This window comes from Euphorbia lathyris, chromosome 8, assembly GCF_963576675.1.
Source record: "Euphorbia lathyris chromosome 8, ddEupLath1.1, whole genome shotgun sequence".
Classification (NCBI taxonomy): Eukaryota; Viridiplantae; Streptophyta; class Magnoliopsida; order Malpighiales; family Euphorbiaceae; genus Euphorbia; species Euphorbia lathyris.
Genome location: NC_088917.1, coordinates 4,738,432 through 4,810,520, shown reverse-complemented (window position 1 = coordinate 4,810,520; position 72,089 = coordinate 4,738,432). Strand labels below are relative to the sequence as shown.

The 72,089-nt window shown below is 38.8% G+C and overlaps 2 protein-coding genes across 3 annotated transcripts; one reads left to right on the top strand and one right to left on the bottom strand.

The window, feature by feature from the left end:
- The first annotated feature begins 47,590 nt into the window (after positions 1-47,590).
- On the top strand, positions 47,591-50,326 carry LOC136203187 (uncharacterized). Its single transcript, XM_065994277.1, has 2 exons — positions 47,591-47,898; positions 48,149-50,326. Exon 2 carries the CDS (start codon positions 48,572-48,574, stop codon positions 49,823-49,825), a length of 1,254 nt encoding a protein of 417 aa, XP_065850349.1. The 5' UTR covers positions 47,591-47,898; positions 48,149-48,571; the 3' UTR covers positions 49,826-50,326.
- Positions 50,327-61,992: 11,666 nt separating this feature from the next.
- LOC136202434 (E3 ubiquitin-protein ligase MBR2-like) lies at positions 61,993-67,863 on the bottom strand. 2 transcript variants are annotated; one of them, XM_065993045.1, is made up of 6 exons: positions 67,731-67,863; positions 65,051-66,272; positions 64,848-64,898; positions 64,242-64,340; positions 63,930-64,094; positions 61,993-62,455 (listed from the first exon to the last, which is right to left on the bottom strand). In XM_065993045.1, exons 2-6 carry the CDS (start codon positions 66,245-66,247, stop codon positions 62,261-62,263), a joined length of 1,707 nt encoding a protein of 568 aa, XP_065849117.1. In that variant the 5' UTR covers positions 66,248-66,272; positions 67,731-67,863; the 3' UTR covers positions 61,993-62,260. The 2 variants fall into 2 exon arrangements, with proteins under 2 accessions (XP_065849117.1, XP_065849118.1); XM_065993046.1 differs by lacking the exon at positions 64,848-64,898.
- Positions 67,864-72,089: the final 4,226 nt, after the last annotated feature.

Below are 72,089 nucleotides of genomic sequence, written 5' to 3'. Positions count from 1 at the left end.
CTTCAACTGATCAACCTGCAATATCCCATTCATTATTACTAACATTATCAAAATAATAACAACAGCTGTAGACACCGAGTCGGAGGACCTGTGACGAAAACCTGAAACAAGACAGTCGAAGCGATTGGTTCCGGAAGTTTTTGAAAAAAATATAAAGAATAATAAGCAAAGAAAATTAACGGCAGGGCACGGGTGCTTAGCGGCATCCTGCACGCGGACGACAATGGTCGAACGCCCGCTCGGCGGCACGGGACGTGCGCTCGGCGTCCGTCGGACGCATCGCGAGTGGCACGCCCCTGACGTCCGAATAATGCCCGGGTCTGGTGGCACGGTGCGCGCTCTCGTGGGCCATTGAGCATGCGCGCCCGGTGGCGCGAAGCGCGCGTTCGGCGGCCGTGACGTGTGAACGTCCGACGGAGCGATACGCGCGCTCGGCGGCCGCGGGGTGCGCGTGCCCGACGGCGCGAGGCACGCCCCGAAGGTCGTCGGGCGAGCGCCCAACCACGTCGGGCGAACGCCCAACGAACGTGGGGCGAACGCCCAACGATGGTTGGGCGCGGGCGCCCCAACGTTGCGTTGGGCGCTCGCCCAACGCCGTTGGGCGATCGCCCAACAATTGTTGGGCGATTGCCCAACGAATGTTGGGCGGCCGGCCAACATTGTTGGGCGCTCGCCCAACGCCGTTGGGCGATCGCCCAACGAATGTTGGGCGGCCGCCCAACAACTTTGGGCGACGCCCAATTTTATTTGGGCGTCGCCCAAAGTTCCGGGACCCGTTTCCCTATATAAGGGCACGGATCTCAAAGAAAAAAGGGGGGGAAAAGGGAGGAGGCTTTTAGAGGGAAAAAAACTTTCTCACTCTAAACATTTTTAGAGAGTGGATTTTTTTGAGAAAAATATTTTTTTCTCAAAAATTCCGAATTTCCTAAGTTCAATTTTTACTAAATTTTTATTAAAATCGGGAGCTCGCGGTTCGTGGAATCAATCGGCTTCGACTGTCAGATACCGAATCAAAGGTATTATCCGAGGACTAGACTCTTTATTTTATTTAATTTATTTCTCTCCTTCTATTTATTTTTTTTATGCTATAGTTTTTATTCTTTTAGTCATTTATTTATTTTGTCACGTTTTATTTAGTTAGCGTATTTATTTAATTTTCGTTTCGTGTTAAATAAAATTCGGTTTTGTTTTAAAATAAAAACCTCGTTTTGGATATCCCAATACGAACCGTGATCCGATAAAAAGGTAGTTCGGGTATCGAAAATGTTATAATTATAAGCTTTTTATTTAAAAGACGTTTCCAAATAACGTTTTAAAATAAAAACATCGTTTTAGGAACTTCCGTTTTCGACTATGATCCATCTTTGGTAGTTCGGAAGCCCAAAACGATTGAATTAGATTTAATTTAATGCTTTTGAACAAATCTGAAAAATATGGGAGTGCTGTTGTAATTCACCAATTCTGTCACTAAAGGCTGTTTACCGACTGATTTTCCGTCGGTAAATCTGCCAAAATGTAAAAAATGCTATTTTAGTCCATTTTTCTTAACTTTTAGACTTTTAATCCTTAGTATATATATATATATATAATTATGTAATATATTCTTTTCAAATTGTTTTAAAACTTTAACATATATAATTATTTTAGGAGATTGGTATTCCATTTTTATTCTAATTTTTGTATATGTACATATTACTTTCTTTTTATTATTATTCATTTAAATTACATTAAATTCTATTTTAAATGTTATTTACTTGGGCATTTTGGGAGATAATTAGTAGATATTGGGGGATGAACATATAGTCTTTTTGACATTAGGATTATATTAGTTATGTATATATATATAGTTTTGGGGTATATTTAGGTTATCTTAATTATTGTTAAATAAAATTATTTTGAGTGATAAAGGCTATTTTCCTATTTATGAATTTCATTCACTATTTTCTTATGTTTAAAGTATAAATATATTATTTTCATTATTCTTTCTTATATATGTATTAGATAGTATATTTTCTTTTACTCTTATTTTATGTCTTTTGGGCTAAAATATGTAAATATATATCTATATTATTTTCTTTATTTCTTTTGGTCATTTATAAGTCCATGTTTCAAATGGGCTTCACTTGGAAAAATTAAATTTTGGGCCTAAATGTGTTTATTGATGTAATTATAATAGTTAGAGAGTCCATTAAATAAGTGGGGAAAATAAGTCACAAAAAGAGAGTTTTCAATTAAATTATTTAAGCTAATGAGCTTTCTTAAATCTCTAATGTAGATAAATAGAGTCATTTTGGTTGATATTTCAAATCGTTTTCTAAACACCACGTTTTAAAACCTTAGTCCGTTCCAACGACGGATTAAGCGAACATTGTAATCAAAATCGTTTTTTTTTTTTAATAATGGAGATTTTGAATCGCTTTCTTAATGAATTTGTACAAAATAAAATTGACTTGTATGTTTAACCACGTTTTCTTATTAAAAGGCTTTCACTTTAACGTTTTCAATTACTCGAGTCGTTCCAACGGCGATTCGGGTAAGCTTCATCAAACGGGGTTTTAAAACGCACCCTAATCGTTCCAACGGCGATTAAGGTGCGAACCATGTAAATAAATCCGTTTTGGGGAAATAAGTTAATGTAGAATAAGCACACGACATAATGTTTAACACGGTTGTAAATAAACCACTTCTTTCTTCCCCCTCTCTGTGTATGTATAAACATAAATGGGTGATTCTTTACTGGTGTGGCTTTTCAATATCATATGCTCAAACGGTTTCTAAAAAGAGAAAGAAAAGGGTTTCAAATGAATTTTAAACTTAAAGAAGTATACGATTAGTCCGTTATCGCCTACCATGCTGAGTAGGAGACCGGTGGTTCATAACCGGGCGATGTCGGGGTGCCTAGTAGCCTTTCTCCGGAAAGGAGCTAGCCTTCTCGGCTCGTACCTAAGTTTCCCGAACCCACACCGGTCTCCCGCAAGGGATCGGTGTTCATTTTCCCATTCGTGGGTGGCGACTCTTCCATATCTCCGAGCTCCGGTCCTGCCGAGCAGCTTGATTCCGCGATTGGTTGCTTTCGGCGCCAATCACCGCTTACGTCGCCATGAGGTTGTCCACTCCCCGGTCCGCCCGGGAGATTAGGCCGCGGCACCTCGTCTAACAAGTGGCGACTCTGCTGGGGAAGCGAGAAATTTGATTCCGGAAGGCATGCACTAAGCCCTTAACGGGGACGGATCGTTTTACTCCTTTTCGTATGCATTCACGAGCATTATTGCAAACCCTTTGGGTAATTTTCGCGAAACCTCTAGCGAGAGTCCATTCGTCGCTCGAAAGAGGATAGCGTAAGTTCCCCCTTACAGTAAGGCGCCAGAGGGTCCCCATCCATTCGTTAGGGGCAAATCTGTGCGGTCCTGTGAGGTCCCGCGGTCAGCCGTGTCAGCATATAGTAGCCTTAGAAGTTTCCATAGGATTACCCGTTACTATTTTTGATGTGATAAATGAATCAGTTCGTGTTTTCAAACCGCCATAATACGTGTCTAATCCTAAATTATGTAAAGAAAATGAGACGATGCGTTAATATATACTCATGAATCGACATACTAATTACCCTAAAACATCGAAACGATTTGAACTAAAGACGACTTAGTCATCTCATATGAATGAACATATGCGACCCGCCTTGTCCCTTTCGGTGTCCCGACGAAGGCACGTGTTCAGGAAATACGTTATGACGTAAGCACGTATTAGTATGAATCGGTTCGGTGTTAAGGATAGTTACATTTCGATACAAGAGACTATATTAACGGTAGCCGTTATTCACATTCTTTAAATAAATTGGGATAAAACGAGATCACGACGAAATGAAAACGAAGAACATTTCTGTTTCGAACGACCTTGTTGTAACGTGAAAAGTTTCGCACAAGTAGCCCGTCCCTTCCGAATAAAAGACGAGCTTTTACGTTATGCCTTGCGTCATTCTTAAGAGAAATGGACGTGTCCGCAAAAGGTGACTAAGAAAAGAAAAATGAACTAAAAGACCAAAATCATTCCGAATCTGCGATATATGTCAATCCCGAGAGTAGTTAAAGAAAACAAACCAATACCGTTGAATACGTGCCTCGAACGAGTGTATACCTCGTTTAAAATCTCGAAGCCGAATCAAGCCAAACCATATAATTGCGCCATATGGACGAAACTGCGGGTTTTGACTAACGACTCGATCATTTCGACCGTTACCAAAACTGCAAGAAATATGGCCTGATGTACGTGTTTGCTTAAATCGTGCCTAAAGGAAGGAAAGCGGTGATATCCTCGCTTCGAATAAACACGTGATTCAACGAAACGTTGATTTTCTATAACCACACTGAGATGATATATCCCTTGGATTGGGAGGAACAAAGAGTTGTAATTAGCCGAAAGATTATCGTGCGCTCAAAATAAGACTCGCCGTCTTTTCACGTAGCAAAATGAGCAAATGAATCCTCGACGCTAAGAACAAACGCGTTACGCGATGAGTCCGTTCCCTAAAATAAAATCCAAATATGATTCCATCACTAAATAAACACGTGGTTACGTCTCTAGATAGATCCAAAAGATCCCGTTGTAATCCAAAAATCGAGACATGAACCCACGCGAATAAAAGGGAACGAGTCATTGACAATAACGAACGATTAGACTAGAAGAATAACTCGTACCACGTCTAAAAACTGAGATGCGCTCAAAGGGAGTCAAAACCCGAACTAATGCGTCTCACGAAAGGACGAAAGACGAGTTATTTTGAAAGGACAATCCGACTTGGTCGATTTCTTAGTCACTGAACGTTGATATGTCAAAACGAACTGTATTGTCTGATGGTTGATTTACTTTCCCGCAATAATCAACGGCATCACGCGTCCCCTGGACCGCAATGTGAGCCCCAAACCAAAATCCTAGGAAAGAGACCTGGACCAACGAGTGTGTGGAGGAATAAGGGTGGAAGAGAGATGTTGTGATACGTGTAAATAGAACTAACGTTTGTTCTTCTTATCTTATAATCATAAATAAATAAACGCACACACCACGAATCATGCATATGAAATCATGCATACATACTAATGGATACCATTCGCGCAGACGTCATCATTAAGCGGTTGTGGTTTCGCGAGAGTAATCGACTTGTCAGACAGTTTGATCAGTTGCGAGTAGATAGTTCCGAATCAGTAGTTGTGGCTCCTAAATCATCTTCATCCGAGTATACTCAGTCTTCCGTCAGTATGTCTGCAACCGACGAGAAGGTGGCTGAATTGGAGAATTCTGTGAACAATATCAACGACCAGCTGGCCGCAATCTTGGCCCAGCTAGCTGAGTTAGCACTGAAAGACAACAAGAGTGGTAGTAAGCGTGCTGAGAATGAGGTGAACGATGGCCCTCGCTTTGGGAATGAGGAGGATTATCAGGATTATGTCCGAAAACAGTTAGAGAAGGAGAAAGCTAAGGAAGAGGAGTGGAGGCAACACATCACACAGGAAGTGCAGGACTTGCGCGGAGGAAGCTCTGGAAGTCAAGATTTCTATAACTTGAAGAATTGTTTGACAGCAACAGCTTTGCCTCTGAAATTCCGGCTCCCTGACATGAAAAAGTTCGATGGAACTGGAGATCCCACCGCTCACATGAATCAGTACGTTGCGGTAATGAAGCACATGATCCTGACCGAGGATCAAGTCTTGGGGCTGTTTAACACTTACCTGGAGGGGGCTGCCCTCACATGGTTCCATGCGCTGCCAATGGTGACAAAGAAGGATTGGAAGGAGTTAGCGAAGTCATTCATTGCTCAGTATAGTTTTAACACCATGTTGGAAGTCACTTTAAAAGAGTTAGAGAGCACTAAGCAGCAGACTGGGGAATCCCTTTCAGACTTCGTGAAGAGATGGAGGGCTAAGGCCGCGGTCATGAAACAAAAGCCGCTCGAGCAGGATCAGATCCGAATGGTGATTGGCAATACGTTGCCGTATATTAAGAATGAGTTGAGATATATGCCGTTCACAGATTTCAATCAGATGTATAGTTGTGCCTTGACTGTCGAAGGCGATGGGGAGCCGAAGAAAGCTTATACCAAGTGGACGAAGTCTGGATCTAGTGCCGGAGGGCCTAGTGCGAGTACGGAATCTGCGACAGTGAAAGTGGTTGATCTTAATGCTATCGAAAAGAGGCGGTTCGCCAAGTTCGATCAGACCTATGCGAAAGTTTTTGAACGTCTGCAGAAGAAAGGGTTGTTGAAAGCCCTTACCCCGTATAACAAAGCTCAACCTACTCCGCAGATTCAGGCTAGAGGGTATTGTGAATTCCACAGCAGTTATGGACATATGATTGAGAATTGCGAGAGGCTGAAACACGAAATCCAAGATTTGATTGAGGAGAAGAAGATAGCTGATCCTTTGTCCGCAAACCCTTCCGTTAGGCGCAATCCATTGCCTAATCATAGGGTGAGCGTGATCGGAGTCGGTTTGACAGAAACTGTAGTGATGGAATCTTTTGAGGAAGATGTAGAGGAGTTGTTGGACTCCGTCGAAAGAAGCAATGTAGGAAATGGTTTGTATGTGTCCTTCTTGGGTGAGGAACAAGAGGATGAACCAATGGAGGAAGCATCATATGGTGGAGCACCATATGACGAGGATAGTGCCGAAGAGACCGGTGAAGGGGCGTCTCGGACTATCGTGCCAAATTTGGGTTTGTTCAGTGGAGGAAGGGATCCCGAAGTGCACTTGCGTGAGTATATGCACGATATGTTTATTGAATCCTTCGGGGTAGATGAAATTGCTCAGTGGTTCCACCATTCGCTGGTAGGTGAGCCTTTGCAATGGTTCCATTCATTGCCCGACTCTTACAAGCACGATTGGGATCAGTTGTCGGATTTGTTTCTTGAAAAGTATCAGAGAGCTGAGGATAGAACTGCAGAGCACTTTGCAATGCAGATTAGACCCATCAAACGTCCATTGCCAAGGGTGAGCAAGTATAACGGCAATAAGGACCCTATGGAGCACCTTCACTTCTACTTGTCGGCTATGACAGCCCTGAGTTTCAAAGAGGAAGAGATCACTAGCTTGTTTTGTAATTCATTGATGGGTGAACCGCTGATGTGGTATATGTCGCTGCCAATGTATGTTAAGACCGATTGGGCAGCTATGACAAAGAGATTTATCAAGGAGTATACGGCATGGATGCTAGCAGAGCAAACTCCTGATTCCCCGTCTTACCAAACACCTGATACGGTGTTAGCAATGCCTAGGTATGGTGGATACCGGGATCCTGTAGAGCATGCGAGGATATTCCGCGATCATATGTATAATGCTGGATTCCCACAGTGTGAGTTGCATGAACATTTTCCGAAAACCTTGATGGGAGAAGCCTTATTGTGGCATCAGGGTCTGTCGGAGGAAGAGATGTGTCATTGGGTACCACTCAGAAATGCCTTTGTGGCGAGATACGAAATGTACATTCCGTGGACGGGATCCCTGGATGATTTGGACAGGATTAGGCAATTCCCCGAGGAACATTTTGTGGATTATGCTAGGAGGTGGAGGCACCGTTATGAGCAGTGTAATGAGACAATGAGCGATAAGGTGCAGCTTATGTGCATACAACGAGGCGCTATTCCGTTGGCCGCAAGAAGAATGAGTAGAGTGTCCCTCCGTGACTATGATGAGTTGATAGGTTGGGCTTTGTATGGATCAGCGGATCCCTTTTTCCTGAATCCGAGTGTTCCTCACGTCATGGATTTGATGGTCGTAGACATTTGGGCGAGTTCCTCGGATGAGGAGGATGCTAATCGAAGGGTTCCTATTAACATCTGGGACGAATCAGATGATGAGCCGGAAATTACGGTAATGACGAGATCAGGTCGTGTGGCCGAAGGAAAGGCACCAATGGTAGGGAGTGAGATTGGAGAAGGGTCGGCTCCTAAGCCCGATGACCAAGTTCTTGAACAGTTAAAGAAGACGCAAGCTAAGTCTACGGTCTGGGAAGTTTTATGCCATTCTAAGTACCATCGTGAGAACCTGATGAAGGAGTTGCAGAATTTGGTTATTTCCACCGACACTGAGCCGACAGCGCTAGTAGGGGCAATAATGGCCCAGAAAAAGACTAAGATCACGTTTACCGACGAGGATCTCCCAGAAGAGGGGAAGGCTCACAACAAGCCATTGTATATCCGAGCGGAAATTAACGGGAAGAAGGCTAGCTGTGTGATGGTCGATGATGGATCAACCATTAATGTTTTTCCGTTGAAACTCTTGTCGAGGTTGAGAGTAGAGAGAGGAGACTTGACAGCTTCTAAAATAGTGATCAGAGCATACGATGACAGCCGTAGGCATATTGAAGGAGTTTTCAAAGCCAAATTGAAAGTAGGGCCACATGAGGAAGAGACTGAGTTCACAGTGTTGGACATCCCGGTAACTTTTGCTGTGTTGTTGGGACGCCCTTGGTTCCACAAGCTGGGAGGTGTACCCTCCACGCTCCATCAGATGATTAAGTTCCCCTTCGGGGAGGAGATAGTAACAATTAGAGCTGAAAAACTGAGCTCGGTGGCAGCATTGGGAATTGAGCCTTAACTTTTCTCCGGATTCCAAGTCTCTGGGATTTACGAGTCGAGCATGACCACCGATGTGGTGAAGATGATGAAGGGAGGTTTCATCCCGGGAATGGGATTAGGAGCACACCATCAAGGGTTGTCAGAGTTTCCGGATTTTAAAAGTCAGAAAACCCGGAGGGGTTTGGGATATGAGCAGGGGAGTCCATCCAACATGAGTGCAGAAGGAAAAATAGGCTTGAGGAAGCATTTTGTAAGCGAGGGGCATGGAAAGCCATATTCGGGAACCTCCGAGTCGTGGACTAGCACGGAAGGAAAGATTCTGCCAGGGTTTGAAATCTTCAATGATGTCGCCGACTGGGGCAAAGGAAAGGCAAGCTGCTTTGTCGAGGAGATCATGATGCTAGATTCAAATGCCGAGGAGCAGGTCATTACCATTGAAGCGGCTACAGGAGCTGAAATTGAGCCTAGTACCTCGAGAGTATATGAGAAGTCCGAAGATATTGAGGATGAAAATTGTATTACTGCTTTGTTTGAGTCTGATGATGTAATCACCCACGCTATCAATGAAATGAATTCCGATTTTGCTTACTTGCTTGATGTTGATCATGATCATTCCATGCATTCTCATTCATATAACATGCCTACATTTGAAATCAATACAATAGAAATGTCAACTTTCAATCTTGGTACAGATGAAAATCCTAAACTTATACAAATTGCTCAAGAATTAACTATTGAAGAGAGAAAAGAATTTGAGAGAATAATTAAAAAATACGAAATTGTATTCGCGTGGACATACGAAGACATGCCTGGAATCGATCAATCAATCGTAACTCACCGTATTCCAACATATCCCGAGGTAAGGCCCGTAAAGCAGAAGCTCCGACATATGAGACTCGAATGGGCAGATAAGATCAGAGAGGAAGTGAAGAAGCAGTTAGAAGCAGGATTCATCGAAGTGATCGACTACCCCCCTTGGGTTGCAAATGTAGTGCCCATTGCGAAAAAGGATGGCAAAGTGAGGATGTGCGTGGATTACAGAGATCTTAACAAGGCATGCCCCAAGGATGAGTTCGCCTTGCCTCATATCGATGTATTGATCGACAGTGCAGCATCAAGCGTCTTACACACAAATGTGGATGGTTTCATGGGCTACATGCAAGTTCAGATGGCCGAAAAGCACAAAGCGAAAACCTCGTTCACAACTGAGTAGGGAACATACTGTTACAGAGTGATGCCGTTTGGTTTGAAAAACGCCGGGGCAACCTATCAGAGAATGGCCACGGCACTGTTCCATGACATGATACACAAGGAGGTAGAAGTCTACGTGGATGACATGATGGTCAAATCAGAGACAAGAGAAGGGCATTTTGCCGCACTCGAGAAGTTTTTGGCCCGAATTGCAGAATTCAAGCTAAGGTTAAACCCGAAGAAGTGCTTTTTCGGCGTTTCGTCGGGGAAAATCTTAGGCTATGTAATCGGAAATAAGGGAATCGAGGTGGATCCCGATAAAGTGAAGGCTATAAAGGAAATGCCGGCGCCGAGAAATGAGAAGGAAGTGAGAGGGTTTCTGGGGCAGGTTCAGTATATCAGCCGGTTTATAGCAAGACTCACCGCAATCTGCGAGCCAATCTTTAAGTTGCTAAGGAAAGACCAACCCGCTGTTTGGAATGATAAGTGTCAGCAAGCGTTGGAGAGTGTCCGAAGTTACTTGTCTAATCCGCCAGTGTTGAGACCGCCTAAACTGGGAAAGCCACTTCTCCTCTATGTAGCAATTGAGGAGCGATCTATCGGAGCAATGTTGGCTCAAGAGGGAGACACCGGTGTGGAGCACGCGGTGTATTATTTGAGTAAGAAGTTCCTGGAGTATGAGCTCAAATACAACATGATCGAAAAGACATGTGTGGCAGTGGTGTGGTTGACGAAGAAACTGCGGCACTATTTCCAATCGTATAAAGTGATCATTATTTCTCGGATGGACCCCGTGAAGTATCTATACCGAACTCCATCCTTGACGGGGAAGTTAGCCCGATGGTTGTTGCTTTCGTCCGAGTTTGACATTGAATATGTGACGAAGAAGGTTATCAAAGGAAGGGCCGTGGCAGAGTTTCTAGCTAACCAACCCCTGAATGCAGAAGAGGAAGAAGTAAGCTATGATTTCCCCGATGAACATTTGAACGCAATCGAAGTCATACCATGGAAAATGTTCTTCGACGGAGCGGTTAATTCGAGTGGAGCCGGAGTAGGAGTGCTACTTATCTCACCGGAAGGAGAAAGAATCCCGATGGCGAAGAAGTTATCCTTCCCCCTTACCAACAATATGGCCGAATACGAAGCATGCATTTATGGTTTGGAGTCATTAGCAGCACTGGGAGCGTCATATGTCGAAATTTGGGGTGACTCCAAGTTGATCATCGAACAGGCACAAGGGAACTGGGAAGTGAGAGAAGAAAGGCTACGTCCGTATCTAGATCAGCTAGAAGGGTTGGCACGAAGATTCAAGGAATGTCGTTTCTATCATATTCCTCGAGCACAGAACCAGGCGGCGGATGCCTTGGCCACTTTGGTGTCAGTTTGGGACAACCCCCGGAACCTTGCTTCGAAACCATTGGTATTGAGAAGATCTCACAAACCGTGCTACGAAGACGTAATGCTGTTAGGGGCAGATGAAAAACCGTGGTATTTCGATATCGTGAACTTCATGAAAGATGGAACATATCCGGCAGAGTCGGAACCTAGGGATCAAGCTGTGATTAGAAGGCTAGCCCGTCAGTTCGTCATCCACAACGACTTGCTTTACAAAAGGCACATTGACGGATTACAACTAAGATGCTTGGATGCGGGTGAAGCCTGCGAAGCGATGGAATCAGTACATTCGGGAATTTGTGGAGCCCATATGGGAGGAGCAGTACTCGCTAAGAAAATTATTAGGCAAGGCTTCTATTGGCTCACCATGGAAAGGGATTGTAACGAGTATGCGAAGAAATGTCACGATTGTCAAATCCACGGCGATTGCAGTCATCTTCCGGCCATGGAATTACACGTGCTAGCACCTATTTGGCCATTCACTGCTTGGGGCATTGACATCATTGGCGAAGTAAGGCCTAATGCTTCAAATGGACATAAGTTTATTGCAGTCGCCGTCGATTATTTCACCAAGTGGGTAGAAGCAGAGTCGTTTAGCAAACTGGGATCCAAGCAGATGAGAAAGTTCATTAAAAAACACTTGATCACCCGGTTCGGAGTACCTCATCACATGATCACGGATAACGGGGTCCAGTTTCAGGGGGAAGTGAGGAATCTTTTCCGAGAATATGGCATTGAACATCACAAGTCTTCTCCGTACCGTCCACAGGCTAATGGGGCAGTAGAAGCAGCTAATAAGAACCTTAAAAGGATCCTCGTAAAGACAGTGGAATCACATCGGAATTGGCACGAGCACCTCCCACTCGCGTTGTGGGCTTATCGCACGACAGTCAGAACCTCGACTGGGGCAACACCATTCTCCTTGGTATACGGAACAGAAGCAGTCCTGCCGATTGAGATCGAAAAGCGATCGTTGAGAATCGCAGTGGAAGCAGAAATTCCCGAGGCGGAATGGGTAAAGAGGCGATGCGAGCAGTTGGCTTTAGTTGATGAGAAAAGGATGGAAGCCCTTTACCATGTACAGTTGTATCAAAGAAGGATGGCTCGGGCTTTCAATAAAAAAGTCAAGACCAGCCCTATCAAAGAAGGAGATTTGGTGCTAAAACAGATCCGTGTGACGCACACCGACCCGAGGGGGAAGTTCAGGCCTAACTGGGAAGGACCATTCGTCGTGAAGAAGATACTAAGCAAAGGAGCGGTGAAGTTAACCACAATGGACGGCATGGAATTCTCCGAACCTACCAATCTGGATAGGCTTAAGAAATACTTTTCGTAAAAAAAAAAAAGAAGAAAAAAAAAGAAAAATTCTCGATAGGTCGAAAACCCGCAAAGGGCGACCTATGCAACAATAAGGGAAATCCCAATGGGTGAAAACCCGAAATGGAGCTCATTTAAAAATTCCGGGATAGTAAAAGGAGAGGAGGAAAATCGCCGGGATCCGAAAACCGAAAGGCGGGTCCTGGTAACAATAGTTATAACTTGAGCAATTACAAAAACAATGTATAAGAGACTAAGTATTTCTGTTGTTTGTAAATAAATAAAGGCATGAATATATTTGACGAGAATGATTGGAATCATCATAATCTACTGAATGCATGGTAATATGAATCGCGAGTTATACATTTCCTGTCCCACTTTTCACAAAAAGCCTACCTACTATCCACCCCACGCCCTATACATCAGCTATACATCGGGGAAACTCTAATAAAAGCTACAAAGCAACAATGAAAGCTACAAAGCAATACATAACGAGCCTAATACGGAGATAAGTCCCAATAGTTCTCAAAATCTCTCAGGTGAGATGCCCGCTCCGCAGATCTTGTCTCCTCGGCAGCACGCGCTCTCTCATCAGAAGCTCGCGCTCTCTCATCAGAAACCCGTGCTCTCTCATCAGCAGCTAGTGCTCTCTCCTCTGCAGCAAGGCGTCTGATCGACTCATCACGCGCCCTCCCCTCGACGGCAAGGCGACCCTCAGTCTCCCGTCGCATCACCCGCGACCAGTGGTCGTTCCTCTCTTGATACACACGACCAACTCGGGCATCAGCTTCCCGCACTAGCTCACTCTGTCTCCGCTCATGGGCATGAAGATCACTCTACAAGAAAAAAAAACAAACAAAAAACAGATAAGAGGCAGCATAGGCAAAAACATAAATCATACATACATGCATACATTTCACTACACTAAAGTACAATAATGATACATACCAGGTGGTCGGTGCAGCGCAAGCTGAGGCAATCTCGTAGGAAGTCGGATAGATCCACGTAGTCTGTACAGGTCTCCCTAGTGGTCAGTGAAGCGTCCGAGGGATCAAACGGGACCCTCGAGGAGAAGATAGGAGGGGCCGCCTCGAATCCCGCATAAGGTGTCCCAGACTAGTCATAGCGGATCGTGGCATAATCCCTCCCGTAGCCTGGTATAGGCACGCCTATGGACGATCTCTCCGGTCGAGCTGCGCTGGAGGACTCGCCGACGAAGTAGGGCTGCTCGCGCGCTGGTGTCTGAGTCTGAGTGCCATCAAAAAAATTAGATAAGTGGGCACTCCTCCAAGATCCCTCCTGCAAAAAAAAAAAAAAAACACACAATAAAACCTCCGAGCATATCGTGAATAAAATGAAGGGGGAACGGAATCACTTACCGGAACCTCCTTCTGACCGAAGACTGCCGCGACAGCCTCTCTTGAAAACACGTCCGTCACCGGATCTACCTCCATCGCTGTCGCCGGGGCATCCCTCGCGCTCAGTAAAGTAAACAAGTAAGGCTCGCGGCCCCCGGCGTGAATCCACACCGCTCTACCAACATACCTACGGGTCAGGTCCCGACGAATGACTGATAAGGGCAGAATCCGTACCGCGAACATAGAGATGGGGATCTCACCCGGCGTCCAATGAGCGTCTCTAACCCCGGTAATGCCTCGATCCCCTAGATACCACGCCCGCACGCAGGGGCCGGTGAGCACACACTGCTGCTCCTGGATCATCGACACGTATGCATACTCAGGGCCGAAGTCGAGGTCATCCCACCTGAACTGAATCTAAAGCAAAATACACAAAGAGAAAGTCAGAAAGGCTCAAACCAAAATCTGGCATGATGGGGCAAAATCTACCTGACTCAGGGTCAGCGAGTCGATCCGATCCAGAAGCCACGATACGGTCCGACTCCTCTCAGCGCTCAAGTCGAAGTCCCTCCATCGAGTAAATGGCGGCCTCGGCACTCTCGGTCGAGGTCGAGACCGGCTAGGAAGGATGTGTCTCTCGTATGCCCACACCTGCGGTAAAAACAAAGACTAGGAGTGTGAAAAATGCGAAAAAGATAAGACGGATAAGTCAAGAAGGCGTCACGTACCAGCAGGGCAAAGGTATAACCGCCGAAGTCCTTGCGCTTCCGGCAAGTCAGATCCAAGAACTTGTAAAGAAAGGCTAAGCCTGCCCCTGCCCAATCATAAGAAGCCGCTGCATCCAGATCGCTAAGTGCCTGAATAAGACCTGCGTGTACCTTCCCGCCCTTCGTGCGGAAAATCATCTCACTCAGAGCATATACTAAGAAACTACGAACCGCCAGGTCGGTAGCGTCAGTCTCGCAGAAATCACGTCTACTCAAGAGGCTCGCGGTAGAGACAAACTTCGCCGGAGTAGACTTGGCACATAGACGAACTCCCGGTCCAATCAAGGTAGCAAGCCTAGCAGGGTCGACCAGTGGTCGCATCATACCAAAGTGCAAAGGGACGGGAGTGTTGCTCCCTCGCAATCCTATCAACAGCGAAAAATCTCGAGGCGAGATGGTCATCTCCCCAAAGGAAAGGTGGAAGGTGTGGGTCGAGTCAACCCACCGCTCGCATAAGGCCCGTAGGCCAAAAGGATCGCATACCCCATTGGTGCGGGGCAGCGCTGCAATAAAGGGCTCGAAGCCCAACTCCTGCACACGGGCTCTCGCCGCGGCACCTAGCCTATCATACCATGAGTGAATCTCGGCGGTGGTCCCCGAAATCTCGATGAGCTAAAGAGGAACAAGATAAAAAAAAAGAAAATTTAAATACGGCTCCTAAAGCATGCATTTGATAAGAACGCGTCAAGAACGGGTATTCTTTCATTATCTAACCTAGAGACATCCGGTCAGTTAGGACCAACTTTCTGTAAAAATCTCTCCTGTAGGGTCATTCACGTAAGGTTTAGTCAATTCTTTAATCCACCCTCGTCTGCGGTGACGAGGAGCATAGATTAGGTTCTACTATTCACATGCATTAGCTAAGTTTTTACTATTCATGTTTCTACTATTCACGTGCGTTAACTAAGTTTTTACTATTCACTTTGTCACTATTCACGTGCACTATTCACGTTTACTATTCACGTGCATTAGCTAAGTTTTTACTATTCACGTGCACTATTCACGTGCACTATTCACGTGCGTTAGCTGAGTTTTTACTATTCACGTGCATTAGCTAAGTTTTTACTATTCACGTTGTCACAATTCACGTTTTTACTATTCACGTGCACTATTCACGTTTTGACTATTCACATCGTTTTTACTGGCAACATGCATAAATTCGTAGTGTACTATTCACATGCATATAGCGCGCATTCTTACAAAAACAAACAGGTGTTACGTGTAAATAAAGGAATTCACGTTTTCTAGTTAAAGTCCTCTAAAGCAGCCTAAGAGTTAGCATGCAAATCATGTTCGTATAGGAGTGCTAAATCCTAGAGTTCAAATCAAATAAAAGTGAGGAACCACTTACCTCGTTGCAGCGTGTCCTGCTCAAGTGTGTTGTAAGGTCGTGGAAGGTATCCACTCTATCCAGGTTTACATAAACCTCGTCCATGCCTCGGGTGCCATCCCATTCGTCTAAATCCATCCCGAGAATAATCCAAATTGAAGTCTAGTGAGAGAAAGAGGAGAGAGAAGGTGTGGGGTTGAAATGAAACCCCACCACCTTATATAGGAAAAAGGAATGACATTCCCGTAAATAGTGAAAAAAGTACGATTTGACATAAAGGTAAAAAGTAAATAATTAATTACCAGGTGCACAGACCTCCGATTTGCAGTCCGTTTCAGCCTGCATTTCTCCCAGACAGTGACTAACATTGTCAAGACATCAATTCCAGACAACAGCTAATTTTTACAGAACAGTGACACCAGTCGAAATACAAACGACAGTCAACAGAAAAACAATCAGTAGTCTATTTCATTTCGGACTCAGACGTGTGCCCATCGAATCGTCGAGATGATAGCTCTAGTGAGAAAATACAGACAACCGTGTCGTAAGAAAATCCAGAAACAGAACCCGCTTTTTTGCCATTTGACTCACGGTCGCAGACCGGAGTTGCTTTTGAGCCATTTGACTCTCGGTCGCAGACCGGAGTTGCTTTTGAGCCATTTGACTCACGGTCGCAGACCGGAGTTGCTTTTGAGCCATCTGACTCACGGTCGCAGACCGGAGTTGCTTTTGAGCCATCTGACTCACGGTCGCAGACCGAAGTTGCTTTTGAGCCATCTGACTCACGGTCGCAGACCGGAGTTGCTTTTGAGCCATCTGACTCATGGTCGCAGATCGGAGTTGCTTTTGAGCCATATTTACCTAAGATCGTAGACTAGGGTAGCGGTTTAGCCATTATCCCCACAGTCGTAAATCAGGGTAGCTGTTTAGCCATTATCCCCGTAATCTTGAAATAGGGTAGCTTTTTAGCCATTATCCCCGTGATCTTGAAATAGGGTAGCTGTTTAGCCATTATCCCCGCGATCTTGAAATAGGGTAACGGTTTAGCCATTATCCCCACAGTCGTAAATCAGGGTAGCTGTTTAGCCATTATCCCCGTAATCTTGAAATAGGGTAGCTGTTTAGCCATTATCCCCACGGTCATAAACTAGGGTAGCTATTTAGCCATTATCCCCGTGATCGCGAACTAGGGTGCAGCCCGAAGCAGAGTCTGATGCAGTCAGAGAGCAACGCCAGAGCGCGCAGCGTAAAGGTCAGGTATGTTTCCTCCTACTCGTTACGTGTCTTTTACTTTTATATGTTTTACATTGCATGTGTTACGTTAGCAAAAACGTTTTCGAACCACACACATCACTGTCAAAATAGAAAAGTAGGGGCAACTGTAGACACCGAGTCGGAGGACCTGTGACGAAAACCTGAAACAAGACAGTCGAAGCGATTGGTACCGGAAGTTTTTGAAAAAAATATAAAGAATAATAAGCAAAGAAAATTAACGGCAGGGCACGGGTGCTTAGCGGCATCCTGCACGCGGACGATAATGGTCGAACGCCCGCTCGGCGGCACGGGACGTGCGCTCGGCGTCCGTCGGACGCATCGCGAGTGGCACGCCCCTGACGTCCGAATAATGCCCGGGTCTGGTGGCACGGTGCGCGCTCTCGTGGGCCATTAAGCGTGCGCGCCCGGTGGCGCGAAGCGCGCGTTCGGCGGCCGCGACGTATGAACGTCCGACGGCGCGATACGCGCGCTCGGCGGCCGCGGGGTGCGCGTGCCCGACGGCGCGAGGCGCGTCCCGAAGGTCGTCGGGCGAGCGCCCAACCACGTCGGGCGAACGCCCAACGAACGTGGGGCGAACGCCCAACGATGGTTGGGCGCGGGCGCCCCAACGTTGCGTTGGGCGCTCGCCCAACGCCGTTGGGCGATCGCCCAACAATTGTTGGGCGATTGCCCAACGAATGTTGGGCGGCCGCCCAACATTGTTGGGCGCTCGCCCAACGCCGTTGGGCGATCGCACAACATTGTTGGGCAGCCGCCCAACTACTGTTGGGCGGCCGCCCAACAATGTTGGGCAGTAGCCCAACTTAGTGTTGGGCGGCCGCCCAACATGCCTTGGGCGGCCGCCCAACAACTTTGGGCGACGCCCAATTTTATTTGGGCGTCGCCCAAAGTTCCGGGACCCGTTTCCCTATATAAGGGCACGGATCCCAAAGAAAAAAGGGGGGGAAAAGGGAGGAGGCTTTTAGGGGGAAAAAAACTTTCTCACTCTAAACATTTTTAGAGAGAGAGAGAGTGGATTTTTTTGAGAAAAATATTTTTTTCTCAAAAATTCCGAATTTCCTAAGTTCAATTTTTACTAAATTTTTATTAAAATCGGGAGCTCGCGGTTCGTGGAATCAATCGGCTTCGACTGTCAGATACCGAATCAAAGATATTATCCGAGGACTAGACTCTTTATTTTATTTAATTTATTTCTCTCCTTCTATTTATTTTTTTTATGCTATAGTTTTTATTCTTTTAGTCATTTATTTATTTTGTCACGTTTTATTTAGTTAGCGTATTTATTTAATTTTCGTTTCGTGTTAAATAAAATTCGGTTTTGTTTTAAAATAAAAACCTCGTTTTGGATATCCCAATACGAACCGTGATCCGATAAAAAGGTAGTTCGGGTATCGAAAATGTTATAATTATAAGCTTTTTATTTAAAAGACGTTTCCAAATAACGTTTTAAAATAAAAACATCGTTTTAGGAACTTCCGTTTTCGACTATGATCCATCTTTGGTAGTTCGGAAGCCCAAAACGATTGAATTAGATTTAATTTAATGCTTTTGAACAAATCTGGAAAATATGGGAGTGCTGTTGTAATTCACCAATTCTGTCACTAAAGGCTGTTTACCGACGGATTTTCCGTCCGTAAATCTGCCAAAATGTAAAAAATGCTATTTTAGTCCATTTTTCTTAACTTTTAGACTTTTAATCCTTAGTATATATATATATATAATTATGTAATATATTCTTTTCAAATTGTTTTAAAACTTTAACATATATAATTATTTTAGGAGATTGGTATTCCATTTTTATTCTAATTTTTGTATATGTACATATTACTTTCTTTTTATTATTATTCATTTAAATTACATTAAATTCTATTTTAAATGTTATTTATTTGGGCATTTTGGGAGATAATTAGTAGATATTGGGGGATGAACATATAGTCTTTTTGACATTAGGATTATATTAGTTATGTATATATATATAGTTTTGGGGTATATTTAGGTTATCTTAATTATTGTTAAATAAAATTATTTTGAGTGATAAAGGCTATTTTCCTATTTATGAATTTCATTCACTATTTTCTTATGTTTAAAGTATAAATATATTATTTTCATTATTCTTTCTTATATATGTATTAGATAGTATATTTTCTTTTACTCTTATTTTATGTCTTTTGGGCTAAAATATGTAAATATATATCTATATTATTTTCTTTATTTCTTTTGGTCATTTATAAGTCCATGTTTCAAATGGGCTTCACTTGGAAAAATTAAATTTTGGGCCTAAATGTGTTTATTGATGTAATTATAATAGTTAGAGAGTCCATTAAATAAGTGGGGAAAATAAGTCACAAAAAGAGAGTTTTCAATTAAATTATTTAAGCTAATGAGCTTTCTTAAATCTCTAATGTAGATAAATAGAGTCATTTTGGTTGATATTTCAAATCGTTTTCTAAACACCACGTTTTAAAACCTTAGTCCGTTCCAACGACGGATTAAGCGAACATTGTAATCAAAATCGTTTTTTTTTTTTAAATAATGGAGATTTTGAATCGCTTTCTTAATGAATTTGTACAAAATAAAATTGACTTGTATGTTTAACCACGTTTTCTTATTAAAAGGCTTTCACTTTAACGTTTTCAATTACTCGAGTCGTTCCAACGGCGATTCGGGTAAGCTTCATCAAACGGGGTTTTAAAACGCACCCTAATCGTTCCAACGGCGATTAAGGTGCGAACCATGTAAATAAATCCGTTTTGGGGAAATAAGTTAATGTAGAATAAGCACACGACATAATGTTTAACACGGTTGTAAATAAACCACTTCTTTCTTCCCCCTCTCTGTGTATGTATAAACATAAATGGGTGATTCTTTACTGGTGTGGCTTTTCAATATCATATGCTCAAACGGTTTCTAAAAAGAGAAAGAAAAGGGTTTCAAATGAATTTTAAACTTAAAGAAGTATACGATTAGTCCGTTATCGCCTACCATGCTGAGTAGGAGGTCGGTGGTTCATAACCGGGCGATGTCGGGGTGCCTAGTAGCCTTTCTTCGGAAAGGAGCTAGCCTTCTCGGCTCGTACCTAAGTTTCCCGAACCCACACCGGTCTCCCGTAAGGGATCGGTGTTCATTTTCCCATTCGTGGGTGGCGACTCTTCCATATCTCCGAGCTCCGGTCCTGTCGAGCAGCTTGATTCCGCGATTGGTTGCTTTCGGCGCCAATCACCGCTTACGTCGCCATGAGGTTGTCCACCCCCCGGTCCGCCCGGGAGATTAGGCCGCGGCACCTCGTCTAACAACAGCCTATAATAAAAAAGATTTAAAAAAACTCACATTGTTCTTTCGAACTCCAATATCCCATTTAGCCTCATCTTGTCCAAAATAGGATTCCATATGTTTCAAAAGGAAAACACCACAATCATCATTGTTGGTTGAGTCTTTCCACTTCAACTTCAAATGTCTTGAAGCATAAGCACTGATATCATTCAAGCAATTAGGGCTTTCTCTTTTCATATAAAGATAATATGCTTTCACCTGAAAAACATAGAACAACATCTTATCAATATTAAAACATATAATCAACTACTCAGAACATACACTTAGATTTTCTGAACGTGACAGTAAATATATAGAACACAATAACAAAACTAAAAAACAGTTGAGTAATCTTACCAAAACCTTTGCAAAACCCTTATATTTACTATGAACTGTTACACCTTTATCAAGAGCCTTGTTATCAATAACGTCTATCTTTCCAGTAAAATGGTTGATAACGAAAAGATAGAAATGTGCAGCATAAACAACCGGAAAGAACACCTACAAAAATAAACCATTAGCAATAATAATAATTACAAACAACAATTAAAATAAAACACAATTTACTTTTAATATAATTACCAAGTGATAATTCTGTAAACTATCTACTTTAGCCTCACGAAGTTCATAACTAATCCTCTCAAAAAAAGCATTGTGTCTGTCGCTGTACTTAATACTTCCAAGAACTCCCTTATCAGTACACAGTATCACCTATACAAAAATACAACATTCATATTAATATAATCCAATTTCTTTTCCACAAAAAAATATCAAAATGTAAAAACACATACAAATGGTACAGTAGAGAAGAAGAATCTATGCACAGAAGTTGGACCCTTGCTCTTCTCTTCAGAATTCAATATTCGAGACCACGCATCAACCACATTACTAACCAAATGATTGCTTCCTGACAAGCTCATAATCTCCTCTCTATTGATTGTGGACAAACAATCACTATACAACAACTCACTTCAAAAAAAACAAACAGAATAAAATAAAAACAATCAGTATATCTTAAAGAAAATTCAAATTAACACAAACAACATTCAATTAAGATCTTACTGTGGGTCTTCATTACAAAAAGCATATCCAACCAACATTCTCCGCGAACTAAGCATATTATTTAGTAAATGCAGAGACTCAAGCAAAAATGGAGACTGTAAATATTCAGGCAACTTTGAAATCCTTTTTGAACGATTTCCAACACCAACTTCTTGCACTTCCTCAACTACATCTTTGCGTACTCTCCTATTAACAATAGAAAGAAAATAACAAAAGAGGACAAAATTAACCAGGTTCAAAAACAGAAACCACATAATCTTAAATTCTATTCTCATGTTCTAAAATATAAACCATATGTTCCAAACACACATACACATGATCTAAATTAGAAAAATTCTTAAATCACTTACATTGCATTACTATCAGAAACATCATCAGCAAAACTTTCATCAAGCCCAGCAACTCCTACTCTCAACACTTCTTCAACAAACTCTTCCCGAACTTCATCCAAATCAAATTGACTATATTTCATACCACACCTACTTTTCCACTATAAAATATAAAAAAATTAAAACCATAAAACAAACTATAATTTCAAAATAATGCAACAAAACCTTTATTATAAATGCACTATACCTTTTCAGCAAACTTCAAATCCTTGTCCATCACAATATCTCTCATGAACCGCATTACAAAAAAACCACATATTTTGTGATCTTTTTGCTCTGGCACACCCTACAACACAACAATCACAAAATTAAAATAATGTAAATCAACCTAACATTTACGTTCTAAAAAATTTCACACATGTACAAAACAAATATACAAGTTAAGAATTACCAAAAGTGCAGTCCATTTGACTTTAACTTTATCATTCTCAGAGTATAATTTAACAGCGCTGTTAAAATAAAAATCATTAAAATCAGTTACATCATCTTAATCTCCAAACATAGTTATATATCAAATAAACTATAAAACAAAATACAAACAAAAAAACATACTCATTCACAACATCAATCCATACATCTCCCTTTGGCAAACGCCTTCTCAAGGGATCCAACCAATAAGCTCTAAAATTCTTCAAATCGATAATTGACAACGTCCAATGTCCACTGAAAATAATACTATTATTATTTCAAAATAAAGAAAATTACTTAAAAAAATATTAAATAAAATAACTAAAACAATCATACCCTATATTATATGGACACAAAAAGATAGACTTATCCATCGTGGACATCTTCAATCGATTCATCAACTCATCTGAGCGCTGGCTTACTGTTTTAGAACTTCCAATGGAATAAGTGTAATAAGGATCAACAAAATAAAACAAATTCTCCATTCCTCTTTTCTTCAACAAATTAAACAAGTAGCTACATAAAAACAAAAAAGAACATAGTAAGAATCAACTACAACTAATATAAATAAAACTATAACATTTCAAAAACAAAATACCTCATATAGAAAATTATAACGTTGCAAGTTATCTCTTCCATATGAACCATAGAATATATATCCTGCCTCAACAATAATGCTTTAGCAGAATGTCCAAACAACTCTTCACCAACAACATAGCTAACAAAATTCCCTTTCACCAACTCCGCATTTGCCCATTTGCACAACATTTGTAACTTATCTGGAATATTTCTAGGCAAAGCTTGCAAATCTACATCCACCGCATCTTCTATCACCACATTATCAACTTCATCATCAACAACAAACCTGTTGACAAAACAAACAAACTTAAAAAATCAAATAGGAATAACATAATAAGAAGCATAAAACGTATGTTCTGAACAATAAAGCATATGTTCTAAACAATAAAACATATGTTCTAAAATATAACAAACATTAAAAAACATAAACAAAATATAAAATAATTATTTTCACATACATTACTTCAGGATCAGAATTATTCTTCATATCTGCACCATCCGATTTCTCAACAAATTTTTTTGCTTGTGTAGATCCACCTTCAGTTCCAACAAAATCAGGTAACTCTTGACTCAACAAATTAAAATTCGGACAATAATATTTTTCTTCAGATTTCTTCATTGGAGTTTTACTCTCTCTCTGATCTTTCTTCTCTCTTTTAATTCTTTCAACCAACGCATCTATCTCATCAAAAAATTCAGAATTAAAATAAGGATGACTATCTTGACTAGACAAATCACAATCAACATCTCCAGTCATTCCTGAATCTTTTTTACTTTCCGCTTTGTTCTCATTAACTACTTCTTCTTTCCCTCCTTCACTTTGAGAAACCGGATCTTCATTGCCTCGAGTATATTTACTCCACAAGCTGTTGATCAGATTAGACATCTCAACACTTGTACCATCTTCACCAAAAATAACATTAGCTTCTTTCAACATACAGTACATTTCATTAACTTTAGAACCCAATTCTTTAGCTAATGATTGGAACTTAGCAAGAAATTCCTGCATATACAAATCCATAATAAAAAACAGGGCATGTTATAAATAATATTAAGCATGCTCTAAATTTTAATAAGCATGTTCTAAAATTTAAAAACAAAGATTAAAGATGTAATAACGTACAAAAATTTGAGCAGGTCCACTCGAAGAAGCTTCTCCACATTCCTTCCTATTGGCTCCTTCAACATCTTGATTATCTTCTCTTGGCACATTTCCTTCATCCATATCCATATTTTCTCTTACCAAATTTTCTCCCACCACTATTCTGTCTAACACAATCCCACTTCCAAATCCCCTCATCTTTTCCAAAACCATCCTCTTTTGTATTCGTTCTTTATTCTAAACAGATATCAGTGGAAAATCTCTTGGATTAACAACATTAGCTCGTTGAAACCTATCAAAATAACTTATCTACAAAAAATAACAAAAATGAACAAGTTATACACAAATTAAAAAATAAACAACAAACAAATATTATCAAACACATAATCAAAAAAAGAAAATTACACTTACCAACAAGAAAGGAAGGGGACCTGTAAAAAAAGTAGGACTCCTTTTCCATTCACTGACAGAATCCAACAAATGCTTATATGCAAAAGAACACCAATCCAAATTTGCCATTTCCTTAACATTCCTACAACTATAAAGAAACTTATAGTTCATAGCCTGGTTCTTGGTAGAATGAATACAACAATTCATAGCACAGAATACAAAATGCAACAAAAACTCATCACACAATGGTTTCGTCTTCAGATCATTCAGCTTAGCAATCATAGTACTATTAATTGGACTTCCAATCTCAAGTCCAAAATATGACCTCCATTGAGCAAAAAAATCTGAAGACTCATCTTCCCCAACATCTTGTGGCTCCTCAATCTCTACACCTCCACAAGGCAAGCCATAAACAGCCTTAAAATCATCCTTAACAAACTTCAATTCTTCACTATTATCCAGCATAAGGCTACACCTATCAACATTAAAACTATTCACAAGTTTTTCACAAAAAGTAGCATTATGAACATCTAAACTTAGATGCAAAAACCCACCAAATCCAATCCGCTTAATTGCATCCTTATGAGTCTCCGGAATATCATGAAGAATACCCATAAACTGTTTAGGAGGTATTCTTTGACCAAGAGCAACCTTATTCCATTTAAAAACATTTTCATCATCACCTACACTAACAACCTTCTTCCTCTTCTTTAAAAAACTAGAAGCAACAGACAAGTTTCTGGCAAACTTCACTTTCTTTACCTTCTTAGCATCAACATCTTCCTTTGAAGCATCAACATCTTCCTTTAACGCATCAACCGAAGCTTCAGAAACTTGAGAAGAATCAAAACCTTTACTAGATAGACTCCTTGTTTTTCGCCTAAATGTACCTTTCCTAGATTGACTACTAGTTTGCCGAATCAACTCACCTTTCATAGATTGACTCCTGGTTTGCCGCCTCAACAAACTATTAGACGGAACGACGTAACTAGACAACAAATCATTGTCAACAGGAATGGCTGGCATTGAAGGTCTTTTCGAAATTGAAGGTCTTTTAGAAGTCCTTTTAAATCTTCTAGAAGAATGTGTTTTTTTAGTTCTAACTTCAACAGGAACAACCGTTTCACGTTTCTTCTTATTTTTCTTATCTTCATCAGAACAATATTTTTCCATAATATCATCCAGCAAATTCTGATCAACAACATTCTTTGGAAAAATCTCTTCTCCATTGCCGCCCATTTTCTAAAAAAACAGAACATATACTCAACATTTTAGAACAAACAAATGCAAATATAAAACAAATATACAACGAAACATAAAACAAATGGAATAACTCATCAACCAAACATAAAGTAATTTAACAAAGCAATAACTCAACAACAGAACATATGATCAATATTTTAGAACAAAAAATGCAAAAACATAAAACAAAAATAGAACAAACTCAAAAACGTTCTAAAACTAACTACATTTGAATACAAAAAACATACAAAATCATACCGCAACAAACTTTGAAAGTTCAAACAAGCGAAAACACCAAACAACCCAATATTGTTTTAACAGAACAATTGTTCAATATTCTAGAACAAAACACATGCAAATATAGAACAAACATAGAACAATTTTGAAACTCATTAAATTGGAAAATAAAACCACAACAAAATATCAAAGTTAACACAAATGAAAAACTTAAAAGACAAAAAGCTACAAAAATTAGGTCTCAAAACTTAAAAATAGAGAACAAGCATAAAACAAAACAATATCTCATTAACAGAACATGCGTTCATAATTTTAGAACAACAAATACAAAATATAAAACAATAACAGAACAACATAAAAACATTCTCAAACTGAATACATTTGAATACAAAAATCAAAGAAAAACATACAGAAACTTCTTTATAAACATCAAACAAACGAAAACCTAGAAAATAAAAAAACTGTACAAAATCGAACTCAAAATCAACAAAGAATATAAAACAACAAAATAAACGAAACACATAAAGCAACAAAACCTCATTCAGAAGAACAAATTCACAGAAAAAAAACCAAAAAACGAAAAAATGCAAACAAAAACAATGAACAGAAAAAACGAAAAAGATAAGCAACTAACCAGATTTAAGAGGAACAAATACACGGTAGAATCGATGAAATACAGAGCATAAATCTTCTATAAAAACCAAAGTTGATCGACGCTAGATTATAAGAGAAATGACAGAAGATAGAAATGAGGAAGAAGAAGAGCAATAAGTCGAGGAACGAAGAGAGTCAACTCTTCAACTTCAGAGACGCACACAATTAATTACCAAAACACAGCGTTTTGGTTAATGAAAAACCCTCAAAACTACGTAGTTTTGGGTGGTTCTCACCTAAGGTGAGTTCTCACATAGGAAATGGTTCTCACAAGAGCCCTCTCCTATATATATATATATATATATATATATATATATATATATATATTTGAATTGAAGGGAGCTACATTATATTAAAAGAAAACCAATATCTGATCATTAAATAATAACATTGTGCAATGAAGTATTCTCACTGACTCGTGTAGATGCATCAATGTATGGGCTACTATTCAGAGGTACGATAACAAGTGCTTTTTTTGGGGGATTTCGAAACTCCGAGCCCTTATTTCCTTTAGACCTGCCAAAATAGTTATAATCCTTCAATTTTGGAAGACACAATATTTTATTTACACATGAAAAGAGTGCAAATTAGACACAAAGTTTTGACTCTGCATATTAGTTGCATAATTAAAAAAGGGTATTGCTATATACCGCAATATGTTTTTCCAGCCACCGCACTATTTTGACAATTATGCCCTCATAATTTAAACTAAAAAACCAAAACTTTTTTTCCTCTCTTTCTCTCCCAAGCCTAAAAACTCTAATTGGACGAAAATGGACCCGAGCATTCCCGAAGACCATGATTTCGTACACGAGGTAATCCTACGATATAAATTTAAATTAAAATTTCGTTTTTTAATTTTTTAATTTTTTTTAATTGGATTGGCCTAAACGGGCGTCCGATGCTATTCGTCCGCACGGTCGAACGGACGAACTGCCCGTTCGGCCGTGCGGACGAGCGGCATGCGCCGCTCGTTCGGCCTACGGAACGAGTGGCATGCGCCGCTCGTTCCACCAGCCGAACGAGCAGAGCGCGCTGCCCGTTCGGCCTGCGGAACGAGTAGCGAATGCCGCTCGTTCCGTCGTCGGGCGAGCGGCGTGACCTGCCTGTTGGTCCCTTGTTTAGTTGCAAGTATAGTTCCAAGGGGGGGGGTTAGGAACTATTCAAACTTTTTATCTAGTTAAGGCAGACTTCTTTTTCTAGAGAAAAAGATTTTAACAGCGGCGCTGAGTAAACAGCAAGATACTGGCTTAGTCAACAGGTGACTAGGTCAGTTTCTTAGCTTGAGTCAGGAGATAGCACTTAGAGTCTATTCCTGAGCTCTTACGTTTAATGTGCACAACTCAACTTGACCTCTTTACTTGGTCAGTTTTTGATTATTTAAGCAAGCAATACAAATAAGGAGTTAAAGGTTTAGGAATACTTCACTCAGCAGATTTATCCAGGTTCGGCTTCTTCTAAGCCTACGTCCTGTCCCCGGAACACTTCCGAGATTTCAAATCCTCTACTGAGCTCTTTAAAGGTAGAGCCTCAAACCTTTTACAATATCAGCAATTGAGTATGACAAGAGTACCTTCCTCTATACTTCTACTCAATCCTAATCTCTCCGCTGAGTACTTAAAACCCAGTACTCAGCCTCTCCTTTCTATCTCTAGAAATGATAAGTGTTTTGTCCTAATACAAAGATGTTCTAAGACACTTTAGACGATTTTACAATCACTCTAGACTTTTACACAGATGAGAAAATTGTAGTGTAAGAAATTTGCTTTGCTTCTTGGCTTGCAGAACTTGTAGAGATTTGGTCAGCGTAATGGCTTGATCAAGTTCTGTATTTTGTGAAGCTTGTGATGGCACTATTTATAGAGACGTCTGAGTCATCGGTCATTTCGAATTTCGAAATAACCGTTGGAGGGAAACGGCTATGTGTCGTTGTCATCCTGACTTGTACAGAGCTCTCGGCCAATAACAATCGTGTATCTTCTGTCCTGGGTCAGCTCAGCAGATGGTCTCTCCTTTTATGGTAAAGTCAACTGGACAGCATACTGTGTCGTCTGAACTTTGCCAAAAGAGGAAACACTTTGTCTGGAAGTTTTCCTTTGCCAGCTGCTGTCTTGTACGCTTTGTCGAGACTACTCAGCAGCTTCGACTTGAAGTTGTTCCCGAAGGTCTTCTAGATCCTTCCGTCTGCTATGTTGCGTTTTGTATCAAAACGGCAACGTCTTGACATACGTGGGCCGAGTGTACTGAGTTGTTTGACTTGGGCCTTGGCTTCCGTATTGGGCTTGGGCCTTCCAATCCTTATGACTTATAACATTTATAACTCAACATTGAACAAACACATTAGTAGAATAAATCAAAGCATTTAAACTTAGTGTGTTTAGAATATGTATTTTAATTTATACTTAAACAATTTTGTCAAATCAAAATTATGTGGAAAGGTGTTTCAACAAACTCCCCCATTTTGATGTTGGCAAAACTATTCAGCAAGGAACTCAGTATGAGCTCCCCCATGATAGTTGACCTAATATAATTTAGCAAACTCCCCCGTAAGGGTTGAGCTACTGACTTAGTTTTACTTAAAACATTTAAGGGTTTAAATGAGTAAGTCTAAGGTCAGTTTTCAGATATAGGTCAGCTATATCACATATTCTATTTACTCAGTGTTAAGCGGAAGTTTTAGACATATAGAGCGCGCTGAGTAATTTGTTGTTCAATGAGTTCTTATCAGAATGTTTCACAAGTACATAGGTTAATGTCAAACATGTTATCAGCATATCATTTAGTCAATAAATATTATAAGTGTTAAACATAGCTGATATAAATGAAGATACATAATAACTTAGTACTTAATAGCATATATCATAACTCAGTATTTGAATAAGAAAAGTAAGTATGATATATATTGAAAGAAATCAGCAATTACACAGGAAGGAAAATAAACTAGCAAATAGATATAGCCTAAGTTATGCTAGCCTATCTATTTCCTTTTCTTGCCCTGTGACTGACTTTGCTCGTACTGACGTCGCTCATGCTGAGCTCTAGCAGCTTGCGCTTTCTCCCCCGTTTTGTCAACTTCAGGGAGCTTGAACGCATTGGTTAAGACAGCGCGAGTCAGTTCTTGTGAAAGCTCTTTTAGCTTGTCGGCACTGTCATTGACGCCATAAAAAATGGCAACTCCATCAGCTGATACTTCTACTGGTACTCGAAGATCAGCAGCACTGAGCATATTGATGCTGAAAGCTTGAGCTTTGGCTTGCCAGATGAGAGCTTCAGAGAGGCCAGCAAAAACTTGGTGGAATGTCTTCAAGAGAGCTGAGTCATAATGATGACGCTGGAGATTATTATGACGGATGTGGTTGAAAGATTGCTGTGCGAGAGACAGCAACTCATTCTGCTTCAACGCGTCAGTATCCATCTCTTGCTTGTTGAGGTTAAGTAGCCAGATGGCCTCACCGATTTGCTCGACGGAGCACTGACTATAGGACACCATTTGCTCATTTGTCTTAAGTTGCTCAGTATGAAGCTGAGCAAAAAGCATTTTGAGTTCTGAGGAAGTGGCGTAGTCAGTGTTCACAGTAGACAACTTCTGAACTTGCTGATGGAGAGAGTTCAGGTGTTGAATTGTTGACAATTGTATCTCTGCCAACTTGGCAAGTGAATCCTGCTTAGCTTGCTGGGCTTGGAATGACAAGACTACATTCAGCAGATCCTTGAGTCCCTTGACTTTGTTGAGAAGTAGAGTGACCTGGGAGAGCTGAGTTGTCTCAGGAATTGAAGATCCAGCAGCAGGCGAAGCGGAATGTTGAAGATCGAGGATGAGTGCTTGTACTGAGTCAATGAGCTTTTTGCCAGACTCAGTGGCATCCCGATGTCTATCAGTATGACTAGAAGAAAGTGGAGTGAAGGGAGTACCCTGGTCAGTGACTGGATGAGTTGGCTCAATCTGCACTTGAATTGGAGGTAATGTTGATTGATCAGCAGAGAGGTTTGTTGTGGAAGTAATAACCCGAACACTGTCTGTGCTGACGGCGGAAGGATGGGGAGTCAGCACCATGCTTGAGGAGACGGCATGAGCAGTGGTCAGTTCAACCTGACTAGTTGAAGTGTTATGGTCGGCATGTTCCTGTTGAGAAGAAACAGAGGCTTGGTTTTCTAACGACGCGGAGGAAGTTGAAGTGGATTGCCGCTTGAAGAATGTCAGTTTGACAGTAGAAGGATCCTTTGTTGTCTTGGAGAGGACAAGTTCAGGAATAGATGGTGATTGCACAGGAGGTTCACTGACCATCTTCTCACTGGCCTTAACCAGCTTTCGCCTTCTGTGTGGTGGAGTGAAGGTAGGAGCAGCTTCTTCTTCTAAGTGAGTAGGAGTAGGTTCCTTTTCCTCAATATGGGTCTGGTCAGCTTGCTCAACTTGCTCAACTTGCTCAACCTGCTCAACCCCAGTTGCCAACTCAGTGTCAGTCTGCACAGCTCCACCTGCTAACCTAGTGTTAGCATCCTCAGCTTCAATTTCGCTGTCATATTCCTCAGATTCATCAGCGATATCCTGATCGCTGGTTTCAGCTTCTTCTTCAGCAGTGCTATCTCCATCAAGTTCTTCCTCAACTTGGGAGATGAAGTGGTCATCTAACTGGACCTCATGCTCCTCAGACTCAGCACCTGTACCTTGACACTAGGTGAAGTGAGAATCACCCGGTACAATGAAGTCTGTCGGCATGGCTTCTAGAGGTGCCAGTGTTGAAGGCTTCTGCTTCTTCTGAGGTAGCTCAGCAGCTTCCTCAGTGCCAGGCTCATCTTTCCTGTTTCTTTTCTCAGCTGATTTACCAGCTGACCTTTGCCTCTTTGCTGGAGACTCAATGTTTGGTGAAGGAGTCTCAGCAGATTTCCTCTTGCGAGAAGCTGGGGCCTTAGTTCTTCGCCCTTTCTTTGGCTCAGCAACAGCTTCGTCAGCTTGGTCAGTTTGCTCAGCAGCAGCAGCATTTCCCTTCTTCAAGGGTTGTCCAAATTTAAGTGCCCTCAGCGAGCCAGCTGTGATTTCTGTGCCTCTGAAGGATTCCTCACCTTCGAGATCGATCTTGTGGTCGATGAGGATCCTGGTAATGATTGACCCTAACCTCAGTGTACCCGTGCTGCGTAAGAACCCAGCAACGAGGAAGACAGGCATGTTTATGGGGGTGTATGTCAGCATGTGCCATATGAAGCACTGTTCAAAGTTGGTTGCTGACGTAGTGTAGTTGATTTTTGGGTATATGAAGTAACTCAGCAGGTAGTGAGCCATCTTCTAGTGCTGACCCATTGAAGATGCTGAGACCTCTCCTGAGTAGCCCTCAGGTTTGCAGAAGGTATGGTCGTAGTTTGTCTTATCCTGATCTCCTGATCTCCTCAGCCTTGCTCCCTCAGTTTTGAGCTGGAGGAGATTTCCTATGTAGAGAGGATTAACGAAGATGGTTCTCCCTTTTACCTCGGTGCATAGGTAGTCAGCATTGTCATTTGCGACCTTGAGATTGTGGTAGAACTCCTTCACAAGGTCAGGATAGGTTTTATCTCTGATAGAGAACAGTTCAGCCCATTCATTCTTGGAAATCCATTCAGCAAATGGATGTTCGTTTTGTACAAAGTGCTCCGAAACCCATCTGGAGGGTTCTACCTTCCATTCGCGTACATTTTTGAAGACCTTGGAGTAGGTCCTGATCTTAACAGCTTTCCCTTGGCTAGAAGTTTGGCCAGTTTTACCCTTGCCCGGAGTAGAAGGGTTTCGTGAAGGTTCATCAGAGTTGGACTTTTGTTGGCCGGCACCGGAGACGTTGAAAGATAACTTAGTCATTCTTCGAAGATGGAGGAATTAGAGGAATTTGAGAGAAAATAAGTTCTAAGTGATTTCTTTGCCTTAAGAATTGATTAAGCGTAAAGAGTAAAAGATGGGGAAATACCCATAATTTATAGACGAAATGAACGGTGTGGATCTTAATCGAATCCATGTGTCAATTTTGCCTTGGGATCATGTACCGACAATGATCCTGGCATTTATGACACATTACGGCGAATACGTCATCCTAGGCTATACGCGTGTTTTGCATTTATGCTAACTGATCAATCACTCAGTATTTAGAATGTCAAACTTTTGATATTCTGATTGGTCAGTGTAGTATTTAAGGATGATTTTAAGTTCAAGTTCTAAACTAATTTACTCAGTGTGCAAGTTTACTCAGTATTATATTTTCAGTCAGTTTCGATGAGATACTCAGCAAACAATAAATCATTCAGCATGTAATTCACTCAGCATTCATATTTATTTAGCACATGAATTTACTGAAGAGGATTAAACATACCAATTGCTTCTCTCAGTATGCTAAACTGCTCACGGGCCAGTGGCTTCGTGAAGATATCCGCAAGCTGTTCGTCTGTTGGGACAAAGGTCAGCTTGATCTCACCCTTGAGTACATGGTCTCTAATGAAGTGATGTCTGATGCTGACATGCTTCATTCTGCTGTGTTGAATTGGGTTCTTGGAAAGATCAACTGCACTTTTATTGTCACATTTGACTTCAATTGTCTTCGTTTGAACACCATAATCTTCAAGTTGTTGCTTGATCCATAGGATTTGAGCAACACAATGACCAGCAGCAATGTACTCAGCTTCAGTGGTGGACAAGGCTACTGACGCCTGCTTTTTGCTGAACCAGGATACAAGACAGCTTCCTAAGAAGTGGCATCCTCCAGAGGTGCTTTTTCGTTCCAGCTTATCTCGTCCATAGTCAGCGTCAGTGTATCCAATGAGTGTAAAGTCATGAGTATTTGGATACCACAAACCTGCGTTCACTGAGCTTTGCAAATATCTAAGGATTCTTTTTACAGCAATGTAATGAGATTCCTTAGGGTTAGATTGATATCTAGCACAGTAGCATACTGAAAACTGAATGCCCGGTCTACTGGCTGTTAAGTAAAGTAGAGAGCCTATCATACCTCGATATAATTTGCTGACTACTGACTTACCATTCTCATCAGCGCAGAGGATAGTGTCAGTGCCCATAGGAGTGGATATTGGCTTGCAATTTTCCAAGTCATATTTCTTTAAGATCTCCTTGGCATATTTGGCTTGACTGATGAAGATGCCATTCTTTCCTTGTTTAATTTGAAGACCGAGGAAGAAGTTGAGTTCTCCCATCATGGACATTTCGAACTCAGTCTGCATTTGCTTGCTGAACTCCTTGCACATTGATTCGTTAGTTGCACCAAATATTATATCATCAACATAAATTTGGGCCAGCAGGGTATCTTTACCCTTTTTCTTAATGAATAAGGTTGTATCAGCTTTGCCCCTGACGTAATTTCTAGTCAGCATGAAACTGGTCAGCCTCTCATACCAAGCATGTGGTGCTTGCTTGAGGCCGTACAGAGCCTTTTTGAGTTTATAAACATGGTTTGGGAATTTAGGGTCCTCAAAACCTGGAGGTTGATTTACATAAACCTCCTCGTTTATAACTCCATTAAGAAATGCACTTTTGACATCCATTTGAAATAATTTAAAATTCATGTAAGATGCATATGCACACAGTATTCTAATTGCCTCTAGCCTTGCCACTGGGGCGAAGGTCTCACCGTAGTCAATACCTTCTTGCTGACTGTAGCCCTGAGCTACAAGCCTTGCTTTGTTCCTGACTACGTTTCCTTGTTCGTCCATCTTGTTCCTGAAGACCCATCTTGTTCCGATGGTCTTTTGACTCTTTGGATGAGGCACTAGCTCCCATACATCATTTCTTCTAAATTGATCGAGCTCCTCTTGCATTGCGATCATCCAGAATTCATCATACTCAGCTTCAGCGAAATTCTTCGGTTCTTATACTGAGACGAAGGCAACATTGCTGAGGTACTTCCTGAGTTGATTCCTAGTCATCAGGGTATTCCCAGCAGAATCAAGGATTGCACTTTCGGAGTGCCCTCTTGGAATCCTTATTTCTTTGGGTAGATTTATGTCTTGTGCTGTTCCTGTTTCAACAATCTCTGCAGAAGTAGATGGGTCAGCAAAAGTAATCTTAGGTTCACTCTTACTCTTGGTCAGCCTTTTCGTGAATGACTCAGTAGCTGGTTCTGGGTCAGCGATGGTTACTGAGTTTGGATCATCTTCGGTCAGCGGCTGGTATCTACCTGCAGGGTCAGTTTCATCGAACTCTACATGTATTGACTCTTCTAGAACTTGAGTTCGCTTATTAAAAACTCTGTATGCTTTGCTGTTTGTTGAGTAGCCCAAAAAGATAGCCTCATCAACTTTTGAATCAAACTTTGCTAAGCTATATTTGGTATTTAAAATAAAACATCTACAGCCAAAGGCACGAAAGTATCCAATATTGGGCTTTCGTCCTTTCCAAAGTTCATAGGGGGTTTTCTTGAGTATAGGTCTAACTAGAGCCCTATTAAGAATGTAGCATGCTGTGTTAACAGCCTCTCCCCAAAAATACTTTGGAAGCCTATACTCATCCAGCATTGTCCTGGCTATTTCAACCAGAGTTCTGTTCTTCCTTTCTACAACCCCATTTTGCTGAGGTGTTCTAGGAGCAGAAAAATTGTGGTAAATGCCGCTGGCTTCACAGAATTCAACAAACTTTTGGTTTTTGAATTCTCCACCGTTATCACTACGGATATGAGCTAATTTTAGGTCTTTTTCATTTTCAATTTTTCTAACCAAATTTGAAAATGTCTCAAAAGTCTCATCCGTGCTGGTCAGCAAGATGACCCACGTATACCGAGAGAAGTCATCTACAATGACCAAGGAAAATCTTCTTCCACCCAGACTCAGCGGCTGGACTGGACCAAAGAGATCCAAGTGTAGTAACTCTAACGGACGTTTAGTTGAGACAATGTTTTTACTGTGAAAAGATTGTTTGGTTTGTTTTCCAGCGTGGCAAGCGTGGCATAATTGATCTTTTTGAAATTTAAGTTCGGGCAGTCCCTCAACCAATTGCTTTCTTGCTAGTTTGGCCAGGAGGTCCATGCTTACATGACCAAGTCTCCTGTGCCATAGCCAGGAATTTTCTTCCTTTATTACTAAGCACACAGTTTTTGAAAACTTTTTTTCTAAGTCTAGCATAAAGACATTATCTATCCGAGGGGCAGTTAAAATTAACTCATTTGTTTTACCCTCGTATATTTTACATCCAGTAGCATCAAATATAACTTTTCTCCCATTGTCACATAGTTGAGCTACGCTGAGTAAGTTATATTTGAGTCCGCTGACTAGGGAGACAGATTCAATAGTAGGATTACCTCCGATGGTTCCTGACCCTACTATCTTACCCTTCTTGTTGTCTCCAAAACTTACGCTCCCTCCTCGTTTACGCTCAAACGTGATGAACTGAGTTTCATCACCTGTCATATGCCTTGAGCATGCGCTGTCAATATACCACATCTTTGACTTCTCGGCACATCTCAGGCTTACCTGCATTGTAACTAGTTACTTTTAGGTACCCAATTCTTTTTGGGTCCTGACTTATTAGGTGCAACAGGTATAGCATCATATTTTATTTTATGGCGACATACATGGACAGTATGGCCATTCTTTCCACAGAAGTCACAACTGACCTTCTGTTTAGGATTTTTTACTGACTTGTCAGCACCCCAGTGCTGAGCGTGCCAGCACACCTTAGTGGTGTGTCCTAACTTCCCACAAAAGTCACACTGGGCTTTTCGTTGGGGATTCCATCTCTGTTGAGTACCTTGGTACTGAGTTCTCAGAGGAATGTTATTTTTCTTAGGAACCTTTAGTTGGTTCTGGATAGTTGTGACGTCCTTCCTTAGTTTCTTTGAAACTGACTGGACTTCAGAGACAGACTCAGCAATGATTTTCATATTATCATGCAGAGTTGAGTTGTCCTGAAGAATGAATCTGAGGTCACTGAGTTTGACCTCTTCCACTTCATCACAGCGCCTGCTGAGTGCTCTAACTTTCTTATTACACTTCTTGACAAGTGTATAGAGATCACTCAGGGCATTAACCATATCATTTCTGAGCTGGGGAAGAGAAATTACCTCATTTGATTGCTCCTCATCATCTGATGCGATAGATGGGTCAGCATGCTCAGAGACGCATGGCTCAGCAAGTTCGTCAGCCATGAAGCATATCTTCGCTGACTCGGTGGCCTCAGTTTCTGTGGATGAAGACTCATCACTGTCGCTCCAAGTAGCCACCATTGCCTTCTTCCCACTCTTCTTGTCTTTCCTCAGCGTGGGGCAGTTTGACTTAATATGGCCAGTTTGATGACACTCAAAGCATGTAATGGGCTTTGAGCTGTCCTTTCTGTATTTGCTGTCACTTGAGTCAGCCTTATACTTATCAAACTTTTTGTAAGGCTTTTTAGAGTATTTGTCACTCTTCCTGAATAGCCTTTTCATCTTCCTTGTGAACATAGCCATCTCCTCATCATCAGTTGAACTCCCGTCAGTGGAGTCAGCTTTCATGACAAGTGACTTCTGCTTCTTGTCATCAGATTTTTCCTTCACCTCAAAGTTTTTCATGGATATCTCATGGGTCAGTAATGAACCGATGAGTTCGTCATATTTGTAGGTGGTTAAATCCTGAGCTTCCTCAACTGTTGTCTTCTTTGCTTGCCAGTCTTTCGGAAGACTCCTGAGTATCTTTTTGACTTGTTCTTCCTCAGTGAAGGTTTTCCCAAGTCTCTTGAGCTTATTAATGATGTTGGTGAACCTTGCGTTCATGTCTGAAATGCCCTCATCATCGTTCATCTCGAACAGCTCGTACAGTCTCATCTGCTGATTCACCTTGGATTCTTTTACTTTGTTTGTTCCCTCGTAGGTGACTTCCAGCTTTTTTCAGATCTCTTGTGCCGACTCACAACCTGAGATTTTGTTATATTCTGCAGCATCGAGCGCACAGTGAAGCATATTGATAGCCGAAGCATGGTTTTGAAGCTTCTTAAGATCATCCTCTGTCCATTTGGCCTCAGCTTTTATAACTGTTTGGCCAGCCACAACCTCGACAGGTACAAACGGGCCTTGGACTATAGATAGCCAGGCACTCATGTTTGTAGCCTGAATGAAGTTTTTCATCCTATTCTTCCAGAAGGTATAGTTTGACCCGAAGAATAGGGGATGCCTAGTAATGGACAGCCCCTCAGGCAGTATTTGAGTTGTTTGGTTTCCAGGGAGAAACCGAGTGCTGTTTTCGCCCATGGTAGGGATCAGCTCAAGGTTGTTAGACCTTTTAAAGTGAGCTTTTATGCTCTGATACCACTTGTTGGTCCCTTGTTTAGTTGCAAGTATAGTTCCAAGGGGGGGGTTAGGAACTATTCAAACTTTTTATCCAGTTAAGGCAGACTTCTTTTTCTAGAGAAAAAGATTTTACCAGCGGCGCTGAGTAACCAGCAAGATACTGGCTTAGTCAACAGGTGACTAGGTCAGTTTCTTAGCTTGAGTCAGGAGATAGCACTTAGAGTCTATTCCTGAGCTCTTACGTTTAATGCGCACAACTCAACTTGACCTCTTTACTTGGTCAGTTTTTGATTATTTAAGCAAGCAATACAAATAAGGAGTTAAAGGTTTAGGAATACTTCACTCAGCAGATTTATCCAGGTTCGGCTTCTTCTAAGCCTACGTCCTGTCCCCGGAACACTTCCGAGATTTCAAATCCTCTACTGAGCTCTTTAAAGGTAGAGCCTCAAACCTTTTACAATATCAGCAATTGAGTATGACAAGAGTACCTTCCTCTATACTTCTACTCAATCCTAATCTCTCCGCTGAGTACTTAAAACCGAGTACTCAGCCTCTCCTTTCTATCTCTAGAAATGATAAGTGTTTTGTCCTAATACAAAGATGTGCTAAGACACTTTAGATGATTTTACAATCACTCTAGACTTTTACACAGATGAGAAAATTGTAGTGTAAGAAATTTGCTTTGCTTCTTGGCTTGCAGAACTTGTAGAGATTTGGTCAGCGTAATGGCTTGATCAAGTTCTGTATTTTGTGAAGCTTGTGATGGCACTATTTATAGAGACGTCTGAGTCATCGGTCATTTCGAATTTCGAAATAACCGTTGGAGGGAAATGGCTATGTGTCGTTGTCATCCTGACTTGTACAGAGCTCTCGGCCAATCACAATCGTGTATCTTCTGTCCTCGGTCAGCTCAGCAGATGGTCTCTCCTTTTATGGTAAAGTCAACTGGACAGCATACTATGTCGTCTGAACTTTGCCAAAAGAGGAAACACTTTGTCTGGAAGTTTTCCTTTGCCAGCTGCTGTCTTGTACGCTTTGTCGAGACTACTCAGCAGCTTCGACTTGAAGTTGTTCCCGAAGGTCTTCTAGATCCTTCCGTCTGCTGTGTTGCGTTTTGTATCAAAACAGCAACGTCTTGACATACGTGGGCCGAGTGTACTGAGTTGTTTGACTTGGGCCTTGGCTTCCGTATTGGGCTTGGGCCTTCCAATCCTTATGACTTATAACATTTATAACTCAACATTGAACAAACACATTAGTAGAATAAATCAAAGCATTTAAACTTAGTGTGTTTAGAATATGTATTTTAATTTATACTTAAACAATTTTGTCAAATCAAAATTATGTGGAAAGGTGTTTCAACACTGCCCGTTCCCACGTACGGTGGAACGGGCAGGTTGCCCATTTAGGCATAATTTGACCAATTTTTGGCATTTTAACCGGGCAACCTGTTCGTTTAGCCTATACGAGGCTCGGACAAGCTCAGAATTGTAATTTTTAACCCGACTAAGCCCTAAATTTATATTTTTAAATTTTTACATGTATTGTTAATACCTATTATGCAACTGAATGTCATTTTTTAACTTTTTTTGCGTATTGTTAATACATATTATGCATTATTTATATATTCAGGAACCGTTAGAAGATTGGCAACCGGACGGCATTGATTACAGTTCTCGTTTTATAACGGACACCGTTTTCGCTTCGTGTGAAGATGCTGTTACTTGGGCAAAACAGGTAGCTATTCGAATTGGGTTTGAGATTACAATATCTTCGCATAAAAATGGTGGAAAGCAAAAGCAATTGAGATGTTCACGGGGTGAACGCTACAGAGGGAAAACAGATGACGCAGGGTTAATACGAAAAACGAAAACTAAAGCATGCAGGTGTAAATTTGAGATTAAAGCCTATCAACGGTCAGACCTTACTGGTTGGGGGATAAAGGCTAAGGCTGGATTAACTGGTCAGCACAATCATTCGTTACGTGTGTATCCAGAGGGAAGTCGGCAGATGAGCGGACTCAGTATCGCATCTAAATTAATCGTTCGTGATATGAGTTCGGCTCAAGCAAAGCCTTGTGCTATTTTAGCAGCCGTTAAAGAAAAGCATCCTGAAGACCACCCAACAATTAAACACGTCTACAACTATAGAGATAAGATTAGGAATGATGGGTTTGAAGGTAGAGACTTGGCTAGTCATTTCTATCATATCGCTCTCGAGAACAAGTATGCTCTTTATACGCAAACTGAGGGTGATTCCAGCATCATTACACATATGTTTATGGCACATCCAGAATCAGTAGATTTATTCAGGACTTATCACTGGTACATCGACATTGATTCCACGTACAAAACCAACAAGTACAAAATGCCATTTGTTGAAATTGTTGGGATGACGCCTTGCAATAACAATTTCAAGATCGCATATGCCATCATTAAAGATGAGACTGAAGGAAGTTACCATTGGGTCCTGCACCGGTCCGGGTGCAGGCATATCCGGTAGTAGCTGAGGGTGTGAATGTAGGCAGTACCACGACATGTACTGCTCCTCACAGTCCGAAGGAGTCTGTGCAAGAGTGAACCGAGATAATATCAGCATGCAAGCCTCGGGAAACGAGGTCCAAAGATCCTCCGCCATATCGACGGGCACTTCTACCCGATACTTCAAGCTGGACCAAGGACGTACGGACTTCAACGGCCTCAAGATCGATCGGGGTATGGTTTGCACGTAACCTAGCTGGCGAAGGCATCTCCCCGGCATGTACGGCTCAATCACATCCCTGTAACGTATCCATCCGGCGTATATCGTCCTAGGGGTATGCGTAATGACATCAGGACCATACGGCATCCACATCACCTACAGACGTATACAACAACATTAACATGCAAATAATACAAGTAAATGAATTTGGATTTTATAATTAAATTGAAATTGCACCTCATCAGCAGTCAATCTATCAAGCCGGACACGATATGATTTAAGTCGATCCCCACTCTTCTCCAACGGTATAGATGGCCAGTTGCAAGCCCTCGGCATCGCTGGATCCAATGTGACTCCCTCCTGCTGAGGCCTGAAGCACAGGAAGTACTCATAAATCCATACCTGAAGCAGTGTCAGACAACCCGTGATCTGCCCGCAGTCTCCTCTACTAGCAATACCTAGATGACGGTATAGATATGCTAGTGCAGCTGAGCCCCATGAGAGTCCAATGGCTCCACATACAGAGTCTTGTACCTCCAATAGACAAGAAGGTCGAATGCGGTCTCCACTCTTGTCCACGAACAATGTGCAACCGAGCATCAGAAACGTCCAAGCAGTAGCCTGTGCATCAGCAATCCGATCTCCTTGACAATAATCCAGACGGAAGCCACTCGTATACCGCCATTAAAGTAGTGACCCTTCTGTAACTCCTCCCAAGTCATACCAAACAACTCCATCACACAAGACTGAAGCTCCTCAACACTCGCATCAGCAGTCACCGTAGCCCCATCTATGGGGATGCGCAAAATCTGCCACACATCATGCAACATAATGCTCATCTCACCAAACAGCATGTGAAATGATGACGTGTCTGGCTGCCACCGCTCCACAAAAGCCGCAATCAGGGGCGCATCGATGTGGCCATACATGATATTGGGTAAATGGGACAATCCAGTTGACTCTATACGCTTCTGGATCTGCTGAGAAGCACCACCGTACCATACACACAGCTTCCCACAGTATAATGATCGTGTCTGACACCTGAGGAGGCCCCTATCCTGCCCGCTCCAGATAGCAGTGGCAATATGTCCCAGGAAGCTCGGGATCACAAGACCATCAGATGGACCCCCAGGAACCGGGGTCTTCATAATCCAGTCATCCTCTACATCACTCCTCGAGCGCTTGCTGCTACCTGAAATTACAGTAAACTCATTTATTATATTCGTATATTTTATAATAATCACGAATAAATAACATGATAATAAGTAAATTTAAATTTCTCACCCGAAGACGACCCTGCTGTAGAAGCAAAACGTCCGCCAGGACCCCTCGGTATGGTCTTAGTAGGTACTCGCACAGAGGATGAACTCTGAGGAGGCATAGAGTCATCTCCGTCCATCTCTACAGCATCCGCCATCTCCTCCGGCTGTGCCCTCTGGGCATCCCCCATCAATATTTGGTCTCCCCGTTCCCTCCGGGCAGAGGCAGTCACAACACGTGAACTTGTATGTCTCTTTCTAGAACGGTTCTCAGCAATATCAGCCTGTAAAAACCAAAAACATTTTACATTTATAAGCAAATAACGCATTTTTATTTAAATATACTCAATTTCTCGTTTTTCGATTTTTTTAATACTTGGGCATTGCCATAGGCCGGGTCGAACCAAGTTATTTAAAAAAAACAAAATTTCCGGCCTAATTTGGCCTAAACAGAGCGCCGCAACCGTCCGGCCGCTGGGCTGAACAGTTGCGGCGCTCGTGTCGGCCTTACGGTGGAACGGGCAGCGCGCATCGTTCCGCCTTACGGTGGAACGGATGCGCCGCTCGTTCCGCCGTAAGGCGGAACGAGCATGGCCCTCGTTCCACAGTACGGTGGAACGATTGCGCCTTTCGTTCCACCGTACTGTGGAACGACGGCGCCGTTCGTTCCACCTAAAGCTGGAACGAACGGCTGTGCCGTTTCCACCTCGGGTGGAATGGACAGTTCGTCCGTTCCACCCTTGGCGGAAACGGCACGGGGAGTCCGTTTAGGGTAAATTCATACGGGTTTCGCCTCCGATTCGGAGGCAGAACCCGTGATTTCTGAATAATTTTTAAAAAAAAAACTTACCGGAGATTTCATGAAGCCTTTACCCGCTCCTGGCTTTGGCGGCATGTTGTTTTAGGTCGGGTTTTTTGAAAAACCAAAAAGCTAGAGAGGATTTGAGAGGATTTGAGATTTTTGATTTTTTGAGTTTAAATTATGAGGAGGGTATAATTGTCAAAATAGTGCGGTAGGTGGAAAAAAATATTGCGGTAAATAGCAGCCCACTTAAAAAAAGGCTTAATGCTTCTCCAGTCCCCTTAATTTGTCCAAATTGGTCATTTTATCCCTCCAACTCATCGAATGTCCTATTTACCCCTTTAACTCCATAAAAATGGTTTCTCACACCATTAACTTGTCTAAATTGGTCATTTTATCCTTCCTCAACTCATCGAATGTCCTATTTACCCCCTTAACTCCATGAAAGTGGTATTTTTCACCCCTTATGATCCTATTTACCCCCTTAACTCCATAAAAATGGTAATTCTTACCTCTTTATAATGCAAAATTAATAGGACTTATTTAAATGAGTTTGAAAATATATTTTTTTAATATCAACTTTTTTATTTTGTTTTAATTTGATAATTATATTGATCCTTCATGTGTTTATTACAATAATATTGTAGTACAATAATTAAATAATCAAAATTTAACTAGCCAAAAAAATTGAAAAAAGAAAGAATGAATAAAAGATACAAATAACAAGAACATTAATATAAACAAGTTAAAGCCATTATATGTAGGGATAATGTATCAAAATAGGTCTATGGTTTTTGGAAAAGTAACAATTAAGGTTCCACGTACAAAATCTCATAAATATAAGTTTAACGTCTAGAAAAGGTTATCAATTTAGGTATCGATAACAGATTGTAAGTGATGAAAAATACCACTTTTATGGAGTTAAAGGGACAAATAAGACATTCTATGAGTTGAGGGGGTAAATGGACAAGTTGAGGGGGTGAGAAATACCATTTTTATGGAGTTAAAGGGGTAAATAGGACATTCGATAAATTGAGGGGGTAAAATGACTAATTTGAACAAGTTAAGAAGGTTAGGGAAGAATCTTAATAGTATATGACTAATATCTTATAGAATAACAATATATTATCACCATATATTGGGGGCATGAAAGCCATATTTATAGTAGGGAAGGATCATAATAGTATATGACTAATATCTTATAGGCAAAAAGTATATTTAAGCCCTTGAACTTTACTTGTTTTAAGGATCAAGCCCCTGATCAATTATTTTTCCACATTGAACCCATGATCATTGATTTTGTTATGGATTTGGCCCTTATTTAACTTTTCTGTCGAGTTTGGACTGCATACATTGTTAGGGAGATTCGGCTTGTTGACATGAACAAATAAAAAAAAAGATTTCTTTGACTAGGAGAGATAAAAATTAAAAATTAAAACGAAATTATAGAAATTAATTTTCAGTATATTCTTCCAAACTCGATTTTCTTCTCTCCCATTTTGTGATTTTCAACATTAGAATTGTCAAATCGATCTTCTCATTTCCTAAACTCGATAAAAAAATTAAATAAAGGCCTAAACCATAACAAAATCAATGTTCAGGGGCTCAATATGGAAAAATAATTGATCATGAACTTGATCCTTAAAACAGATAAAGTTCATGCGCTTAAATATGCTTTTTGCCTTTCTTATATTATCTCTTAAGAATATCTTATAAATTAGGACGGAAATATCCTTTATAAGAGATAATAACTTTTTAGAATATGATTAGATGTTTGTAAGGAATGTACTATATGTTTGCTCGACCAGGATCGAATATCAAGATCCAATAAAATAAACCAAAGATTGGAATTAAAATTAATTAAAAACTAACTAATTACAACTATAAAATAAAATCTAAATAATAAAATAAAAACACTAAGTAAGGATAAAAAATATATTATCTAATTAAAACTAAAATATTAGATCAATTTTATAATCACTAAAATATTCATAATTCAACAATATTATATTCTCCAATTGAAATTTTCTTATTTTAATTTTATCAATATGTATTGATAAATTATAAAAATAATTTATATTTTGGAAATCGAATTGAGGCCGGACCTCTTGAGAAAACCAGATGGTTAAAATACATGGGAGATTCCAACGCTCAATTCAGTCAGATATCTATAAAAAATCCAGTAAAAGAGAAAAAAGGAGTAGAATACGATATATCGTAAGTAATCACACCTTTGAGCATCAAGACCCTTAACGGTCTTAATTAGAATAAAATTAGTATTTTTATTCACCTTAAATAGAAGCTCTTTATTAGGAAAGAATATATATTACATAATTAGAGTAGAAACATAAATTATTTCCTTTATATGACCTCATTACCTTTTTATGTCGATTATCCGTTTAAGGAAGGTTTAGTTATCTAATTGAGAAGAGGTTCATTCCTCGCCTTATTGACGCATGTGTATCTCGCATAAGAAGATACGATACATATTATTTTATTATATAACCATGTATCAATTGAGTGTAATCATTTATTTATTTTATTTTAAAGTTAAGGTTCATTACTCATTTCTGCAAAAAGTGTGTTTAGTGAGAATCGAATATGAATTATTTGTCCACAAATCCAGTGCAGGTTTGGTTCTTATTTTTATAACTTATTTTTTTATTAGTTAAGATTAAAAAACAAAAATTAATTGTTATTTTAGAAGTAAAATTAAATAATACCTATCAACTACATTGTGATAACTTGGGGAAATATTCCACCTATTGATATGCAATCCATAGATTGATCTCCGATTTAAAGTTGCAAAACAAAGTAGGAGTTGTTGAACGGTCGACACTCTCTCATGCATAAGTCAATATTCTCTCAGACTAAAAATTAGTATGAGTATATAAAATAAGTTTAACAAGTTACTATCACCATATCTTAGGACATGAAAGTCATATTTATAGTAGGGAGAGTCCTAATTAATATAGGTCTAATATTTTTATATTATCTCTTAGAAATATCTTCTAAATTAGGACGAGCATTTCATGTATAAGAAACAATAAATTTTTAGAATAGGATTAAATGTTTGTAAGAAACACACAATTTGTTTGCTCGACCCAGTTTGAATATCAAAATCCAAGATATATATATATATATATATATATATATATATATATATATATATATATATATATATATATATATATATATAAACCGAATGATAACATTCATTATGTTATAAACTAAATTATTGACCGGTCGGGCTCTCTGATACGTAAATCAATATTAACTCAAATAAAAAATTATATAAATATATAGAATAATAAGTTGTTATCACCACATCTTAGGACATAAAAGTCATATTTATAGTACGGAATGGCCTAATTAGTATAAGACTAATATTTTTATATTATTTTTTAGGAATATCTTTTAAATTAGGACAAAAATGTCCTTTGTAAGAAATACAATAAATTTCTAGAATAGTATTAGATGTTTGTAAGAAACGTACAATTCATCTACTAGACTCGATTAAAATATTGAGATTTGATATATAATATATATATATCAGAGAGAAATTTTATTGTGGATGAGGTCTCCACTCAGATAACGTGGCATCATCTAAGTTACAAGACCAATATTGGTCTTGTCTCATTGTAGAAATTTTCATAAGTCGGATGATAATATTTGGTAATAATATAAATAAAACCAAAATTGGATTGGTTGTGCGGAATGACTGGGGCAATTTTACTATGGCTTATAATGGAGATGTGGATGGGCCACTTGATGCTCTGGTTGCTGAGGCGACTATTGCTTTAGAGTCGGATTCTCAACTTCTCGTCTCTACAAATGGCTCACAGCTCCTGCCCCATTTATCTGCTTGGGATAATTATTAGTGATTGTAAGTTGTTAATTAACGACATAGAAAACTGCATTCTCAGTTTTGTTCGTAGGTCAACAAATAATACTACCCATGTGCTAGCTAGAGCCGCTAATTCTAAGACTGATTAAGGGATCTGGTTTTTTTTCTCCTCCCCCGTTTTTTTTTTGAAATGGATCGAAATTTTCATTATCAAAAAATTAACGCATCATTACAAAGCAAAGATCACACAATATCCGGACTATCTCCGTGTAATATCATTAGCGTCTGAAAATCCCGAGCCCACCAAGCCAATTATTGTGCCACCCGATTCCCATCTCTCCCAATATACTGGAAAGTACAACTATTGAATGTTCTAGCTAATCGCAGAACATCCAAACACAAAAAAGTGAAGGGACGAATCAGGAATAAGGCCGCGATTGACAACATCCACTACACCCTTCACATCAGACTCAATCCAGATATCTAGAAAATTGTAGTTTCAGTCCAGGTTGAGACTCTCTCTAATAGCATGGAGTTCGCCCGCTCCCACCGAAATGCATAGTAACAGAGGGATGCCAGCAGAAAGCACCGCATGTGCATGGAGATCTCGAGCAACTACACCAATGCTCGAGATATCTAGAAAATTGTAGTTTCAGGCCAGGTTGAGACTCTCTCTCTCTAATAGCGTGGAGTTCGACCGCTTCCACTTAAAGACATGGTAACAGAGGGATGCCAGCAGAAAGCACCACATGTGCATGGAGATCTCGAGCAATTACACCGATGCTCGAGATATCTAGAAAATTGTAGTTTCGGGCCAGGTTGAGACTCTCTCTCTAATAGCGTGGAGTTCGACCGCTTCCACCGAAAAAGGCATGATAACATAGGGATGCCAGCAGAAAGCACCACATGTGCATGGAGATCTCGAGCAACTACCCTGATACTTGCAGAGAGGTCATTATCCTCCATGCAGCATCATAGTTGAATTTCGTGATGCCATCAGGCTCCTCCCGCGCCGATTCTTAATATAATCCATTGCTTTTCAAAAAATAATGGAAATTAAGGGGAAAAAGATAAAACTAATGAAAAAGGTGGAAATAATGAAATGAAAAAAAAAAAAACAAAGTAAATCTAAAATCAAGAAACCGGGAGCTTGTGAGAGCTACCGAAGAGAAGAAGGAAACTAAGAGAGAGAGAGAGAAGGAAAGAAAAAATTAAAAAAGGAAAAGAAAAATAAAAAAGGAAAGAAAAAGAAAATAATTAGCACAGAGAGAGAGAGAGAGATCGAGCGAAGCTCTCTACACAAACACAACACATAAAGCAAAGCTCTTTCTCTTCTTCATCTTCTTCATCTTCTCCATAGAATCATTCAGAAAAAGCAACTCCATGAAAATTAGAATGCAGAAACAGAGATAACTGCGAGCAATCAAAGCACTCAGCATTCTACAAAAGCCCAAATTCGACTTTCCATTGATTTCTCTGCAATTCTTAAGTATGGTCAAGGTCAGAGCTCAATAAATGTCTCAAAGGCGTTAATCTTGCACTTTCCCGTTTTAACTTTTGCTACTCTCTTTCTTTCCTTTTGCTATAAATACCAATTCCTAGCTCCAGTGATCTCTGTATTGTAACTTCAAATTTCCGTATTTGGAGTTTTCCAGCTTTTGAATTGTGTGTTTTTGTTTTTATGCCGGGTGAGTGCGGGATTGGCGACGGGTTTAATGGTGCACTGATGTAATTTTCATGGTTTCTGTAGTTCCGACGACCCCATTGGAGTTTGGTGATTCGAATTAGGGTTTTGATTTATTACGCGTGTTGAATTTGATTTTGGTTGATTTTGGGGTTTTGGGTAAGGTTAATTACTAAGTTTGATCTCTAGGGTTTTGGTGTTTCCGTAAATATGAGATTCGGATTCGCATTGTATGGTTTCTGGGCGGGGAAATTTTGGGTTGTTTGGAAACGGAAATAGCTGTGTTCTGTCTGGAGCTTTAGGTGTTCGCATTCTGTTCATGCTATTCTGATTCAGTTTCCTTGAGGTTGAGAAATTGAAATAGATATGTGGAGGGGTCAATTTGTGGTTGTTTGTAGGGTAGTGTAACAGTATTCTGGTGTGGTATTCGGTTTTCTGTTTTCGGGTTTGAACTTCTGTTTTATGGTGTATGAATCTGTTTGTTGAGAGATGCAACCTCAACAAAGATCCAGAATTGATTTGGTTGAATTGAAAGGTCGGATAGTGAAGAAGGTCGGGGTTGAGAGGTTCAAGAAGTATTTCTATTGCTTGAATAGGTTTTTGAGTCAGAAGCTGACCAAGAGCGACTTTGATAAGTCATGTTTTCGGTTGCTCGGAAGGGAGAATCTCCCATTGCATAATCAGTTGATCCGTTCCATTTTGAAGAATGCCGGTCAGGCCAAGACAGCTCCACCAGTCAACGATGTGGGCCCCACGAAATCGGTAGTTCAGCTGTCCAAATGTTCTCCTGCTAGAGAAGATGGGTTTGAACAGAGTGGGTCTGTTCTTCCCAATCAGAATCAGAATGTGTCTTCTTGGTCAAATGGAGTTCTGCCGATGTCCCCGCGAAAGGTTAGGTCAGGTATACGTGATCGTAAGGCCAGAGACCGACCTAGCCCCCTTGGGCCAACAGGGAAAGTTGATTCTGGCTCACACCAATTGATTGGTTCTGAAGAGTGTGGCAGTAAAGTAATAACGGATAATGGAAAGATGCCTCCATGTGATTATCAGAGGCCGGTGCAGCATCTTCAAGCAGTTGCTGAGCCATCTGAGTACGAAAGGGACAGGTCAGCAGCTGAACGGCCCTCTAAAAGAGCTCGGACACAGAGCAAAGACCAGACTGTATTTGTGGAAGATGGGGAAGAGGTGGAACAAGCAAAGCACTTGAGTTTCTCTAGTAGGCCACTACTTGCGCCGCTTGGAATTCCACTGTGTTCAGCTAGTGTCGGTGGGGCCCGCAAAGCTCAGCCAGTGGCAACCAGCAGTAATTCCTTTAGCTATTATGACAGTGGTGAATTGTCTGATTCAGAGACTTTGAGGAAACGAATGGAGCAGATTGCAGCTTTGCAGGGTATCGGAGGGGTCTCGATGGAATGTGCCAATACTTTGAATAATATGTTGGATATTTACTTGAAGAGGTTGATCCGGTCTTGTGTTGATTTGGTAGGTGCAAGGTCTGCACATGATCCAAGAAGGTCCCACGTTCACAAACAACAGGTTCAAGGCAAGGCTATCAATGGCATCTGGCCGACGAATCACTTACATATGCAAACTAATAGCGGAACAGCAGAAGTTATGCATGAACAAAGACCACGGATATCCTTACTTGATTTTAAAACCGCCATGGAGCTTAATCCACAGCAACTTGGTGAAGATTGGCCAGTGCTGCTTGAAAAAATCTGCATGCAGGCATTTGAGCATTAAACGAGTTCCGATGAGATTCTGTGTGCCAAAGCTATAATTGGGCGTAGCTACGCTGGTTCTTGATGTTGAAGCTGCTGGTTATCCCGTTCTATTCTGATCAGCTTGATGAGTCAGGTGGCTCTGTCTTTTGATGAAGCTCGTGGGCTTGAGCATTCAATGTCTGTTTCGTCTGCTGTAGATCATGTATGAAACAGCAAATTGTTTATCGGCAACCATGCAAGGGAAACTTCTAAATAGAATGCCCATGTTTGGTGGCTCTGTTGTATGATAAGCATCAGTGTCGGTTCACTCGTGCTATCACTACTACTACTACTCCGAAGCCCTTCTGTACAATGTGCGGCCGACAAAGAGGAAATCCAAGACAGTTTTGCAGGGATACTCTTATGTAGCTTGGGAAAGGTAAAAATTTACTGGTGCAAGAGCTGTAGTGTTGCTCTTTTATGTATTTTTAAGTTCTGAGAATTGATTGAAATTTTAATATTAATAACACATTGATATCCATTGACTTGTTCTTTTTGTTCATCGAGTTAGAAAATTTCAAATGTTACACTTACGCATATATAAGCTATCAGCTTGAGCAATTATCGCATCACTTGTGTTCCCAAATAGCTGGATTTTTAACTCCTAATTACCATTTAATTTCTGCTGCTGCTTCTTTTCGGTATTATTGGTTAATTGGTTAATATGGTGCTTTTGAATCTAAATTCTCTATAACTTACCAGAAGGTCATAGAATTTTCACCATTCCTATAAGCATACATAAGTTTGACTTGTCAACTTTGCGCAATATCAATGGGTCGTATCAGACAGGTTGTCTCTATAAGTTGTCTTGGCCTAGTCTTGGCTAAGCCAAATCCACATGTGAGCCAACAGATACCGAAGGGGTCTATTCCCTTATATGCGACCCGTCAATGCCTCCATTGGTAATCCTTCCCAAAAGGTTCCTTTGTATAGAAAACCTCGCCCTAGAAGGGGCATGCACTATGGGCTATCTCGGAGCTCAAAGTGTCCATAGGGTTCCACCCCTATGGAGACATTCGCCTCTCTTCAAGAAGGCTGAATGCCCAACTTTCCTAGTTCCTAGTGGACTAGGGTGAATCGCTTAAGCTAGAACCGACTAATGGTCCAGGGAGTGGCGTAGATCCAAAGCCACGGGAGTTCCTCTTCCCTGTAGTTTTCCTTATACAAAACTTGACGCTCGTCCTCAATGATAGTTGATATGTTCCATTCAGCACTAAGTCGAAACCTCCGGGTTGAGTTTGCCTATGGCCAAACTCCCTCCTTTACACTTTGCAGAAGCGGCAGTTAGAACAAATATTTTGAAACATGTAATATGGTTAATAATGTTATAAGAGAGCATCTGGAAAATGCAGAAAAAACCTATTAACACTGAGTTATTCTGTTGATTTGAATCTTCTGTGACTGTTTATTTATAGAAATGATTGGCTCATACACAATATATAACCAAATTGCCAGTTTGAATGTTCGGGGAAGGTATTGCAATATTCATTTGCGGTTTAGTATTTGGATATCTTTTTGGGTGTCTTTACCCTAAAAGATTAAAGCTTCATACACCGGTTCAATGGAATTTTCCGGCGATCAGTGGGTGCTCAAGCCCTTCTCGACCCCCTGTATTCGTCCTTGCATCGAGTCATGCAATCAGGACCATCATGCCTAGCAATTGCTGAAATGGCTACATTAGTTCTTATTTTTTTCAGTGATGAATTTGTAAGGGAAGATTATAATCTCCTCCTTCTTCAGTGAAACATCTGCACATAATTCTCGAAATGTGCTTGTTGTCGATAATGACAGGGAGTTGCACTGTCATTAAACTTGTTTCGTAACATCCTCTAGAAGGGCAGTGTTATTAGAAGGGTAAATTATACCCATGCCCCTCAACTTAGACCTTATTTTCTTTATGACCCCTTACCTTCAAAACCGGACATAAAAGTCCCTGGGATTTTTCCCTCGTAAAAGCCTCTTAAACTTTGATCACACTAATAGTAGATAACCCTCCATTGTAGAGCTGGTGAACATGATATTCTAATCAACTTTAATTCCTGATTTTTTTTGGTTTTGAGGTCGTTTAAGTGTTGTTTGGTTAAAAAAGAGGAAGTGGCTGTCTAGAGAGCGAAATTTCCGAAAATAGTTATTTTATAATCAGACAGTGGTTGTGCAAACCAATAAATTGAACTCTTATGTAATCTGAACAATATGTGAATCTCTTATCTACAATATGAAGTAATATAATGTGCATAGCGTATTTAAGCTTTCTGTTAGTTCTATGTGATGCATGGTTGCTAAAGTTCCGAGTGAACCCGAAATACACCCGTTCAAGAAAAGAACACGGGGTCAATAAAAAGTTCAAATTCAGTACAGGGGCTTGTTTAAATTAAACATCAAGTTCATGGTAAAAAATTTCATGTGTGATCAACAACAAGGTACTGTAATCCTACCTAAACCTTGAAAACTAGTCAATTAATGTGCATATAGCAGTTGAGTTCATCTCGGAGCCAACCGGCTAATGCTGAGATCCCAAATGTGTAATATTGTATTAGAGACATCGCCCATTAAAGCTTTGCAGGTAATGTAGCTGTGCTTGTGCTGGTGGTTTAGGGAGTTTTGATGAACTGATTGAACAAGTATATTAGCATCTCGGGTTGGTTTTCTTTTATTTTCATAGAGATCTCAAATGTGTTATATTGTATAAGAGACGTTGCGGTGGCCGTCCATTAAAGCTTTGCAGGTACGTAGCTTGCAGAAGTGTAGCTGTGCTTGTGCTGAGGGTTTAGGGAGTTTTAATGAACTGATTGAACACGTACATTAGCATTTCGGGTTGGTTTTCTTTTATTTTTCATAGAGTTCTCAAATTTGTTGTATTGTATCAGAGACATCGTGGTGGTCGCCCATTAAAGTTTTGCAGGTAATGTACCTTGCAGAAGTGTAGCTGTTCTTGTGCTGAGGGTCTAGGGAATTTTGATGGACTAATCGAACAAGTATATTAGCATTTCGGGTTGGTTTCCTTTTATTTTTCATGTTGTATCAGAGACATCGCCGTGGTCGTCCATTAAAGCTTTGCAGGTAATGTAGCTGTGCTTGTGCTGAGTGTTTAGGGAATTTTGATGAACTGATTGAACAAGTATATTAGCATTTAGGGTTGATTTTCGTTTATTTTTCGTAGAGATCTCAAATGTGTTATGTTGTATCAGAAACATCGCGGTGGTCGCCCATTAAAGCTTTGCAGGTAATGTAGCTTGCAGAAGTGTATCTGTGTTCGTGCTGAGAGGGTTTAGGGAGTTTTGATGGACTGATTGAACATGTATATTAGCATTTCGGGTTGGTTTTCTTTTATTTTTCATAGAGATCTCAAATGATAGCCGACCCCGAATCATTTCAGGATTAAGGCTTTGTTGTTGTTGAGATCTCAAATGTGTTATATATTGTATCAGAGACATTCGCTGCAGTCGCCCATTAAAGCTTTGCAGGTAATGTAGCTTGCAGAAGTGTAGCTGTTCTTGTGCTGAGGGTTTAGGGAGTTCTGATGGACTAATCGAACAAGTATATTAGCATTTCGGGTTGGTTTTCTTTTATTTTTCATAGAGATCTCAAATGTGTTATATTGTATCAGAGACATTGCAGTGGTCGCCCATTAAAGCTTTGCAGGTAATGTAGCTTGCAGTGCTTGTGCTGACTGAGGGTTTAGGGTATTTCGATGAACTGATTGAACAAGTATATTAGCATTTCGGGGTGGTATCTTTTATTTTTCATAGAGATCTCAAAAGTGTTATATTGTATCAGAGACATCGTGGTGGTCGCTCATTAAAGCTTTGCAGGTAATGTAGCTGTGCTTGTGCTGAGGGTTTAGGGAATTTTGATGAACTGATTGAACAAGTATAGTAGCATTTCGGGTTGATTTTCTTCCATTTTTCATAGAGATCTCAAATGTGTTATATTGTATCAGAGACATCGCGGTGGTCGCCCCGTTAAAGCTTTGCAGGTAATGTAGCTTGCAGAAAAGTAGAAGTAAGATTATCTAATTTACTGTATTTGCACCGCTCAGCGGAATTATGCATCTAGAAGGTAATTTGCCTCATTTTTTCGTTACAAAATGCTAAATTCGGTGCCTTCTTCACTACGTTGCACTTTCACTTTCAGCCATGAGTTATGCATGAATTGCGGTTCTCTGTTCTGTGGATTTCCGTCATCTGTTTGATTATTTCGTTATCTCTCGAAAACTCATGGAAGAAGATAATTTGTTAACATCTAGCTGCACTTGGGAATCTGAGACATTGAAATTTGGTATTGTCATTCATTTGGATGTATATGCAACGTGAGAATTAATGGTAGAATATTAATCTGGATCGAAAAGCTATTATGACGATTCAATGTTTCGAGTCCAAGTCTTCGAGGAATTCTTCATATTAGTCGTGTCTTTATTCATTAACCACAAATGAGGTAACTTAATGTTTGATGTGCCACGAGCTATGTTGCAGGGATACTCCTCTTTAGTAGCGTTTCTGCATTTCGCGTCTGTGTCTGTTTCGTATCCGTTTCTGTTGTAGTTTCAAGGCTATTTTATGAAGGTTATATTTTAGAAATAACCTATGAAGCACGGACGGCAAATGACATTTTTAGAAAATATGAGACACGGGTGCGGCGGGACACGGCAATTTTTTTATAATTAATTATATATATATATATTAGATATAAAATAGGTTCAACAAGTCCTAGCCCAGAGATTCAAGAATTCAATTAGTTAGTGAACGTCCCCAACGCCTCCCTCTTATTTAGGTAAGCTTGTCCCCCAGCGTGTTATCCGCTTTGAACTCTTCCATCTACTCTTTTCGCTTCCGGTAGGTAGCAGCTTTGTAAGGTAGTTTTCCATACCCTGCAGTAGCCGACTTATATGACTTTGCTTCAACCGGGCTAGGAATGACTTTCTTGTTCGATCTCCGGCCAGATTCCTCTATTAATCTCCTTGCCGGCAAAGTATCACAGAAGAATCGCGATTCCTAAATCGCAGAAGAAGATGGAATTTAATCGCAGAAGAAGATGGAATTTGAAAACAGAGAATCGCAGAAGGAGATGGAATTGGAAAACAGAGAATAGCGATTCCTAAATCGCAGAAGAAGAGATGGAATTGGGAAAAAACCCTAAACTTTTACATATTGCCGTGTCCGATCCGTGTCCCTGCCGTGTCCGATCCGTGTTCCCTCCGTGTCCGATATCGCCGCCGTGTCCCACCGAGTCCCCGTGTCCGGCGAGTCCGACACGGCCACAGCGACCCCGGGGAAGAGTCCATGCTTCATAGGAAATAACGTTTCCCGTGCCCGTGCAACATAGGCAGCGAGGTTCATAATCAAATCTTAGTCTATTTTTAAGATGTATTACTAGAAAACCAGCTGACAGATCAGCATTTTTACCGGTAGGGAACTGTTTGCAAAAGCACAGTTATTGGTTACTCGTAATTCATGCATAATTCACAGCTGTAAGTCTTTTTAAGTTCTCATGAGATAGATATTGGTTACTCGTACTCTTATATGATTAGAATCATGGTAAATTTGGATAATTTCTATTTATAGGCATGTTTTCTCGTAAGGGGTTTTCGTCTGGAAAATCGACATTAACGAAAGGGGCTAGACATTATTTGGAGCATTCTCATAGATTCTTATAATTCCATGTATGTATTGCACATATTTGCTGAAAGATTCTTATAATTCCATGTATGAATTTAAGCTTCTAATCAATCCTCTTTGCTTAAGTGTGTGAGAATATGGTCGGGCCGTAGCAGTGGCAGCAGCAAATCATTGAGAATGATTATTGAAGGGTAGACACTTTTTTTACAGTTGTAATTCATTGCTCAACATTTGCGCGACCTATATTTTTCAGCATTACTGCACGGGTCTGCAGATTCCATGCTGTTAAAGGCCTGAAATCACGACGAAAGTGCAGCTTCGTGATTACTGTTCTATTTTTCCTGATATGCACAGAAAGAACAGTTTCGGGGATGTAAATGGTTGTAAGGTTCTGCTTTCTACTTTTGGAATCTTTCGGCAAGCTCCTGCTTATGAAGTGCTTGCGTGCTGCTGTTACTGCCTGAAGCACTTGTTATATTTGTCGGTATTACGGTATGAGTCTGCAGATTCCATGCTGTTAAAGGCATGAAATCAGTTCATGATTACTGTTCTAGTTCTGGGTTTCTTACTTTCTTTGCCGATATGCACAGAAAGAACAGTTTTGGGGATGTAAATGGTTGTAAGGTTCTGCTTTCTACTTTTGGAATCTTTCGTCAAGCTCCTGCTTACGAAGCACTCTCGCGCTTCTGTTGCTGCCCGAAGCACTTGTTATCCTCAGTTCTCTATCTTCCAGTGTTTCTTCCCACCGTGATTCAATTCTCAAACATAATATTGATGTAGTAAGATTACACTCTTTCCCTTCAAAACGGGATTAAGTTTTAAGAAATTGCGTGTTTTTCGGTCACTAGGTGTCAAACATGGAGATGCAGCTAATGGGATGATGAAAGGTATGTTCTGTATGTTTTTTTTTGCTGCCATGTGTTATTAACGCGGATCGTTATATCCTTTCTTTGTGTTAGATATCTTCATATCTCATGAGGAATCTGCAGGTGTTTTGAGAAGAATTTCCGGCATGTGGAATTAATATCTTAGCATTGCGATGCTGTTGATGTAAACCAATTGTTTCGGCAGTGGAAAACCCGAATAACTCCTGGTAAGACGTCTTTTCTCAGATTATAAATCTGCAACTGCAAGTGTTAATTCCAGTCATTCTCATCTTGTGGCACCTGCAGACGCTTTACACTCAATCATTCGGGATAACACTTGCATCCTCTGCATTACTGTGGCTGCGGGCACAGAGTTAGCCGATGTTTATTCCGCACATACCGTCATTGCTTCTTCTCCGGGAAAAAAAGTTCATGACCCGTAGGCCTTCTACCTCCACACGGCCATTGCTCTGTCAGGCTTTTGCCCATTGCAGAAAATTCCCCACTCCTGCCTCCTGTAGGAGTCTGGGCCGTGTCTCAGTCCCAGTGTGGTTGATCATTCTCTCGGACCAGCTACTGATCATCGCCTCAGTAAGCTATTGCCTCACCAACTAGCTAATCAGACTCGAGCCCCTCGGGCAGATTCCTCCTTTTGCTCTTCAGCCTATGGGGTATTAACAGCCGTTTCCAGCGGTTGATCTCCTCCCAAGGGAAGGTTCTTACGCGCTACTCACCCGTCCGCACTGGAAACACCACTTCCCGTTCGAGTTGCATATGTTAAGCATGCTATTTATGGTTCTGGCCTCATGACTTGCTTGATTCTATTCAATTCAGGAAACTGTTCAAGATGTACAAACTATCAGCAGATGGAACTAATAAGGATTGCTCTTGATGGAACTAGACCTGTTCTGGGCCGGGCTCAGGCTGGTCCCAGGGGGCTTTATCTGAAAACACTTGGTCCAAGTTCAGTCCAGCTCGCTGTTAATTTAGGCAGGTTTGGTCAGGCGGTACCCGGGTATAAAAATCAAATTCCAAGTAGTCTATATAAGTCACCTAAAAAAGAATATTTAACTTTTAATAAAAAAAATAAAGTTTATACGTAAAAGTAAATATTTAATAAAAAATTAAAGTTTATACATATTTAATATATAAATATACTAATTAATATTAGGGTAAATAATTATAACATCCGTGTGTTTCTATTTAACTCAGTAATAGTCCATTGTGATATTATAAGGTCCTTAGATTTTACCTTATTATAAAATTGCTCCTAATTATATAAATAAAATAACTTATCTTCGATTTTACCTTTTTAACGAAATTTGTGTAGTATATGTACACCGAAATTCTTATACTTGTGTGTATTAATTATAAAAATATATATATATATTTTTTTTTTGAAATATATATATATTTCTTATTATCTTAAAATATCACTTTTATAATTTTATATTGTCCTACTCCAATTTTAATAATTGTTACAATATTTATCATTATTTTTTTAATGAATAAGTTCTACACTAAATTAAAATTTATAATTACTTGAAAATTAATAAAACAATTAACTAATATTGGAGAGATTGTTATTATGAACGAAAAAACTATAACATAGAAAAATAGATATTTTATTATTAAAACATATAGTAAAGGGCAATTTTGGTATTTTATATTTTATTTAGTCTAATTTGACGACTCACTCAAATATAAGGATTAAAAAATTGACGAATATAAAAACTGAGGGACTATATAATCATTTCTAAAAATACAGAAACTAACGAATGTATTATGTAAAAATACAAGGATCTTATAATTATTTACTCTTAATATTAATATAAATCATAAGCCCATCCAAAAAATAAACGGAATTTAGTGAACCTGGCTTGAGCTAGGCGCAAGGTAATTTTTTTTTTTTATCCAAGTTCAGTTGAGAGGATACGGGTTTGGACAGGTAGCCGGCCTGTTCCGCCTTAATCACTTAACTAGAGGTCTCATGCTTGAGTATCCAACATAGTTAGTTGGAAGACTTTCTCTTATTAAAGGTAAATTGCAACGATGATAATCGGTATCAGTTCCATAAAAGTCAGTGAATTGTATAATTTTTTTCAACAAAATTATTAAACTTCACTTTTTTTTTTAAGTTATTTTGATTAATTTGTGTTCATAACTTACTAAAACGTTGGCAATTGACTATATGCTAATTAAGCGTCGTGACGTAAAAGGGTGTGTTTTTTTTAATTTCTTTTTGTAAGTTAGGATGTGCCACATGGCAAGGTCGTAAAAAATGCTCTGAACAAAGTTCCTGAAATTAATTGGATTTGTATTTTTATATTTTATTGTTAGTTTTAGTAAATAAACTATTATATAAATATAATTAAAATATAAATTATATTATGTGAAAATATTTAATAAAAAACATATATATTTTAATATTTGTTACATTAATATTCTTAAAAAATAAAAATGTACCAAAAAAATATTAATAATAAAATGTGCCAACAAACTAATATTAATATCCTTAAAAATAATATTTGATGGTTTTTTTTTTGTTATTTAATATTTTATTTAAAATTAAAAAGTTTTACATAAAATTTAAGGGTTAATTTTTTAAAATGGCTGCCTAGATCTGTCTTGGAGCTGTCCAGGCAGCCAAAAATCTTCGTTTGGATCAATTTTTAGAACACTTCGTAGCACACTTTTTCCATGTCAATGTAAAAGTCAGGATGTCTGGTGTTGCGTTTAGTTGGTATACAGTCATTTATCTTCTATGTTAAGTCAATATTCTTTTGACTTTTTATACATAAATTTTCCGTAATGACTTTGTTGAAATCAAATGTAAAGTTTAGTACTTTTATAAAACAGACTCCAAACTTCCAATGCTATATAAATATTATCCGTTGGTTTCATAGGTTTAAACCGCATTTACATAAACATACCTTATTAATATGTTCTAGTCACTTTTATTTTCAATGTAGAATTCGGTTTATTCCCGCTCCATCACCATATCTTAAGGCCGATTTTTGCTCTAACATTTTATCTAATGTCAGCTGCTGATACGGTTGAAGGATTGGCTTGCAAATTCATGTAGAAATTTGATAAGTTTTGATGTAATGTCAGTTTTGTAATTTCTGTCAAATTTTGAAGTTACGGATTTTTGTATTTTCAAACCCTATTTCATTGAAAATGGGTCAAGGATCAAAAGTCATCAACTTTGCTTATGAGCTACGTGGTTTTTCGGCCAAATTCCATCATTTGGACCTGTAAAAACGCATATTATTGTTTTTCGACTGATTTTGTAATTTTTCTTTTTAGCCTTTGCCTTTTCCGTTAAGGATTCGGATTTAGGTTTGGCTTTTGCTATTTAAAGACCAATTTCGACTATAATAGTTAGTTTTTATAATTAATAGACAAATTTAGATTATTTCAAATTTTTTATAATTTTGAAGGTTATTGATAGATATTCACGCCCAATTCATAGAATTTCCATATTCACTTCATCAATAGCGTTCACCTGGACCTGAATGACTAAATTAATTTGGTCATTCACCGTTAGATTTAAGCTCATTATAATCACATGATGGAGATTCAAAGCATCCTAATAGATTAATTAAAACATAATAGACTAAAACATATTAAAAGTGAAGTCATTACTTACTCAACTCTAAAACATTTCCTCTCTGATATTAAAACCTCATACTCCAACTTTGGTCGTTTTATTTTTTCAAGACGCGTTCAATGTACCTTCCGCGTGCACTTACTTCTTTGCTATGTAGTGATTAATTGACTGTATTTTAAGCCAGTTAAAAAAGCTATAAAGACATTTTAAGCAAATTAAGAGACCTATCATGACACTTTAATGATGTATTAACTTCCCCAACAAACACACACTTTGATGCGAAAGCAACCGTGTATACTTAGTCCTCGTCTATTTATCGGAATATTTTTTTTTTTTAAATATTGGATAAAATTTTTATTGAAAAATAAAATATTTTTAGTTGTTGGAGTAGGACTGCAAAAGATTTTAAAAGGTATATCTGGCTCCCTAAACTAAGCTTTAAAAGTCAATTAGAACTTTAAATTATCAAAATCATCAATCAGGTCCTTGAACTAATAAAAAGTCATCAATTGAGTCATCATTCTAAGCAAAAATCATCATTTGAGGGCTCATAAAAAATCATTCGATTGAATAATTTCAGATTCTATTTCCCAAATTCATTTTGAACCAACACAGATTATTAAAGTCTATATAAAATATTCACCGTTTTTTATTTTAGGATAGAATGAAAATCCAATTGATGATTTTGATAGTTTAGAATCCTAATTGACTTTTAAGCTTTGGTTTGGAGACTAAAATGGGTGTAATGCCATTTTAAAAAAGTTGATTTCAATTCTCAAAAAAAAAAAGTTGATTTCATTATATTTATTTTCTTTGTTGACTAATCTAAAATTTTATAAAGTTAATTACATATAGATGTCTTGTGGTTTCGTCGATTTGCAGATGGGTACTTGACTGATAACAACCACGAAATGAAAATTTTCAAACATTAAATGATTTTTTTTTTTTTTGAAGATAAACATTAAATGATATTTTAAACAACTTTAGTTCAACTTTTTAGGTTTGAGGTTATTTAAATGTTTTTTTATGAGAGAGAAAGTCAATGTTTAAAGAGAAAACGCAAAAATATGATAATTTTAAAAAAATTAAAAATATGATTACATGGTAAATATAATACTAAACAACTTTAATTCTTAAAAATTTTCATTTTGAGGTTGTTATAGGTCAAATTTGGCAAAATGAAAAAAAAAATGCAAAATTTTACAAATACTGGGTTAATATCTATTTATAATTAACCTAATTTTATATTAAGTTATTTTCTTAAGTAAAAGAATATTGACTTATTTTTCTAAACAAACAAACCCCGTCTTGATATATTTTTTTTGTTGACTAACCTAAAAAATCTATAACACCGAAAAATCATAAAAATATTATCCAACAAACAAACGAGATCTTAATGTCCGTTTGATTTTCCTTTTTTTTAGTAACCAATAACAGCAAACAACTAACATCAATAAACAGTAACAGCTGAACCGAAAATATCCAAAAATACTGTGACGGATGTTGTAGCAACTCATGGTAAATTCATTCACATATTTTTGTATAATAGATAATTTATCACAATACTGATTATTTTTTTAATCACATTTAAATACTAATTACCTTTTATATATATATATAATTTTTTTTTTATTGTTTGGAGATTTTACAATCGGTTTTTCGGGGACGGTTTGCGGACCTCCGCAGTTCAGGAATAATAATACCTACTCCCGCCCAATTTTAATGTTCAGGACTAAAATTTCCCCTGCCCCTAACCCCGCACTCAAAATTTTTGGTTTTTCCCCAACCCTATCGGTTTGGGTCCCCACGATTTTCGGTTTTCCCCCGTCCCACTGCCACTCCTACAAACAACTAACAACAATAAAACAATAACAACTAACTGAAAATACTCTTAATGTCCGTTTGTTTTCATTTTTCAGAACTGCTTTTTGTCTTTCAATACTAAACAGTTAATAGAAAATATTTGATAAAATTCCGAAACAACTGCTTTTTACAGAAAAAACAACTAATATAGCAAAACAAATAGGAACAGCTGAAACAAACGGGTCGATGCTGGAGCAACTCATGGTAAATTCATTCACATATTTTTGTATAATGGATAACATGAGTTCTTGATGTAAAGGCAATGTTGCCTTTGAGTTTTTATTACCTATTAACATTTAGGAGAAAGAACAAGTATGTACATTAGAAGAAGAAAATGATCATCTTTCTTGCAAAAAAATAAGAGAAAAATGCGCGGAGGCGATGGCGGCTGTGGTGGCGGTGGAGAGGAGAGGACTAAAATTTGTACAAATGAAAAATCTGTCTTATATGTCCATTTATTAAAAGAGCGGAGAAGGTGGCGACGAAGAAGATGATGATGGCGATGACGGAGACGGGTAGGAGGAGGAGGAGGATACAGATGCCTTGCAAATTGGGCACCAGTTCTTCAGCCTCAGCCATTGATGTATGCAGGAGACATGAAATCTATGTTCACATTGTAATTTCCCCAATTTGTCTCCGACCGTATATTCTTCCTGCAACAACATGAATAAGGGTAGAAAAGGAATAAAAAAGATGTGATCAATATGATACTAAGTGTTTAGTTAGGATTGAGAGACATCGGTTTGCTTTATAGATTTTTTCGAAAGAAAATCAACTAATATCAGTAGCGTTCAATAACGAACAATAAACAATAAACGAACCAAACAACCCCTAGCTCTTGCCTAAATTTCTAGTTCCAATTTATGTCCCTAGGGTCATCAAAACGGGTTATCATGTCACAATCGTGTCATCTCCAACAATATACTCTTCTTGCAACATCCCAAGGGTAGAAAGGGAATAAAAAAGAAGTGATCAATACGATATGAAATAGTTGGATTTAAGTGAAATTATCCATCCTAACTATAAATTAGGTGTCCGTTTGGTTCTTCTTTTTGTTGTTTAACTCCAAACAATTGATATATAGTGTTCGGGCAGGATTCATACAATAAACAACAACCAAACCAAACATGCGCTAACTCTTGCATTTGGCCTTTCAAGAAAGGGCAAAAGACATACTTTGGCTCCTACTAGCCTAAATTTCTTCAGTTCTTCTCTTTGTAGCTTCTTTTTGTTGTTTAAAACAGTGTTCGGGTAGGATTCATACAATAGATAACAAACAATAAACAACAACCAAACCGAACATGCACTAATTCTTGCGTTTGGCCTTTCAAGAAAGGACAAAAGACATATTTTGGCTCCTATACTTATAAATTTCTTCGGTTCTTCTCTTTGGAGCTTGTTTTTGTTGTTTAACTCCAAACAATCGATATATGGTGTTCGGGTAGGATTCAAACAATAAACAATAAACAACAACTGAACCGAACATGCCCTAACTCTTGCATTTGGCCTTTCAAGAAAGGGAAGAAGACGTATATTGGCTCCTATACTTGCCTAAATTTCTTCAATAATCTCATGTATTTCGATTTGGCCTTAATTAGTTAATATACTTGTAATATTAGTCGAAAATTACAGCTAAGGGCCAAATCGAATACAAAGACTTACAACAGAAATTTAGACAAGTACAAGGGGTCAAAATATGGTCGTTGCCTCCAAAAAGGCCGCTTAGAAGCATGTTTCCATCTATACAGGTTTAAGCTACAACCAATTTATGTCACTAGGGGTGGGTATCCAAACGGGTTCTCATGTCACAATCGTACTATGTGATCTATATGCTCCACATGATTATATAATATATGATATATAAACGCAACCAAAATGATCATTATGTCAAGCGGGTTGTTTATGTAAATCGTGTTTTCATGTCTGAAAATCAACAGTCCTATTCCGTTTTGGTCTACACAAAACTCAGTTTCACTTAACTACGAGCTTCAAGATCTATACAGAATTACCACTTCAACGAAAACGGTTTGACAACGTAAATGGATTTCAATTTTCAATAAAACGCATACATCAAAGCAAAAAATAACAAGAACGGATGATGGAAGAGTTGGAAAAAAGAAAATGGACCTGGCAAACACTGCATTTGACATCATCTTTTCCCCCGCAAAGGTCCGAAGTTTTGTCCTTCAGAGATCCTGAGTCATAGGTGCTAGTCTTGAGGCATTCTGATAATGCTTCCTCTGTTAATGCTGTACTAACAGTACCCATTCTTTCTTCTAGTGCTAATAATTCCTGTAAAAAAACAACGGTTCGGATGTCGTGTAAGAAACCATGACAACTAGAATTTTGTTAATACATGACAACTGTAGCCCAAGAATAAGAAATAAAAAAACGAGGAAAATTTCTGAAGAACATGATATGTTGAATATAGTAACGGACCTCGTATGACATATTATCGATGTCCAATCTCATGTCTCTATGCTGGTCATAGAAATTCAGCCCATTAAGAAACAAACTAGTTTCCAGAACAAGCAATTGCTGCAAGATAATGAAATAGAGTCAGTCATAGATGAGCAACCAAAGCAAAAGTCGAAATGACAAAAGTATTTTGATGGAGATTTAGTTAAGGGCGAGCTCTTAGATCTGCTCTCCCGTGGACCCAAGAAATGGAAGGCATAATCTAGGGGGCACGTTGAAACTGACGACAAGGGATGTTAGTTAGTACTTGCTAACAGTGACACGGGTGCTCTCTGGTGGTCTATGCGTGCTCAATTGATATTTTTTTAGTGCTTTTGCGGAAAAAGTTAAAGCTGTGTACACAACTTCCATATAGTTTTCCAACGATAAGTGGGTGCTTAAGCCCGCCTAGTGAGGGTATCGGGGCAGTTATATGATGCATAGGTCATGATGAGAATTTCCTTGCTGTATTTCCTTTTGTTGGCTATAGTTCATCTTCTCAACAGAAAATAAAGTCCCTGATTCGCATATAACGTTTTCTATCTGAAATTGATGATTTTGAGTTCTGTTTTCTATCAGATTTCATACCTCATATGTTAGCTCTTCATCTTGTTCGATCCTCTCTAGTGCTAATAACACCTACACAATATTATTGACAACAAATTAAAGCAACCCGAAAAAAAACCTTATGAGTTATATTTATCATTTCTCTTGAAATTTGGCAGAAAAAAATATGATGACTGTGCTATGGGATGGAAAACCGTTGCAGTTTCACATGGAATGAAATATACCTCAGCAATTCCATCCATATTGTAGCGCCTGAAGCTCTCGCGATTCGTTGAAGATCGAATATTTCCAACTTCTGCAGGACTGGATGGTCTAATACTCCGTAAACTATCATTGCTAATACCAGGTAAACGATAGGACCTCGGGCGAATCAAAGGCGGTTCCATAGAGAATTGATGTAAAGAAATTGGAGCAGTTGAATCCATTGGCATAACAGGGTGAGAAACCTGTGGAATTACAGCCTGGGGCTCGTTTGATGATGTGTTATTTCGGGCAGCTTGATTAGCAACCCTTGCCCTAGTGTAACTGAAAGATCTTCTAGTCCTAACTGATGCAGGAGGAGAATTATCCTGGTTGGGACTGGAAGTCCCATTTCTAGTTCTTCTTGAATCAGAAATTGAGATACCGGAACCGGAACTAGGATTCCGCCCTTCAAATGGCGATCCGCCTATCTTCTTCCCTCTAGCAGAGTTACTACTTTCTCCTTCACAATTTCTCCTTTTGCTCGTGCCCTTTTGTTTCGAATCAGATGTTGACGATCCAGTAGGTGTCATGTCTGTAATTGTACTGCATCTAAGATTTCTTAGACCATACCCACCACCACCACCGGCGCGAATCCGTTGGTTTGCATTTTTCGCTGCTAATGAAATCGGTGAACCTGCAGGAGATTCTGATTTACCTATTGCTGATTTTTGATAAAAAGTCCTACGAGATCTCGTATTTGGCATACTAGAGCTTCCAACTTCTGTTGATGGGTTCTCACTAGTCCCAGCATCATCAGATTCGCCGCCGCGAATACCTTTTCGGAGCTTTTCAGTAGGGGGTACAACTTCCTGCACTTCAGGAACTTCTGGAAGACTACCAGTTTCAGATGGTTCTCTTTCCGGCTGAGAAGACATCTTTTTCCGAGGCCCTGTAAAGGATTTCCTAGGATTGGTGTTTACATTGGAAGTCCTAGAGGAACTCCCAACTAGTTCCTTTCCATTCGAAGAAGACCGGAACGACGACTTCGATGATTTCGCTTTTTCTGGGAAGTTGATTTGAGTAGCTTTAGCAGTATTCAATCTCCCATTACACCCAATTCGATTACAAAATTGAGCATTTTGATCTCTATTATTAGCAGTGTCTCTCAAAACAAGGTTAGATCCTTTTCTCGAGACAAACATCCCATCACTAGCTTTCTTACCAGAATACTCATCCATGGATATTGATACGCTATCCTTCAAACTGCGAGAATAAAATATAATATCTTAGATATTAATAAAACAAATTCCATGGCACAATTCTCTACATTCTTTCAAACGGCTCGAGACAGAAAAAGCAACCGAAGAAACCCAATCATCCAAGCACATCAATTTACACATAATACTAGCATGTAACTCAAAGGCACACAGTAGGTTAACGTTCGCATCCAAGACTACATATACCTATGTTACACGGAAACAAAAACTGGAAAACAATAATTGTAAAAACTATAGGAAACAGATTCGTGGGGAAGCTATAAAGGGCAGCCCGGTGCACTACGCGTCCCCGCTAAGCAAGGGTCCAGAGAGAGGTCCCACCACAAGGGTGTATTGGGGGCAAGCCTTCCCTTGCCAATTTTTTTTGGCAAAAGGCCGCTCCTAAGACTCGAACTTGTGACCTCTCGGGAAGCTATATCTATAAAAATTGTAAGAATAGCGGGAAAAAAAAGATTTTTTCATTTGAAATCTTGTAGAAGATGATCTAGAAAATATTAGGAATTCACTGAACATGTGATTAGCTATGTTGCACGAAAACTCCTCTTCAGTAGCGTTTCCCTGTTTCGTGTCTGTTTCCATTTTCATTTCTGTTTCAATTCCGTTTCCAAGCTATCTTTCTTAGAAATAATGTTTCCGTGCAACATAGGCGATTAGGAATGATCCACGGACACGAGTTCCCAAACTTTAAGTGACCATCGGTGCAAGGGATGGCACCCGAATGAGGCACCAAACAGCACTATATTTTCCACAAAAAATCAAGGAACAACAATTCAACCATTCTAACAATGTAAAACTAGGATCTAGAGCAGCAAAGTGGCTCAAAATCATCAGAACATGAATTTTCCAATAAAAAAAAAATCTCAGAAACGTTATTTTCCTTACCTCAATTACACTGTAGAAGAAATTCAACAGAGGGGGAAAAAAAGCCCTCTATCTACTAAGAGAAAAGCAATCACAATATGTCAAAATTGAGTTTAGGAATCAATAAAAAGGAGTCAATTAATCCAGCTTTAATTAATTAGTTTGATGATTTAAGGAGAGAAAAAAGCAACACAGAGATATATCCACACATGTAAATTTCACTCCCAAGAAAAAAGGGCTATTCAATTTTATAGGAACCACATCTATTCTCCCACACAAAAATTCCCCCCTTTCTTTTTCTAAAAATAGGCGGACTTTTTCACCGTGATTTCAGGCGTTCAAAAAAGAAAAATTCCTGTAAAAAGCAAACTCTCATAACTAGTAAAAAAAATTCAAAAAAAAAGTAGACAAACAACAAATTCGATTGAATCAAAATTAAAACACAATAAACTGAAGCAGACCTTAATCTAAGACCGAAAATTCAACAATTCAACAAATCAACATCTTAATTCCCCGAAAAAGCGAATACCCAAACAATCAAAGCAAGTAAAAACGAATTTGGAGAAGTTGAATTGATGGTTACCTTTGGTTGAGGAGAGAATCAGAAGGAAGCTTTTTGCAGGAGGCGTTGAATAAGATGTTTTGTAGGAAGAAGACGAAGAAGAAAGGGTGTTTTAATCGAAAAGCAAAACTATAACAAACAAGAGAGAAAGAGGAGGGAGAGTTAAGAAGAAAGTGCCGTCCGAATGGCAAAAGCAAAAAGATTGAGTTTTGATGAAATGTGAACCGTTGGATTAGGCGCGTGTGCACATCGGAAATTGACGGCTAAGATTATCCTGACCTTGTCGACGGAACGGAAAGGGACGGAACGGAACGGGGAACACCGCACACTTTCTCTCTCGCAGTCCAGCCGCCCTATACCGATATAAGATATTCTGCTTTTCATTTTCATTCTTTTAATTCTTTTTCTTTTTAATTTATTCATGATAAATGGAAAAAAAAAAACCGCGTTAATTTTTGTTAAATTGGTATCTGATTTTTTTCATGCTAAGAATGATGTTTTTTGCGTTACTAAAAACAATGTCTCAAAATTAAAAATGAGCGTTGAGGATTTTAAAATTTAAAGAATTCATGATATTCTAAGCAATTTTAATTTTTTAATTTTTTAATTTACATGTTATTTGTTGAGAAGGGGGAAAATAAATGTTTTAGAGGGAAAAAGTAAATGTTTTAGGGGAAAAAGCTCCGAAAAATGATGATTTTAAAAACTAAAAAAATTAATTTTAAAATTTATATGATACTAAACAACTTTAATTCTTGTAATTTTTCAATTTGAGATCATTACTGTTATTTTTTTTTTACAAAATAAAAGTCTCAAACCTCATTTGGACAAAAAAAAAAATCAAGTATAGTTTGACAAAAAGTATTTACTATTATTTAGAACTTTATTTTTAATTTAAATTATTTTATAGTAGATTTTTATCTTTTGAAATATTTTTAAGGAATAAGTTGTAAAAATACTGCTAATATTAAAAGAGTGTTTGGTTGCTATCATTTTCAGACTCTTGTTTGTCATTTCACTTCAAGAGAGAGAGTTTTAAGTATTTGGTTAATGATCTTGTGTTTGTTCTTTACATGAAAAGTAGCATTTAACAAGAGTAGGGAATCCCTATTTTTATGGAAAAGCGGTTTTTTCTAACAGTAAACAGTAGGTAAAATAAACGGACCTAGAAGTCAAAAATATTTTTACTCTTAATGTTAGTAAGTAAGAACAATTTTACTTCTTTTTTTTTTGGTAAGAAGGGAAGAAAAAAAAACAAACAAACAAAAACCTAACCCGGGATCAGTCTAGGAAGACTGACCCCAATCCTATCCTCAAGAAGAGAAGGTAACAGAAAAGAAGGAGGAACGGAAAGGGTAGAAACACCTAACATCCCCCCATGCCCAGCAGCTGCCAAGCGATCCGCCACGCGGTTTTGCTCCCTATAAATATGGGAGAAGGTAAGAGAATCGAAGGCAGGACGAAGCCTCAAGATGGCTTTAATGTAAGAACAATTTTACTTCTAATTTTGTCCAATTTGGATAATTTAAAAAATAATTAATCAAACTTGTATTCTCAGTCACTAATTAGTCACTTTCATTGCATATATACGTTATTTTATCACTCATAAGTAATAAATCACAAATATATGTATATACGTTAAAAGAATAAAAAATTATATCGTGTCTTGTACGAGTTGAACACAAAAAATTAAATATTTTATGGAATTCAAAAATATTAATTTTTAATTTTATTATGAAATGAAATTGCAAAAACGTTAAAAAAAATAGAATCTATTAATATGCAACTGATGTAGAATACATGAATAAAATATTTATATTTTTAAATAATTTTTAAAATTGGTCTAATTTTATCAAAATTAATGATAAAATCGTTCTTAATTTACTATTTAAAACATTATAAATAAAATTATCAAATACATTGTTTAAATTTTCAAAACAACTCTATATCATTAAATATAAATAAATAGGAAAAATATTGTATCCACCTCTGATTATTCTGATTTTGATACATTGAACTTCTGATTTTTAATTTTAATACATTAAATTTGTAATATTTTTTTTTTATCGTATTACACTCGCTCTTGCTAAATTGGTTACTTGTGAATATAACATTCGGTCAGTAAAATATTACTTATTTAATGTGTGTCTAAAATTATATACTCTATGACTTAGAAATAATGTTTTTACCAAATTTTTTTTTCCTAACCATTTACATGTATAAAAATTATTTTCAAATACTGATAAAATAAATAACCCCATTTTAACCCAATTTCATGTTAAAAACTAAATATTTTAGTTATTACACTAACTTAATGCGATAAAAGAAAATTAAAAAAAAATCATGAATTTCAGACAGGTTCAATGTACCAAATTAGAATTATAAAGTCTGAGGTGTTTTTGCCTATAATACATGCTTTTATTAGAAAACAACAATTATCTTTTTTAGTCTTTCAAAAAAAAAAACAATTATCTTTTTTAGGAAAAAAACACTGTTATTATTTTATTTTATTTTATTTGAAGGAATTATTGTTATTATTTTACTTTCTTTAGTTACATTGATTTATTATGATGATTTTTCAATTCTTAATAAATGAGAATAATAATAAAAGATAAAGTGTGGAAATATTCTTAACGTTACGGAAATATGCAATTTTATTCTTAACATTGGCAGCTAAGCGCAATTTTACTCTAACGTTGGGTCAATTTCAAATATTATTATAAAATATAAATTTTTTTTTTATTCTGCACCAATTACACGTAAGTTAATTCTAAAAGAAAATATCATATTTTTTTATTTAATAATAAATTGAAGATTAATATTTTTAAGTCCAGTCAAATATTTGAATTTTTTTTGTCCAACTCGTATAAAACACAGTATATTTTAAAAAAAAAATTACACTTTTAATCATATATTTATGATTTGTTACTAATGAGTGATAAAATCACACATATGTGATTGTAGACGAAAGATTCAGGACCGAGAAGACAATTTGATGAATAATTTCTCCAATTAACCCAACTTATCAACGTTATTGCTCTTGACTTTCAACATTAAGAATAAAATTATACCATTTTAGATGTTAGAACTAAAATTGCTTTTAAGGATATTTTTACACTTTACACCTTATAATAAATTAGGATCCATTGCACTTAACCCCGAGTTTTTTTTTTCCTTTTTTTATTAAGGATCCTCATATTTACAGCCCTAAGGGCTGTAAATAAAACCATGTGCCACTTCTTTTTCCTTTTATTCAACGTTTTGACTTCAAGAAGTGTTATTATGGCCACATAATTTCCTACTTATAATTTTGTTAATTCCAAATTAAACTCAATTACAGTAAAACCTCTATAAATGCATATCGTTGGGACCGGGAAAAAATATTCATTAAGCGAGATTATTTATTTATCGATAAATGAATAAATTATTCATTTATCGATAAATTAATAAATTATTCATTTATCGATAAATATTCATTAGATATGTAATTATCTTGTTTAGAAAATATATTATTTGATTGATTTGTAATTATCACATTGGCATAATTACAAATCAAACAAATAATTATAGGCATAATTATAGGCACAATTATAGGTCTTGTTTTTTTTGTAAACTCTTGTGTATTTATATTGATGAATATATATATATATTTGTATGTAATTTAATAATTATTACTTTATATTTTCATTGGGCCCTTAAGGATTTAAATATTTTTTATTACTTAATGCATTTAACGAGGTTATTACTTTAGTCCATTGGCCAAAGTCGGGATCGGAAGAATTTATTATATAATCGAGGTTATTACTTTATCGAATATTCATTTATCGAGGTTTAACTGTAGATTTTTTTTGTTTAATGCATGTTTACACCTTTAAACTTGTCAAGTTTTGCCTATTGACACTCTAGAGTTTTTAAATAACCTATCACATATTTATAGTTGGCTTTAAAAACCTATCACACACCTATAGTTGATATTAAAAACCTGTCACACATCTAAAGTTGACTCATTCGGACCTTCTGCACACAAAATTGTTAATATGTAAACTTTGACATATGAGGGGAGATACTGAACAAACTAATACGCTTTTCTTTTTTCTATAGCAAGCACAACGATCTCATCTGTCAAAAATGACAGAACAATAATTTTATGTGCAAGAGGTCAGAATGAGCCAACTTTAGGTGTGTGATATGTTTTTAATGCCAACTATGAATGTGTGATAGGTTATTTAAAAAATTCAGGGTGCCAATAAGCAAAACTTACCAAATTTAAGGGTGTAATAATTTGATGACTAGTGGAGAATTTCTGATTGACTTCCGTCACTGTGGGGGCGTCGTTGGGTTCGACGGGAGGAAGCTCCGATGCCAAAGTCAGTATAGAAG

Excerpts from the sequence above, each read along its gene's own strand:
- LOC136202434 (XM_065993045.1), bottom strand. The coding sequence starts at position 66,247 with ATGGATGAGTATTCTGGTAAGAAAGCTAGTGATGGGATGTTTGTCTCG. Across the intron at positions 64,341-64,847 it reads ATGAAGAGCTAACATATGAG|CAATTGCTTGTTCTGGAAAC; the intron begins GTATGAAATCTG and ends ATTATCTTGCAG. Across the intron at positions 62,456-63,929 it reads TCAAATGCAGTGTTTGCCAG|GAAGAATATACGGTCGGAGA; the intron begins GTCCATTTTCTT and ends ATGTTGTTGCAG.
- LOC136203187 (XM_065994277.1), top strand. The coding sequence starts at position 48,572 with ATGCAACCTCAACAAAGATCCAGAATTGATTTGGTTGAATTGAAAGGT.